Here is a 71,445-nt window from a genome sequence, read left to right as displayed (position 1 = left end):
AGCCAGGCCACATGTTCAACCTCCTAAATTTCAAGCCCATTACCTTAAGTTCGAGCCTGTTAGTGACACGGGTGGTGTTAGCAAGGTGCTAGGCATGCCCCATACCTGCAGCCTATCTGGGGAGAAGGGACATGGAAATCAGGGGAGAAGGGACATGGAAATCCCGCTCTTCCCGTTGCTGTTTCTGTTCCTCCTCTTCCTCATGTTCCTTATTTTCCTGTTTCTGTTCCTGTTCCCCTTCCCTCTTCTTCTCCAGCCCGGTTTCCCAAACACCTCCTCTCCCACTGCAACCTTTTATACACAGACCTTCAGAAACATTTTATATAAAATTAATGTGTTGGGCAAGTATAGCTCTATATTTTCCCCATCTATACAGCTCTCATGAACACCAAATGTCGGCACCGTCTGAGGCAGGGTACAGAGCTTGATGTTTTGTGTTGACCCCCTACAGCTGGTTGTTCTTGTGTTTCATGGAGGAGCACCCGGAGGCCAAATTTCCTCAGTCCGCTCCTTCCCTGCCTCTACACAACCCCTCCGTCAACCATACCAATATAGGAGGTGGGCATCTGGAGGTTTGTGGGTATAGAGCTCAGCGCACTTTTTCAACCCCAGGGTTGCTTCAACAGAAAGCCAAACCAGTTTAAGAACTTTGGTCCAAATTGATAGCATTAAAAAGCTGGGGAAACTATCTCAGAAAGCCTGTGCCTTTCTTTATGGTGGGGATCCTAGAGCTCTGCCTTGCCACAGTCACGAAAAGTTCGTTTCCCAGACAGCCCTTGTTCTAATTATAGTACAGATAGCTTTCGGCTGGGATCTTTTAGCTGTTTCCGTGCCAGGTCCCAAGTGAGAGTGTGTCTGCATCTACATTTGTGCCTCTTCTCCACCAGTGAGGCATATGTATTGTGATAGGGGATAGGAAACTGGACTCCTGTCGACCTATATTCATTCTGACTATAGGCAGGCCAGTTCCCCTCCACTGCCTCCATCCCGAGTACTGAGGGTAGGATCTGTTCCCTCTGTATCTGTAGTGCTCCTTGCACCAAGAAGCCTTCATCTCATTTGGGGACTGAATGATTAGTGGCTGCCTACAGAGTAGCAAAACCTGGACCCGGTAATGAAATGAAAATGAAAATGTTAATTAGGATTTCCTAACAAGGAAAAAGACAGACTCAAAGGAACTGAACATAAAAAGAAAATAACAAAAGCTCTGTCAAAATGTACTACACTATTTTTAGCCTTTCTTTATTTTCCAGGGATGATAACATTGCATTAATATAGTGTCTTCCATATATTAATCAATTAAGCCTTCCACTGCCAGCCAGGAGTATTATCGCCATTCTACAGATGTGAAAAGCGGCGTCTTGGCTGGAGAATACCTCCCCAACCAGGGACAGAGCCCAGGTTTTGGCAACTCCACATCCTAAGGTTTCTCACCCTGGTGTCCTTCCCTTTCTTCCACACCTGGTCAAAGAAATATTACAATGCAAGACAACAAACCCAAACAGCATTACTGCAGTAACCTCCCAGAAGAGTTACCAGGGGGCAGAACAGGCTGGGGACCTTCCTAACTGTCCACTGTCATAGAATCATAGAATTATTTAGGTTGGAAAAGACCCTTAAGATCATCGAGCCCAACTGTAAACCTAACACTGCCAAGCCCACCACTAAACCATGTCCCTAAGCACCACATCTACATGTCTTTTAAATACTTCCAGGGATGGTGACTCAACCGCTTCCCTGAGCACCCTGTTCCAGTGCTTGACAACGCTTTTGGTCAGGAAATTTTTCCAAATATCCAATCTAAACTCACCAGTCTCACAAGCATGCCTTGTTGTGTGCTACCCATACAGCTCTCCAGCCCTCCTGTTAGGATGGGATGGTGTCCTGCTTCCCTCCCGGGCTGTTTGTAGCTCAGTGCCTTTTCTCCTCCTGCTCCTACAATGTAAAAGACTTTCTTGGCCTGATCCCTAGGTGGGTGATGCGTTGCAGAGGGAGGATGAGGCCAGGATGTGGGGAGGTATGAAGGTACCAAAATCTCGCTGACAGAAGGACCAGGAGATGCTGGTCCAGTGGCCCATCCGTGCTTCTATAGGATGGCTCAATATAGACAACCTCCCAAATGAATTAAGCAGAAAGAAAACAGTGTAATCAATCAGTATTAATGAGCACAGCCCGACTGTTTACAAGCTGTTTCTATGTTTCAGCCACTGCCTTTGATCTCTTATGCAGAGGAGCGCTGGCGCTATGTCAAAATGCAAACTGTACCCTGCTCACTGGGGCTCAGTGCTATGTCCCTCCGCTGACAGTAGATCGAGCAAAAAAACAAGTGCATGGCTTCGACTTGCTGATTTATCGCGCAGCACCGGGAGTAAACACATTTCCAAGGTGAAGATCTGATCTCGAGACCAAAATGTTGATAAAACAAATGCCAATCCAGCAGGGCTATTTTTTTACGAAGGGGGTGGACAAGGGAGACAGATGACTGTACAACTATGAAATGAAGGCTGGGTTTCTCAAAAAGCTGGGAACCCATATGTTGTTGTTGCAGTACTTAATACATGGCTGGATTCCCCAAAGCACATAGGAAACCTCTGGCAAGTGAAGTCTTGCGGGGAATCACCTGCTGTGGTGCCATGTGGTCACTAAAACTAGCTGGAAAGTGAGGTGGTGAGGAAGAGCTAGTGCAAAATAGTCAACTCGGTCAAAAAACTAGAGGGCTGAACACATCGCATCTGGTGGTAGCTTTCAGATGGGTAAAAATGAAGATTTTAAAGGGAGAGTAGGATACTCACAGGAATGATTTCAGAATTATTTTGAACAACGCTAGAGCCTTTTCTTTGTGTTGGGAATTGTCTGTGTTTGTACAATGCCTAAAGCTGCTTCTCTCTTCTGGCCCCAGCCATTATGATAATAATAATGAGAATAACAACAGCAGCAGCCGTGCTGTGTATGCTAATGACCACGTGCTCAAGCGAGAACAGGTTACATGTTGCTGGGAAAGATGAAGAGAAAAAACAGCAAGGTTAAGATATGACAGGAACACTTAATGATAACTATATAAACAGTAGAGAACTGACAGGCCAAAACTTTGGTGAAGAAGCATAATGCTGCTGGAGGGATATATTAGAAAGACAACAAATGAGGTAGGTAGTGAAGAACTGTTGGAAAACGAGCATGTCACAAGGAGAATTTGTATTTCTTTTTTCTTTTCTTTTTTCTTTAATTCTTAAGAAGAAGGTGGAAAACCATGAATAACTTCTCAAAGGAAGGATGGAGAGGTTTTTTTATTGGTACCACAAGAAACAGGCTGTGAACATGAGATTCTTTAGGGCAAAGATGATTGGCAGAGTGTGAGATATGTGAGCGGGCCATACCAACAAAACTGATGTACTTGGGATGCTCTGCAAAAAATAAGGATCAGAAATAAAAGTGAAGCTGTAGGATCACATGTAAATTAAACAAAAACAAAAGCCAAACTGGAAGATGGGATGTTTCATCTGTCACTGTTCATGAGGTCTATACGAGGCCCCCACATAAAAGAATGGTTTTGATAAAAGGCAGGATGCTGCCTGACCCTGGGCTTTTCTTTGCCTTTTGAAGAACCTGTTCCACGGAGCACAAGGGATTGTAAGAAATGATAGGCAAATCTGAACAATTTTAGCAGGTGCCAAGATGTCCATAAAGGCAAGACTGCAGTGTCCTGAGATTTTGTGCCGGGGAGTCAAAATATTGCGTAAATTGGAATTTAGCTTTATTGTAAGACCACAGGTCTTTCAAAATACAAGACTGATGGACAGGGAGGACATCTGATGTTGAGGAAGGTAGTAGTACTTTCAGGTCATTGTTGTCTTGGTGTAAGTTAGCTGTGTCTTCGCCATTGTGTTTCCTCTGAGGGTCTGGGGGCTGAAAAGAAGGGAGTTAGAAGTCAGCAGAAGATATCAGAGCAGCAGGAGGAAGCAAAGAAATTTCTTAATTAATTTTTAGTCCTTCTTTCTTATGCTCAAACTTTGTCTCTTCTTGGCTCAACTTCTTGAAACCACATGTCATTCAGTGTGCAGCGTTACAGACAAAACATGCTTCTCGTGCTGGATACCTCCCTGTTTTGGAAGGCTTCTTCCTTCATAACATATCAAAGATCAAGCCAAGGACTTATAGAACGAAAACATATGGGGTGACAGCTCAGACTGAAGAGGTCAAGTCTCAGCATTGGAAGGATGAGATAGCTTATATTCTCTGCAGATTGATGCAGAAGAGGGGTGTAGTGGGCCCCCACCAGTGAATAGCACAGGAGCAGGACAGCTGATAAAATCCTTAGGGAAAGTGGAGAGGCAGAGAGAAGAAATGGAGCAAAGCAGAGATGTGCAGTCTGATCTGCTATTCTCAATATCTTCTCCCACAATAGACTGAGTTGCTTCATCATCTTGGGTGGCAAAAAAGGAGCCAAACACCTGAGCAATAACTTGTACACCACTCTCCCCAGCTAGAGCAGAGTGTGAAAATTTGAGCTCACCACCCTGCTCCCAGACCCTGTTACAGAGCCCACCACCCATACTTGAGGCTGAAGCAGACTGAAGTACACTAATCCAGGTCATGGAGAAAGCAATGCAGATGTATCCATGTACCTCTCCTGTATTTTCAGATAACCATAGTATTCAGAGTAACTCCAAATCTGCACTGTGAGTGTTAATAGCTAGTGCACCATTAGTGCCCGTAAGCATATATTGTAAGGATTACTTTCCCATGTTATCATTTCTTTCCAGTTGACATCGAATTTCCTTTGCCATTTTGCAAATCACTTAAGAGACCCTTCTGCCGCTCTTCACTTAATCACAATCACCATCCTAGGTAATTCTGCATCATCTGCAGTCTTGGCAATTCCCCTACTCATGTTCTTCCTCGTGTCCCTTATGAATATGATGAGCAGCACAGGTCAATGAGAAGAAGGGGAGACATTTTCAGTAATCTCCTTGCACTGTGAAAGCAGACCCTTACTTCCTATCTTGAGCTGGTTGTGAATCTTTAACAAGCTTGACCCAGTTTTTCCTTGACGGGTTTTATGAGGGATCTTTGTAGAGGGATCTTGAGTGCTACATTTTTTAAGAAACATAGACCGGGTAAGACTCCCTGTTACCCAGAGTCCTCCCAAGAACATTAATAGATTTGACAACATGATGTTTTGTCAACTTTTCTCTGACATATCCCACTTGGTCTTGTTTTAACTACTTCCACTCTGCACTATAGCAAACACATTTTGCCCCTTCCATTCCTCTGGGATGAGGCTGGTTCATGCAGTCAGAGTACACCAGACTGAATAGTTCAGCACTTTCAGTACTTTTAGAACTTTTGGGTGGATTCTAGGTGGTTCTGGTGATATCACAAATAAATAATAAAAATAGAGTAATAAAATTATGTTTTCATTGTATTCAGAAATATCCCATACTGGCCATTGAATTTGGCCTGGTCCTTTTTTTGGATATAAAAAATGGTTCTGGGTTTTCTTATTGTCTCAGATGATGTCAGTGACCAACTCAGCAGGGCTGATAGGGTCAGTTTATTCATGCAAGCAACCTCTCAGCTAGGTCACCTCAGTCGCATCCCTCCAGAGTGGGTCACGTCACTCAGCCGAGATCACCCTTGGCTGTCTCCCCGTGACTCAGGTCGGGCAGGGCAATCAATCAGATGCCAAAGCCACTGCGTGAGCAAGTTGCTTCCATCAGGGACCTCAGGGTTTTGTTCCAGTTGGGCACATCTCTTTTCTCTTTTCATTAGTCATGTCGAACACTCACCCCACTCGTGTGCGCCCGTGGCCTGCTGATGCACAGGGTGGACTCCGCACATAGCAGGAGTGTTGCACACAGGCTACTTTTCCTTGCAGAGCTTTTGTCCAAAATATGAAAAAAAAAAAAAAAAAAAAGTAAATGACCTCTTCATACTCAGTGAAAATAGTTAATCTATAAAAATGTGCAGGGACTATTTCAGAGGACACCGCTTACCCCAGGGCACTGGCTTGCTTCAGTCATCACCGTTGTTCTCGTGGGCTCCCTGCTCGGCCGAAGCCTTCGGTGGGCGGCTGCCACTCGGGTTGGACACTCGGTCACTCACGCCAACCTCACCTGCCAGCCGTGCCGGTGGCTCGGCTCAGCCCGGCGTGCCGGGTGGGTGCCACAGCCAGCCAGCGCCAGCGGTCACAGCACCCTCTCCAATTCTCCCAGTCACTCCTGTCAGTCAGGTAGCTCTTGCTCCAGGCATCTACCCGGCGTGGTCGGTGCTGGAGGCGATGCCAGCCAGGTCCTGCGGCTAACTATGAACTCCGCTGTCTTTGTGGAAAGCATGCAAAAGGCATCCTTTGCAGACGTTTTTATTCCAGACGCTTTCTTTTGTCTGAATAGCTTTCCAAAGTACTGTTAATCCTTAATACTAAAATAACCGATAATGTCTGTGTAAAAAAACTGAATGTGAAGGGAACAGTTCATAAGTATAAGCTAATAGTTTTCCTTCCTCCTCCTCCGAGTCTCTCCAGGGGTTGGGAGGACCAGGAGTCAGAGCACAGCTGGAAAAGCCTTCCTAGGCTGGTACTGAGGGAGCCACACCAAACCCACTTTGGTGCCTGGAGGATAATTCACAGAAGGTTTGGGGCTGCACAGAAATTGCTGTCCCCGTGCCGAAGAGACACTGCGGAGTTTTCTCCTCAGCGGACTGCTACACAGAGACGGACGTGGCTCAGCCAGAACTCTAACATGGTCCCTGGGGAGCAGAAGGTATCACCAGATCTTCCTGTCAGTACAACCCAGTTGTTTTAAATATTAAGTCTTTTTATGCTGGGATCCCTGTCGATTCTAAGCAATGCTTTTTTGCACGGGGGTAAACACCTCCCAAAGAAGTGCTGAAGACTCCGCTGTCCCTTGACCCTCAGCCACGAGCTGGAGACCAAGAGAGCTGAAAGAATGAGCCCCACAAAGAGCAAAAGTTACAAGGAACTGATTTGAAAATAACTTCGCTGAAAATACTGATTGCAGAATACAGCATATGTTGTAAAAAAAAAAAAAGTAACACAAATATGGGGGGGGGGGGGCAAGTTTTCATCTTGTCAAAAAATGACTTTTTTGCCTAGTAAAAAGTTTCAACGGAAATGTTTTGCCCAACCCTGCTTCCCATACTGAGACAACTCAGAAAGTACTGCCTGACATGGGTAAGACTCCCTCCCACTGCTCCTTATTTAGAGTGTTGCTTCTTAACCAGATTTATAACTGCAGTCCCATGAAGCTAACCCTTAATCTAATGATGTGCTGGAGAAAGAAACTCTTCAGTGCTTAAAGAGCACAGAGTGGGGATGAAAGAAAGAAGAAATAACCGTTCCAACCTTGATCTTGCTCCTTTTTAGACCCTGATGGGACCCACGTGGGTAAGGTATGATTTTTAAACAATTGTCTTTTCTGCTCTTGTGACTGCTTCCACTGCTCCGTCAGGCTTCCTGATAACAACCCAAGTGGTAATGGGATCATGCAGAGGGGAGTTTCTCTTGCTCTCCTGGAGACAGTAAGGCAGAACGGACACATCATCTGCCTCAAATCTTAATAGAGCAAGGCTGAAAAGGGGCCCAGAAGCACCCTTTGGCTAGCTGAGCTATTCATGAGAGGGTTGGAGAGTTCACAGCAACATACCTAGATCATATCCAGTCATCAAGTCTTCCTATTGCACTCGCAAGCCATGTCTCAGTATATGCAAGAAGCAGAAACCCCCATTTTTTCTTTCTAGGCAGATTTGCTTTTCCAGCCTAGCCCATCTTCTCCCCTTTTTTATGAGATTTGGTGGCATACAGAGCTGAGATTGATGGTCTGCTTAAGCGTGCAGCCAGCACCAGTCTCAATTACTGAAATGAGCTCGTGAGAAAAGTTTAAGAAGCCTCCTTATGTTCCACAGCATCTCCCAAACAGCCAAACCTCTCTCACCAAGAGAAAATGATTTGGCCCTTCCTCTTCTTCCTGTAGATAGTGTCATCAGATTGCGACTTCCCAGTTAGGCTCCCCTTAGAGATAACAGCCAATTACAAATGGAAAGTGTGCCAGGGAACTTCAAACTCCAGCCCTGACACATGGCACAAATTAAAAGCAATCTCACATCACCAGCAGGAAACATTTGTTCTTCGAAGCGACCCTCAATGTACGCGCAGACTAATAATAATGGCAAAAGGTAGACGGGCAGGTCAGCAGCAAAACTCCCTCTGCCTTCAGTAGCTCCAAGTTTCTACCCACCACAAACGTGATTTCCCAGAGACAGAAACCTGAAAGAATTGCACAGGCAGTGCTGTAGGGGCTGGGGGAGCTGAAGTTGTTTCTTCCTTGCAGTTGTGCAAAGGGCTGAAGTCTGCCAACCCCTCTGTCTGGCCAGGGCGCTTCTCCTGGCAGGGTGCTGGGAAGAGCAAACCTCTGCTCCTCGAGGCCTGACTGACGGACTCTGCCATCCGTCACGGCTGAGATGCTGGCACACGTTATTGTGTGTAATGGTTGGTCCTTCATATTTTGAATGGACTGTGAAGAAGTACAATAAAAAGCACATTATTTTCCGGAAGAAATGAGGTCTTCCCTTCTCACACAACAAAGCTGCTGTTCACAACTCAGTCATGTTTGCTATGCCATCCTTTTCTCCTTTCTGAGCCTCCTCAGAGGTTACTTCCGAAAATCTGGCAAGACAACAACCAATCTTATCATGGTTACATAGTTTTATTCCTCTCCTTCCCCTTTTAATTAAAAAAAGTATGTATAACCGTTGTAGATACCTAAGCAAAATTTACTACCAGTTGTGTGGTACTGACAAGGGATGTTTGTTCTTTCTTCTCCACCTGGACTTTTTTCCCAGCTGAACATCATTTTGAGTACACACAGGTTTGAAACACTCCTCAGCACGTGTGAAGGTGATTTTGAAGACTCCTGCAACAGCGGGTCTCTTCCTTCCCAAGAGGAGTCCTGCAATGCTTTTTCCCACCCAGTAATGGTCCTAGTGCACCAGAGCACCCGCCACTTGAAAAGCAAGTGAGCACCAGCTCCCCGAAGCGGGGAAATCCCGGAGAAGACATTAAGAGGCCACTAACGTACACAGACGTAACACAGACGTCCCTTCACCGTACTTGCTCAAGCCAGTCTCGGAGGGGAAGGATGGCAGCTGAATAGCTGAGACTTGGCCACTGCACACCGCAGTGATTTACTGCTGCGGGCAGTATGTGCCACATCATGGGCCGTGGGGATGGAGAGGCAGAGCTGGCGGAGTGTGGGGCAAACCCTGCTGCAGCTCCAGTTTTAAATACAGGCTTTTAAGCTGTTACCAGCGCGCAGCGGCTTTACAAGCCACGGTGCCGCATTAGGAAAAAAACATCTTTAATCTTACGTAACAAGTCCTGAGAGGCGTGTTGCCAAGTAAGCACAGTTTAAAATCAATCAGGCAATAGCATAAAACATTTAGCACTTGGCTGCGTGTTTCTGCTTGCCCCTGCTCGGCAGCCATCCCGGGACAGACGTGGGACCTGTGGGAAGGGCGAGGAAGAGCAAGCCACCGCTTTGACGCAGCCTCCCATCCTCAGCCAGGACTGTTCCGACTCAAGGGACCAACTGGAGTCTCAACCTCAGCATTCAGCTTGACTTTGTCCAGCAGTGAGGACAAGTCCATACCCCTGCCGAAATGCTGTGAGTGCAGTCACAATGCTGTAACCGCTGCTTCTCTGTGTCCCTGCACGCTTGCTGGGCCCCAGTATAGGGTTCCCTGGGAGCTAAAGCTCCCAGTGTCCCAGTGGAAGCCTGGAGCAGACTGGTGCCAGCATCCTACAGTCTGCTCAAGGGCCAAATTAATTCCTGGAGTAATACCTTCCCTCCTGCTGTGTTTTGGCAGGATGCAGCATCATCTCAGCCGGACCTGCGGCTCCTGCAAATCCCACCTGCGCACATCAGGTCCGTGTTAGCAATGAGGTGATTTTTACACTTCCTTCCTGAGGAAATATAAAGCTCTGAAGAAATCTACCCTAAAAGAGGGTAGATTCGGACTAGGTACAAGGAAGAAATTTTTTACGGTAAGGGTGGTGAAACACTGGCACAGGTTGCCCAGAGAGGTGGTAGATGGCCCATCCCTGGAAACATTCATGGTCAGGTTGGACGGGGCTCTGAGCAACCTGATCTAGTTGAAGATGTCCCTGCTCATTGCAGGGGGGTTGGACTAGATGACCTTTAAAGGTCCCTTCCAACCCAAACCATTCTATGATTCTATGATCCTTTGAAATTCTGACTTCAGCCAAGGGCTGGAAAGATTGAAATACAGAGTTGTAAATTATCTTACCTCTCTTGGTGAAGTCTGCATTAACTTCTGCCCTTTAACCAGTGTGATACACATTTACCTCCCATGCAGAGATCTCCATTATTGCAAATTCCAGTAACACCAGTGGCAAGCTGCAGGCCAAGGAGGAATCTCACATTTGCCATTGCTTCCTTTTGGCTCCACGGCTGAGGTCTGAGGGGGGAAACACAGAGGGGTCATGGAAAAGGCAAAGCACCTGGCAAACAGGCAGGGTCGGTGGGATTGGATATTGCCTCTTACACACTTATTCGCTGTTGCAGTCAGTGCCTAATGCACATTTTCCTCACAGAGCTGGTGGAAGCAAGTACAGCTTTTATAACCTAACTGAGGCCATGGCTCATCCCGGACATCCCTGCTCTGAGCTGCTACCCAGGAGGTAGAATTTCTGGTCCATGTTTGCCCGGCTGTAAAAGCATTGGGCAACAGCTTGAAGAAGGAGCATCAACTGCCCAGAGCAGCTGCTCTTCTTCTGCAATTCCTGCACAGGTTTCCTACCCCATGTTCCTGGCTCAGAAAGGTAGACTTGTCCTGGTGGAGAGAGCTGCTGAATTACAGCCTGATGGAGAATGGGCAGGGGAATCACCAGCGGGACATCAACAAAACTTGTCTCTTTCAAAGCCCTGGCATTTGAAATTGATCTTCTTGAAGCAAACATTGATATAAATTCTTGCTCACCTTGGGGGCTCAGAAGACAGAAGAGCTATCCCATTCAGGGAGCGTGTACCGGCCCTTGTACTTCATGCTGTGACGTTCAAGAACACAATGCTGTATCCCAACGTTAACTTCTGCAGATGAGCTCACAAGGCTCCAAAAGCCGATGAAATAGCTATGGTTGACCAACGCATTAGAACAAAAACCCACAATGACAAAGATAGGGCTGAAATCAAGTTTCTACAAAGACTGTAAAGCAAAAGCTAAGTGAAGAACAGAGGTTTTCTACAGAAGGCTGCTTCATAGCACTGATGTTCTTCATGTCTTTCAGCGGATGGTAGACAACAGCTACCTCTGTCATTTGTTGGCAGTGACTCCATATCACTCCACGGGCCAGACGGTTATCTCCGCTCTCGTGTTGAAGAAGATGGACTGAGTACATCTTGCACATAACAAATCTCCTTCACGGCAGAAGCGAGAGAGACGTATCCACCGGTGGGAAAGGTTATTGTTACAGAAGCTTCAGTTTTGTTGAACAACGGGAGCGTGACTCTGTTTCGGCAGAGCTACAAGCCTACGCTGTTGAATCAGCCACAGTCACACTTTGTGAGCTGCTTCGGAGAGGCAAGGGATCTGGCAAGACCCCAGCGGCGCGGAAGGGGGGTGCTGTGAGATGGCTGCCAAAGGCAAAGGTCTGCTCTCAGACTGCAGCAGCTGTCCTCCAATCGCAGCCGTGTCTGCTCCCGGGAAAGCAATGCCCAGTTTCTCCTAGCCAAAATTCAGCTGCTGCTGACTCGTAAACACCACCCAGAACAATCCGGTTTCACTGCTGGTTGATCAGCCATGCGTGCTGTATGTCCTACAGCTATTGGCAGAGAGACACCAGCGACTCGGCTGCCCTTTACGTGCTGCTTTCACTGGGAGGAAACTTGCTTTTGATTCCACAGGCACAGAGGCAACAGCATCTTAAATAACCTGCTGCATGTGATGCGTGACCTTCACGTGGATACAACAACAAGACGGGAAGATTTCCCTTTGGGTTCATCATCACAACAGGAACATAAGCAGGGCGCATCTTTGACTTGGGCATACTCTTTATGGCCATGGCCTGGGTTTTAGAAGAGGTATCAAGTAGCCCAAGAATCGTCAGTGTCAGTATAATCTCGTGAAAGATGGGAATGATGTAGACTTCTCTGGCAAGTTGGCACAGCATCTGAAATCCACGCAGAAATGCTTTGTGACCGCAGCTGTGTCTCACTTGGTTTCTTTCTTGAACTCAGACGAAGGTTCAAAGGTTGGTGTACAAGAAAAAATCGTGCAGAACTTGCTGAGGTTCCATCTGGGAAAATACTTATATTAGCCTCAAGCAATTTTTCCTAGGCAAATGTCTGCCAGACAGGCTCTGAATGATTGCTATGGCCAGATTCCCAGTGAAGGGTATATAGAGCATACATTGCAGCTGGGCGTCACACGTGAAGATCTATCAGGTGTTATCCTCCCAGCCTGATTATGTGGATCCAAGACACTGAAATGCCAGAGGAGCAACTGGATTAGGCTGGAGACGCACCACAGGCATTACTAATAGTATTTGCCAGTTATAAAGGAGCACGACCGTACTTAACCCAGATCGCAAACCAGGCAGCAAGACTTGAGGATTTTGAAGTGTTGATCAGAGAGCAGCTCGCGTTTTTGGATGATGCACACTTATGTGCAGCCAGCCCTGCTTTCAAATCTCTGAAGCTCACCAGCAGCACCAGCCCAAACAGATGTTCTAACCAGTGGCAGAGGCCTTGTGGTTACCTCCCTCTATCTTGGTTATATCAAACAGCCAAAAATTTGTCTTCCCTGATGATTACATTTGGAACACAACTAGACTCAAGGGTCATCGTGGAGCAAACTGCAGACCCCCAGGTCCAAGGGAATTAAAGAAATTCATGATCCTGCTCTACCACTGCCCACGATGTGGGAAGGATTGTGTCATCACCAGCAAGGAGTGCTAGCGAGTGGCTTTTGGAGAATACTCCAGCTGGTCCTTGAGACACTTGGAAAATCAGTGTTTGAAGAAGCCAAGGCATGACATTCTCTAGCAGCAAAGCAGTAGTGGGAGGAGAAAGGCTTTCTCACACACACCAAAGGCACACACTCCATCAAAGTGTGAACGCCTCAGTTTTTTTTTAAATTTGCCTTTTCAGTGAACATTTTCCTTGAAGCTTCAGATGTTCACAGGGATGAAAGAGAAGGATTTCCTTGGGATTTTTGCAAGATTTTTGACTACCTTCTCATCCCACCTTTTTAACTGGGCCTAAAACCGAGCCAGTCTGGTTTTCAGTGCATCTCAGAGAATTATCCCATGGAAATTCCTCAGGTGCCTCCAGAAAGACATGAAGTCATGATAATGATGGGAGAGGAGGTGTTCAGACACAGAAGAAAGATGGACAAAACATCAGCCCTTACTAAACCACTTGAAATCACAGTCTCTGCAGTCTGCATCCAAGTCTTCTGGCATATGGAACAATGAGACTATAGACATACATCTGTTTTCTATGTGAACGTAAAGCCAATTGTTCCTATGTTTTATGCTTTTCAAAAAGTAGTGTTAGGATAGGGTCATGAACCATAGGATCCTTAGGATATTGCCTGATGAAAATCAGTCTAATCTCATCAGCTATGCCAGTTCATCCCAGCTGAAGCTGTTTTGCATGAAGAGTAAATGCCTTCTTCCTTGACTTACCTGTAGGTGTGTTGTAGTTGGAAATTACAATAGCTTGAAGTGATAGCACTAGCACGCCCCAGGAAGCTTCGACTGACCAGCTCTGAGGTTAGAGTTGCAGATGTACCTACCAATTTGGATTCAGTAACTCTGCTTCGTCAACTGTCTTGAGCAGGCTGTGCCGATTTCTGCATTTTTTATGCTCAGCATAGTCCGCTCTAAGTTTTCCTCTTGCTGATCAGTAGAAAATTTCCCTATGGGACCCTGCTCTGCATTTCCCTGGAGTTAAGGAGATTTTTGGACTAAAAGAAGAAAAAAAGTCATTGTTTGTATATTATTATGATTCATTATTTATGTAGCAATGACTGCTATAAATCCCAAAGCTTAAACTCTCTCCCCCTCCCTTCTGCTAAGTGTTACACAGAAATGTAAGAAAGAGGAGTGTTACTGTCCTAGTGATTCCAGTAATTTGTAGAACAGGTAGATTACAAGAGGTGGATAAAGCTGGCAGACTAACTGCTTGCAGGCAAGAGGCATTTAATGGAGACAAGTTATTCTGTAAGAAAGAATCGGCACTAATCAAGTGAAGAAAAATTCACAAGACACCCATAAAAACTGGTGTAACATATTGGTATTTTGTCAGTAGAAGAAGAAAGAAAAAGATTGTCAGTGATTTAGCACCAAAAAGCCAGACATTTGGGGTTCAAAAGTATTGGGTTATCCATCCAAAGTATCTTTAATTGGATAGTCCCATGAATGTGGGAAGAAGCTGCTATTTTGAAGTGGATGCATGTAAGGCAAATCCAGGGCAAATTTTTCCTAGTACTTTAAGGACCAATAAGATTAAGAAACTTGTGTTGTTTTATTTAGACCAAAATGCCTGGGAATGAATTTCAAAGCTGTCTAAGAGATTTGGGCACCAGTGCCACTCAGGTCAATGGGAAACATTGTACAAACATCCAAGGCAGCTTCCTTTTTTTTTTTTTTTAATAAGAAAAAAACCTACCTACCTGGAACACATCTTCAAATCAAATAAAGATTTTTTCATTTGCATCAGTATCTCATTGTACACAATGTTCAGAACAGAAAAGCCCTGAAATATGGAAGAGTTCTTAATCAGAAGTTGTGATATTTCTTCCAAAAATACACCCCAAACCTTGAACGCTGCAGTTTTCCATTAATGCAGATGTGAAAATTTGGAACACCTAAACATTGTGGAGAGAGGTTCAGTTTTCGAAACAAAAGTTCTCAAGGAAAACAAACACCTGCTGAAAAGAAAAAAAACCAAAACCACAAAACCCCCCAACTTTGCAGTTCCAGGCTTTTCCAAACCAGACATAATCTTTATCTGTTCGATATCCTTCACTGAACTTCTGCCATAAACCTATCCCATCTCCTCCTGCACCCGTATAAGCTGTCTCATCCGCAGTGTCTTTCAGCAAGATGTTCCACAGATCTGCAACCTGTTGTACAGAGAACGCCTCCCCTCTGTTTGTTTGGAAACTTGGCACTTCTTATCTCCATTTGATGTCAGCTATGGTAGTTAGAAATCAGCGTAATTATATGCCCAAACCCACCTTCTTCTGCTCCCCTCTTGCCTGGGGGGCTTAATCAGCGTACCTCCCCTTTTCTTTCATGTGCCAACATAAAGGCATATTTTATTCCTTCCATATAAAAGGAGGGCAGGCACAGCCTACGGACTAGAAATGTGGTCCTTTTCCCAGTAAGCTCCTTCCTTCAGCTTCAGTGGATTTTTCAAACAGGCCTTAGATTGCCCAGGTGAGATTCTGCCTTTCCCCAAATCTCTTGTGCTCTGCAAGGTGCCACCCACTGAATAATGACGTGTCTGGCATCAGGACCCCCACAATTTGCAAGGGCCGTGCTATCACCGCAGTCACCCGCTTGACCGCTTCTCCTGGCCGTGGGCCAGCCCTGCCATTTGGGGGTCATGATGTGAAAGGGGCTGTGGGTGCAGGTGGATTCATCCTGCCGTCGTGGAGGTACGAGCACGTTGGGAGCCAGGCTGGAAGGTGGGCAAAAGGCAGCTGTGGTTAGAGGGCTTGAAAAGGGAGGACAGGGTGAGGAACTCTATATCAGCTCTTTTCCTGCACACATAATACAGCATTTCCATCAAAACAGATCTGTGAGTATTTCTGATGAGTCTGGTTATAAAAGGAATGGGACATAGTAGCGACTAAGCGTGCCGATTTGGAAGAAATCACTAGCATGTTATTAAATATTTAACCTTCCAAATTTAATTTGTTAAATCTGCTGGGAGGAGTTTCCAGATTGCTTGCAGTGTGCTTTCGGAGTGGTTCCAGGTCAGCGGGGACTTTAGCCTCGCTTACCCTTACTCTGGGGCAGAAGGAACAACATACTGTTGATGATGGTTTTGACTTCATTTTCAGCTCTCCCTTTTTAGAAACAATGGCTCAGCTCCCCAGCCGGTTGTAAATCCGAGTCTCTGCAGTGGAGCTATTCTGATTTACGCCAGCTGAAGGCCTGGCCTCTAGTTCAGAAGAAATGGGCTGCCAGTTTAATTACTTCATCCCAGGTATGGCATTAATAATATGGGAATAAATTTAATGCTGCGAAGTAACAGCAATACAGAGGATTTTGTCATATGCGTGACAATTAATGTGTGGTGCATGGTATTTCTGCTTCTCCTGAGTTCCCTTTTAAATGATGCTCCTTGTGATTTGAATTTCAAAGAGAACTTCTCCTAGTATTTCTCATTATTGATGGTGACTGTTCACAGGAGCAGCTCAGTGCTGCTTTGTTGGCTCATCACTTTTGATTCCATGCCCAGATGCTAAGGACAGAAGCATGCAATTAATTTGGAAGCACAACCCTTCATTGATTTCAGCTGGGAGATTTTACTTGAACACCAAAGACATGATCTGTCCCTGACTACCTTTAATATTGTCTTTACATGGAAAATGTCTTCTTTTTCCACTACAGATCTCTCCTGTGAAAAGAGATCTCAAAACTCTGCTTGCCTATAAGAACATACAAAGAGACCAGCAGAGAACCATAAGCTATAGGTGATACCCTCACTGTCATGGGGAAAAAGAGATCTGATTTGGGAGACACTGATGAGCGAGGTGAAAAGGACAAGCAGTTTGGGATCCAGACCTCTTCCCATGGACAGGAAGGACAACAGACAAAACGTTGCCTTTTTTTTCAAGATCATGCCTTTATTTCCCTGGAATGCTAAGGGTCTTAGAGGGTCCAGAAGAGTTTCCCTGTACAAATCCCTACCCACCTGCAAGTGCCTTGAGCCTGAAAGCTCTGGCTAGGTTAGGACGAGCAGAGTATGCCCATCTCAAAAGCATCTCCACAGTCAGAGCAGGGTGCCACACGAGCCATGCTGTGGGCTACGGCACTCTGAACACAGCATGCGGATGAGTCCCTCCTAGGTTTCCTGCATCTCACAGGGCAATCAGGGATCACCAGAGCACCTCTAAGGTATTTGTTAGGACACTTGCTTTGTGAAAAACCTGTCCTCTCTCTTTAACAGCTGCTCCAGGGGAAACAAACCCCTCATCACATAAAAAAGGGAGGTAAGCACATGGAGAGTAAGAAAGATAAATTTATGTTCCCCTCTGCATTTTAAGGTGGCATCAGTTAATTCAATGAGCGTTCCTGGCAACTAGGTGTTTATCAGCCAGACGGATTAATTCCTTTAGTGAATATAGTGAAATGTTTGTGGGACCATTCATTAAGGAGTATTCAAGCCATCTGTCCTCAACCACACTACTTACTAACCATAATGTCCTATCCTTTTGGCCCGTCTCCTCAAGTTTGCCCTTCCACAAGTTTTCGTATCAGCGTCATTCTCCTCCCCACCTGTGAAACCTGAGTGTTTCTCATGGAGCTAACCATACTTTCATCGGCTTCTCACTCCATTATTTCTCATGTTCAGCATCTTCTCTGGTCATGCCCAGCCGTTTCCCGTGGGCTGTTCAGGTAGCCAAACCTGAGGTCAAGTCTCTCGTCCTCTGCAAGCTCTTGGCAAACATTCTGAGAAGCAACGGGACTGTGTTCCTGCCATGGGAGCTACAGCAGGAGGAAGGAATCTGAACTTCTCTTTATTTTCATGGCCTGCTAGCGCAGAAAGGAAAAGGCTTTTTCATTTGTTTCTTGCCAACCCCAAAGCACTTTCCTAATGTTACTGCCTAGTTTAAATCTGCAGGATGATGGAGAATTTTGAAACCATCATGTCCTTCATGCACAGCTGCCGTTGAGGCTTCTAAGCTATGAAGTTCCAGCCACACTATGTAGGCTGCAGGCAGCAAGGAAAAGGCCTGGCACTCTCCTTGAATCACAATTGCCAAAGTGGAAATCAGACCCAGAGGGCTCAGCCCAGCTCCCTAATTACTGGGGCATCCTCCTGCCTCCAGACACTGCTCCAGAGGGGTACAGCTCCCCCAGATGTCTTGTGCCGAGTCCATTGACGCTGCCTGGATGACACAGGACTTCTCCAGGGCGTCTCTCTTTCAGGGGCTGAACCAACCCGATGTGACAATCTGCAATTCATTTAAATTTAACTTAATGTCTGCCCAGTTAGGCATCAACATGCCCAGCTAAACCTGGGTCCGAGACCTCCAGTGGGACTAGCTGCCTCCCTCCACCCCCGGCTTTTACTGTCCTGGCTACTTAACGTATCAGATCTTTGGGGAAAGGACTGTCTCTTACCCCGTTTATATACATGTCCCTACATGCTGAGAGCCTGAGCAATACCGTAAGACAAATAATAGGTCAATTTTCATGGCACTAGGCTCCAAAGAAGTGTCTGACTTAAACAAAGCAGTTATGCTGCAGTTTCACAGTGGATGAAAAGGCATTTAATGTGAGATGCTGAACAACTCAGGAGATCCCTAATCATATCCAAGGGGAACCTTTATCATCTCAGGTATCTGTCTGACTCTGTTCAAGGTCTGTAGCACCTAAATATCGCCACCAGTGACTGGTTCCTTCCCTTATAAAAAATCATGAGGTGGCCTTGGCATGTTTCCTCTCTGACAGATGGCCACATCTCAATTAGCCCTAACCTATGCCTTTCCTGGCTACCTCGGAAGGCCAGCAATGCAAAGCAGCACAGAAACGATACAGTTCCCTCTCCCTTGGAGCCATCCGTACTGGTCAAGGAGCTGCCTTATGAATAGGGAAGCATTGGTGCCAGCGCTTGCTGTAAGGCTTCCTGGAAGAATCCCAAAAAGTTCAAACATGAGAACTGCATGCAGTGAGACGAGGCACAGATGGCAAAATAAAAGCAATGCGATTTTTTTCCGAGCTTCTGAGTCTCTCAACTCCTGGACATATGAGAAACTGGGCCACTTTAACTGAATTAAAGTAACTCATCTAGAGCAAAGGAGATACAGACAACCCCTTCCAGAGACTGGGCTGAGGACTTGTATATGTAAAAAGATGGTCCTGTCTCACTTTTGCTAACAGGTCCTTCCAAATTAATTTAGTACCAGATGTAAAGTCCCACACCCTGTTTACTTCATCCTCATAGTAGGTGATACTTAGCAGCCACACTTTCTTGGTGCAGGTTAGGCAAAGAGTGGCAGTGATTGCGTTCAGATTCTTCCTCTGTTGCAAGTAAGCATGCATATCCAGTTTATAAGAGTTCAGAGCAATGAAACATTTGATTTTGAGCTAAGCTACGTGGTTCACTCAGCCAAAAAATTATATATTTTACTTTTCCATTTGCCATAAATACAGAATAACTAAAAAAAATGCTCGGCTTGGGTTAACCCAAGCTTTCATTTTTATTCTGGTTTCAGAACTACCGGCAAACAAATCAACACAAACTTCAGCACCCACACAGCTCAGCCATCTCAGCTAACCCTTTTTTCTTTCTCAGAAAGTTAAAAGCACTCCTGGCTACGCCTTTGGGGTCTGATCCAATTCAATGGAAAGATTCTTCTTGCCTTTGGCAGGAAGAGATTACAGATTTTGGGCTACTTCCCGATTGCTCTGTACCATCACTCTGAATTATAATCAAGCGAAATGTGGTTCAGACCATACCAGTACCTATGGTGCCAGCATTTTCGACAGACAGAACCCTTCCGTGCCAATCTGCAAGCCAAAAGCCCTGCACGCTTTGGAGCACAGGGTCCTAGAGCCCAGTTGTGTCCTCTAAACGATGAACAATTCTTGCAGTCTTGTAGACTTGTTTGGTTTTGGGGTTTTTTTTTCTGGCTCTTTATCACTGTAAATACCAGCTCACAGCCCTTCTCTCCCAAAACCTTCTCCTTTCCATCCCCTCCATCTCCCTCTGCTAGCTCTGCACCGCAGCAAGATCCCTCCACAGCCACACCGCCAAGTTGTTAAGGCTGAGCACATTGACTGGGCTACCTCACTTAAACCGACAAGCATTGCCACGTTAACTGCGGTCTGTTCCCGTTGAGCTTGAGACGACCTCGGGACCAGTCTACTACCCAGCTGTTGCTTTTGAGGCATTAAGCGACATTTTGTTTCCTCTGCAGCGAAGGATGCTAGACCATGGACAAATAAGGAGCCGTGTACAGAGCCAGCAGGAGCCATGAGCAAAAAGCTTGCAGGGAAAGATTTAAGCCAGGTTCTTCTGCTGGAAGAAGGAAGTTTCTCTTTGGTCATCTAGAAGGTCTGGGCTCCAATCTTGTACTGGGAACAGTGAGAGGGAGCAGCACTTTGTCTGTCCTCTCTCCTTCTTCCTTCTCTGGTGATAGGTGGTGCTGCTGCTCTTCCTAGAGCCCAGAGATGCACTTGCAGGTCACCAGTCTTTCCACTTTCCTACTCGGGGTGTCCTGGGCCTGCGAGAGCATACACCACACCAGAGACTGTCAGACTTTGCTTGGACAGCTGAGGACCACAGCCTAACATTTTTCCCACCAGCTCCCATCAGTGTTTTAGCACATCAACAGATGTACCAGCTAATGATGCTCCCCAAATCCTCGTGGCTACCAACAAAGCTCGCCCTTACTTCTTGCAGCGTTTGACGTGTAGTTTCCAGATGGGAACTCTCTCCTGCTCCCACGCTGTGATGTCTCCAAGGTGGTTTTGGCCAGGAGGTTTTCAGAGCAGCTCTGTCTCCAAGGGCTCTGGCAGAATGACTGCTAACGGTGCCAGAGGACCGAAGAGGAGGCAGTTGATCCGGACTGGGTGACTCTCCAACCAGGTGCTGTTACTTAGGGTGCTTCCACTGAAGCCAGTGGTCAAATGCTTGGTCAGTGTAAGTCCTTGTGACAGCCCTGATCAGAGCAACCAGAGGTGAAATGATGTCCCTGGAGCTAAAATGATACATGCCTGCAAAGTCTCATCCCTTCCTTAACTTCTGTAAAATTCCATTTTAGCTGTTTGTACGTCTCTGGTAATTTCTGCTTCCAGGTGGCATTTCCTTTTTACATCCTGCCTTGATGGCTCCCAAATCCCTAGCTCCTCACAGGCAGGAGACCACAGGACCCATGGAGGCTCCCAGGCCAACGTGGGCTGCCCTGCATCCCTCCCATCTCTCCCTCTGCTCTAGGTGGCCTTGCCTTCCACTCTTGCTCTTTGCAAGCGTTATTCTTGTTCTTATTATTCATCAGGTCTTTTCACGGTAGCTTCTCAGGAGTTCAAGCCACAGCTGAGCCCTGCTCAGAGGCCCTAGGGAGCAATTACTCAGATCCCTGTTCTGAAAGCAAGAAGGGGCCCCTGGCTGCTATGTAGTTTGTCCTAACAGGTTGCTGGCATAAACTTAGAATAGCAAGCAGCTGCAGTGAGCCTCCAACAGTCATCAGACCCAAGGGAGGTTGACTTTTCTTCCTCCCCTGCCTTGCTCCTTTCAAACATCTCTTCACGCTGCTCTCCGGCACTGCAGTGCTTTGAGCTTCTGTCTACACAGAAGTCTTCCTACTGAGGTTGCATCTGCATCAGCCCTGGAAGGATGAAAAGTCCCTTTAGAAACAGAAAGAAAGGGTTAGTTACCATTGCTAGACACATAGCAGGAATCTCACCGATTTCTTCCCACCCACAGCTCTTACCAAGCAGCTGTGAAACGCGCTGGCGCGATGCATTAAGGACGCATTGTGCATGTTTACCTGGTGTTGAAGAGCACTCTCAGTGACGCTGCTAGACCTGAAGGGAAACCCCCAAATCACAAACTAGTCGGCTGCAATTCACCTCACCACAAGCCCCTTTCTATCGGCCTTTGAAAACCTTTCTCCAAAAATCAGCAGGGTGCCAAGGTGGACAATGAGAGCTGCAAATATCAAAATGAAATCAGGCATAGCCATTAGCTTCCCAGCGTCAGGAATAGGCCAATTTATGGCAAGCTTAGTGCAAATAGGGAAGTGGCATGATTAACACTAGTTAGAGCACTGGTAAGCTCCTTCTTGGGTGGTTCTTGGCAAGAGAAGAGGTTGCCAAGAAAAAAAGGTGAATTCTGTCCTGGTCTATGGCAACAGTTACAACCACTGTGGTTGTTGGATTGTGATTGCTCCACGACTTAGATTTTCTCGGTTCTGCTGCAAAACTAAACAAATGAGGCCTGATTTCCTCATGGACGCGAAGGCCCGTGGTCTTCCCGGACTGAATGAAGAATGTGCTTAGTTTGGTGCAGGGAGAATGGGAAAAGTGGAGGAACAGTGTTAGAGAAAATTATTACTTGCCTGATGTCACTGAATCTCACCGTGATAACAGCACGGAAAACACTTCATTTTGGAAGTGTCAGAAGGAAACAAACAGGCCTACAGGATGTGGCTGCCTGGAAGCCAGAAAATTTGACTTGATGACCCAAAAATCCCTTCCCCACTCCATTCTGTATAAGTTCCTTTTTTTTTCCCAAGGAAAAATCTAACAAATCCTTTTGGAAATCTTGCCACATTTCCTCCTGTTTCACAAATACTTGCGGTCACTTAGAAACTATTTTGCCAGGAATTCACCATCCATCCAAGCCAGCTGAAATCTCCAATCAATAGCAGTAACGCCTGATGATAAGAATTTGCACTGTAGCAGCTAGAAGTCATTTGGCTGCAAGCCAGCCCCCCTACAGTTTTGTTCCTGTACGAGCAGAACAGAAAGACAGTCTTTTTCCTAAAAGTCCTACTCGGTAAAGGCATAACGAATGTGGTTTACAGGCTTCTATTCCCAAGAAATGAAAGGTGAAAAGCACTTTGGAGAATCAGGGTAATCATAATTTGGGGCTATTTTTTCTGCTGATTACATGTTTATTCTCTCCCAGTGCCTCTTACGTTAAGGAAGAAACTGTTTTCTGTAAGACACAAAACCTCCCTGAAGTCTGAAGCAAGTCAGGAATGAACAAGGGACTAGATATTTAGATGGAGAGAAAAATCTTTTGCAAGTACTGATGGGATATACTGAAAACAAAGCTAGAGTCTGGAAAAGAACTAAAATGTTGTGAAAGAGGGGAAAACAGGGCTGGAGGGATTTTCTGCCGAAAATCCCCAAGACAGGCTCAAGTTAGTTAATGTGTGTTTTTTATCTTGAACATTCTCCTTCAGTAAAGACTTGGCATGGGCTATTTTGGGAGTATGAATAACAGCAAGCAGTAAGCAAGCAGGGAGAGGAAACAGCCTTAACCCAGGGAGAGAGGTGGAGGCAACAAAAATAATGCACCGGAGCTATAAGGCCTCGTGCCTCTCTCCCTGCAGCGGCAAAGCAAAGCTGTGATCTAAACCGGGCGTGTGATGTCCCAGCAGCATTTTGAGCCATGGATGTTGAAGCATCTAGAAAGAAGTGGCGACAGAGAAGCTTTTAGGCAAATGACTCGGCTGGCAGGCTTGCTGGGTTTGGGAAGAGGAATGAATGAACCCTACTTATCTGTATTATGTACAGTTATTAGGAAAGCAGGGAACACCCCCTCAATGCTGCAGCATGCAGCCCAGCGTGCTTGCCACTACGCTAAAAAAATAAAACCACGCAAATAAAATAAAGTTCTGCAGACCTGCTGGGGCTTCCCCATGGCCTTGGGGAGTTGGTGTGTCAAGCTCCGTGTTCGCAGGTGCCTTTGTGGCTGGGGGAGAGGTACTGGGGTGCCTGGGCGCAGGGCAGGGTTTGGGGGGGCTGCCTGGTACCCGGGAGGGGGTGATGAGAGGAGCCGGTGCCCTCTGGAAGGGGTGCTGAGCTCCGATGGGTGGCGAGCAGCAGAGCCCCCCTGGCTGGGAGGAAGGCCCAGGGAGGAGGAGGAGGAGGAGGAGATGGGGGGGGGGGGCAAAGAGGGGAGAATTTCGCCATACCCCCCCTTCCCCGGGGGGGGGGGGTGTTTTAAACAGCAGGGGATGCAAGGCTGCTCCTGCTGCAGGAGGAAAGTTGGCCGCGCTGCCACGCAGGGCTGGTTCTCCAGCCTCTCTCCCTCCCTCTCTCCCTTCTCCTCCTCCTCCTCCTCCTCCTCCTCCTCCTCCTCCTCCTCCCCGGGAGTTGAGCGCACAGTGCAGCCCGGCGGTGCAGGAGGCGCAGCCCCACCGGTCTCTCGCCCTTGCCCGGCCCCCCCCCCCCCCCCCGGTCCCGGTCCCCCTCCTTCCCTCCCCACCACCACCACCATCCCTTCCCCGCCTTCCTCCCTTCCCAGCCGCCGCCGGGATGCTGCCGGGCTCCGTGCCCGGGAGCTGAAACCGCCGCCGGCCCGGGAGCCCCACCGGCAGCCCCCGGTGGGAGCATCGCGCTGCGGGTCACCTTGCAGGGAGGTGAGTGACCCCCCCCACCCCCAACCCCCGCCCCCCCTCCATCCCATCCCATCCCATCCCATCCCATCCCATCCCATCTCCTCCGGGGAGCCATGCACCAAATTCCACCCCCCCCCCCCCCATACCTCCATCCTCCGGGCACGGAGCGGGGGCGGCGGGGGACACACACACACACACACACACGGTGGCTCCCCCAGCCGCTTCGTGGAAGGGATCCCCCCCCCCCCGCCGTGGGAGGCTGAGCCCTGGGGAGTGCAGGGACTTGGGGCCGCCCCCGGGATCCAGCCCCCGGCGGGCAGCGGAGTGGGGGGGGGACACCCGCAACGGTGTTTCCCCGATGCCTTGCTGAGAGCCGAAATTAGCATTGCACGAAGCTATGGGGGGGGGGGGATGTCAGGAGAAAGGGATCAGGGTTTTCCAGTGCCTTGGCCAAGGTTTGGATTGGGAGTACTGGAAAGGAAACTGTGCGTGGGGTCTTCCTTTTCCCTTCCTTTTCCCCAGGAGGAATCCCCTCCAGCTGAACATCTTTTTCTCCAGCCCCCGGCCAACCCCGCCGGTCCCGGGCAGTCTCTGCCCCGGGAAGGGGGAGACAGACTGGTACGGGGGTGCAGAGCCTGAACTGGGGGGGGGTGTCCGGGAGAATGGGCTCCTTGCATCCACAGCTGCCCTCTCCCCTCACCACCCTGCTCAAGAGGGGCCAGACTGAATTTCTTTTCCTTCCCAGCCTTTAGTTTGCGGGCAGGGACAGCTAAGTTGGAGAGAGGGATGGTTAAGGCGAAGAGACAGAAGTGGTCCTTGCTGTTCAGTGGCAGAGAGGGGTGACCTTGGGTAAGCCCCCCGATGCCTGCCCCATCCTTCTGGGTCGGGTATCACTAAAGCATCCCGCAAGGGATGAAGGAAGAACCCTTCGGTAGGAAGAGGCTGGCAAATGCATTGAGACTTTTCTGGAATTGGCACTGCAGGAGTGCAAGCCTTCCTGGAACAGGACTGGTCGTGCTCGCCGGTCCAGAGTGCGCTGCCGGAGGAGAAGTGCAAGGGTCTCTGCGGGACTGGCGGTGGGTTTTGTCCCCCCCATAAGAACATGGAGCTACCTAGTGGCAGGAGTTGCTCTGGAAAGCAATCTGTTGAGCTGTGTCTGCAAAATAACTGGAGGGGAGGCTTCAGCCTCAGCCTGTAATGAGAGAGAAAGAAGCCAAAAAAAGCTCTAAACTTTCCAAGGAGATTAAATATTCAAATCACAAATAATTAGACATTAATCCCTCGTAAACAGGGCATTAACAGCAATTAAAAGATGCTTTGATATTCTTAAACCCGAGAAGATGAGTTAACTGGTACTTTCAGGGGGATTATTGTGTATTATAAAATGCAGTCAGAGCAGAGAATGCACTTTTCTACATTCATGTATTTGAATGACTTGCTCTTAATTATAGTTAATGAGCTATCATCTTCAAAGTAGCTGCATTTAGATGCTCTCCGTATTAGTTTCAAATTACCTCGCTCCAAAGAATAAGCCACTTCTGATTTTACTGGCCAAGGTGACATTTTATTGGCAGTTTGGTAACTACAGGTCATGCCAGGGTGTACGGAGGATAAATGCATTTGTAGGAATTAAATGAAGTTTCCTTTTATTAAGTGGGCAAGCAGACATCTCACACCACTGGTGCCATAAGCTCTGGAATAAATCTCACACGCACTGGAAGGCTCTTCCTTATACAAATGCAGATGTAATGCAGTACTAGTGTATATAGGCACCACCACAACACATTTAACTTGATGAAGGCTGCTTTCTGGATTTAAAATGCTTTCGCTTCTGAGGGTAGTATCAGAGAAAAGATGCAACATAGTGGGATAAGGTTTTTTGTCCTCCTCTCTACTGTAAATTCATATCTGCAGATGCTATAAATGCTTTTGTCCAGGTGAGTTTTTAATACTCCCTATGTGGTTATTAAGATTGCAGATTACATATTGGGACTTCCAAATTTTGTTTCCTTCACTTTGAAGACTGGACTTTTTACAGGTTATTGTTTGTACAGTGCCATTGGGAAAAAAATCGAAAAGAATTGCAGAGGTTTAAAGAGGAGGAGAATACTCTGCGTGTTCAGTGACTTTGCTTTGACAAATGTGAATAGTGTCTGTGTGTGTGTGAGTGTGTATCTGCTCATGGCTGAATACACATCCTCTGGCTATCAAATCATATGTTTCTGAATACTCTTTCTCTAGTAAAAGTTGGAAACTACTTTAAGCAATGAGATCACAGCAAAATGCTCCTCTTCAGATGTAAATGTCTGTGACCCTGAGGATTCAGGTGGAGCTGGTCCAACTTGTAGCACCTAGGAATCGGAAGATTTTGTGCTTTGAATTTGGTGTCATAATATCGGAAGAGTGACAAACTCTGGTTATTTTCATTGCACCAGCAAAGACTGCATTTTAAAACAGTGGTGCAGTACATGAGAGGTATGAGTCCATGCGTGCCTTTAGCACTCCCAGTTTTATACGTGGCATCCCTGTAGATGTCTATCTGTGTACATGTATCTATACAAAACCTGAATGTGTAAAGTTCCCTCATTAGCCATTCATCCAAATCCGTGCTGTAAAGTATTTCTGTGCTTAAGCTCTGAGACTTCAGTTCACTGAGGCATGAGAAGAATGAACTGACTGTTCACGTCAAGTTGGCATAATTCAAGCAGAGGTTTAATGGGGTTTATGTGCTTTGATTGGGTGCTCAGACCCCTTAAAAATCCCCAGGGAGACCAAAGATCTCTGAAATGCTGCTTGCAAATGGATTATTTGCTCAGAAGACAATCACGGCATAATCAAAGTGTTCAGCTCCTTGACGGGGGACCTGCCCATCCTAGGTCCCACAAGACACCCAGCCTGCTGGCAGGTCCTGCAGGACAGCTGTGCTTCATGCAATCCTGTCCTCTCCCGGTGCGTGGTGTCCCCACGCCACCCAACCCACCTTCCAGCTCCTATTCTTGTGCTCTCTGCAACAAAACGATCTCCCTTCTCCCCACTGCACGTGGCTTGCAAGATCACGGAGGCAATGTTGAGTTGATACACTGCCAGCCAAATGCCTGTGCCTCCCATATAGAAATCTAGGTCCTATGTTCCTTCTCCTCCCAGACGGAAGAGGTTATAGGATTTTTCTTCAGGCTCTGGCGAGGGGCAATGCCGAGTCTAATGGGCCCCATTATTCATTTCAACTCTGGTTTCTGCAGGGAGGGATGAGTATGGGGTTAAGAAAGGTCTGTAAAGGTCAATCTGCGCCCAGTGATGCTACTTTTCGGTGTTTCCCCGCCTGCCCTATCTGCCTCCAGCTACCAGCCTCACTATCTCTAAATCACTTATTCTGTAAAGCTTTTGTCCCACAGCATATTCCTGGCCCTGCAATTCTTCTAGAGCCTGATGAAGCAAGGCTGATTTTATTGCCCCAGCAGTGGCTGCTTAATCTAATCATCCTCACCCTGATGAACTGGCACTAGCAATTTTGCAGTATCACAGAAGCGTTTTTCTGGCACAGTGACTTACAACCCTCGGGTGCTTTGCTTGGGGCAGGAGATATGGACACCTTCATCTTGCACCAAGTCTGTGCCACCAGGCTGTCTTCCTGTTCTGTCCTCTTTTTATTTATCATTCCTGGCTCAGGAATATCTCAGATCCCAGCCTAGAGCTTAGGGTTGGTGTGTTACATGCAGAGCAAGTGTGAGGCAGGTGACTTGTCCTGCTTTGCTTCCTGCATGGAATGTGGAAAGGCGAGTAGAGCCAGATGAGCAGGGTCTATGGGAGAACTGGGCTCTATGGGGGCTTGGCTGACCATCAGGAGTGAGACTGGAGTTATAGCAGGGCCAGTCCTGGAGCCACATCTGGGTGTTTCTGTGGGCCAGCCTGGTTACAAACACAAGTTAAACAGGGATTTTAGATCCAAGGGAGGCACTGGAGCCAGGCTGGAGGCAGACCAAGAGGGCCAGGTGATGCTGTGGTGTTGATATTCCTGGGCGAGCCTCTCAGGGTTCGTTTAGATGCTCTGTTGTGTGCAGCAGGGGCTTTGCAGGTTTCTACAAGGCAGAGCTTCAGGTAGCTGCTTCGAAGCTGGAGAATTTTAATTCTCTTGCAACACAAGGCATCACTAAAATTAGGCAGAGGGTTTTGGTGGTAACTTAGTCCTTCCCAGACTTTTAAATCTAGATTGGCTCTCAGAAACTATCCAGACTCTGTGGCACAGGAACCAAGAAAACTGAGGCATTGCATCTTTTCACCTGCGAACGCGGCTTGTCTGTCAAGTAAACACAGAGCGAAACAAGCAGTTCAGCTGTGCGCCGGTTTTCACTCGGCAAAACACAGGTCATGGTTAAATCCACAAAAGCAATAGTTCTGGCCCCAAACTTGGCACGATAAGTGCGGGTCTGGGTCAAGTTTTCCCCAGAAGCTGGAGCAGCTCTTGGGCAGAGGCTGGGAGTGCCCTCCGCTCCATGCAGGAGAGTCACGGGACTCACTTTGGAAGAAGTTTTTCTCAGTGAGGGCAATCTGAACAATTAAGGATGCAATTATACACCCCAGAGAACAGCTGTATTCACTTGCTTCGAAAGTGAAAGGCAGAACAATTTTCTGCTCTTCGAGTTGGCAAACAGATCCTTCAGCCTGACCACGCTGCTGAAGGTGGTGACCTGAGCTATTTCATTATGTGTCCCTCTATTTATTATGTCAGGAAGGTTAGTTTTATTGCGCTGGACATAATTAGAGAGTTTTACAGAAAAGCTTTTTGGGACGGATGGAGGGAGAAGAAATGCCAGCTTAGCCTTCTGTTGGGAGAGGTATGTCTTTTAAAGCAAGGATCACTCCTGATGACTCAACCTCCCCAGTTTGAAATGCGGGTGGGGAGCTCAGTGGGGTATGAGGAGGCTGGATACCTCTGGGGTTGTCAAATGCTCTCGTTCTGCAGTATTGGGGACCCTTTGATCAGCAGCGCTGCAAAGGACCCGGTGACACAAGCTGGTGCGAAGGCATCCTTTGCTGTGCGTGCTACTGCATAGCCATGCTCAGTGGAGGGTACGTATTTGCAGCCAGGAGAGAAGACAACATGAGAGAAGGATGTGTCAGGAATGTGCACAAAAGGCTTTGCTGATGTGGAGATGCAGAATTAGGACAGGATCCAGGTGTCTTATAGGTTTGCACTGAGCTCACCAGCCGAGGCTGATTCATAGCATTCATGTGTCCATATGCAGTTAGGTAGCTGGTAATAGCTTTCTGACACCGAGCTTTCCCCGATTGCGTTGGTGAAATGAATTTCTCGCTTAAAAAGGCACGGAGCCTGATTTTTGACTGCTTTCACTTTTGCACAGTAATTGCCGTAAGTTGTGCAGCTGGCAAAGTGTTTTTATACTGGAGCCTTCCACAACAGGCAGTGTTATTTACATTGCAGCCAGGTGCTGTTATTCAGGTCGGTTATTTATTAGCTGGAAAGTGCAGTTTTGTAGTCAAATGAAAAAAGTTGTGAATTTGGACTGAAGTCAACGAAGAGTGGAGGCTGTCAAAATTAGTTGGGAAGGAAGATTGCTAGAAAAGCCTGAATGTGTAATTTTTTTATTGGAGGCAACTTGAGGCAAATCGAACTAAAAGCCAGTTTGTTCAATTAATAATAAATAAATGAAACATTACATTTCATTTTGGCTCAGGCAAGATGCTTCCATCTGCTCAAAAGGAAATATTTTGTTGCAGGGATAACATTCTATGTTTTAGGTCAACACAAGGTAATTCCTCCTTTCTCCCTCCCGTTCTTTGGTTCAGCTAATGAATCGAGCAATCAATTATTCAGGCAGATCTAATATGCATATGGTAATTGTTTCCACATTTAAATATACCTCTGGACAGGCAATCAAGAGACCTGGATTTTATTTCCAGCTCTGCTACTGTGTCTGACGTGACCTTGGGCATTTCACTGTACTCTGAGTCCCTCCTTTTCAGGGCAGGACAGGCCCATGTCTCACAGTGGATTTGCTGCATACTGGTAATACTAAAATAGCATGGAGGTCTTTTTACTTCCACTGTTAGCAATTAAACATTTAGCTATCACTAATGCATGCATTCCTAATTCTCCCAGTGTGAGTTAGTTGCATTGCCTTGTGAAACTCCCTGTAGTTTACTTAATAGGTCAAAAGGAATTTCAGCTGCTGAAATAGCTGTGTTCCCTTAAAACAAAACCCATTTTAATGAGCCCAGCTAAATCAAAGAAGAAAAATACAAGTGGGAAAGGTTTTTTTCTTCTTTTCCTTAAATATTTCACTTTGTAATCAGCTCTCCAGATCCATACACTGCCTGCGATTTCTCTCAAGCAAAGGGTCCATATGTGTTGCAATTTCTAGATGTTTGAAATACCTTAAACCACGTTGAAGCCTGTTACATTATGCATTAAAAACTCCCTCATACCTGAAAGAAAGCTCGCACCAGGAAACCCGCAGCCTCCAAACCCCTCACAATGTGGTTTTTATCAGGCTGCAGCTCTCACCATTTGGCTTGCCTGCTCTTCAAGAAAGCTTTCTCCCCTCTACCTTCTGTGTGCTGGCAGTAGGGGAACTAGCATCAAACCCAGCGGCACTTTGTTGATTCTGGTAGTCGTGAGACTGCATCAGTTTCTGCTGGTGGCACAGCCCTGCGAAGGGTGGGTAGTGTCCCTTCTTGCCACGCTGGCATTAGGTTTAGAGTCACTGAGGGGTTGGCAGAAGGTTGTGGGAGCAGTGAACGTCTTGTTGGGAGCATGGGAGACGGGTGGGAATCTGTTAGGAGCAGAGAGATTTGGATCACAGGGTAACTCAAACTGAAGGAACCTCAGGAGGTCTCTGGTCCAATCTCATGCTCAAAGCAGGGTCAGCTATGGGGTCACACCAGGCTGCTCAGAGCTTCATCCAGTTGGGTCTTAAAAACCTCCAAGGATGGAGACTGCACAACCTCCTTGGGCAACCTTTTCCAATGCTTGACACTTTTCATGGGGAAAAGACTTCCCCTTATATCCAAGACCCCCATGCAGAGGCAGGTGAGCTCTTTGAGCCCTTTCTCCTGGCTGATACTTTGCAAGATCTGCAGGGAATGGCAGCGGGTGCGGCCATAAGCCTTGATACTGCCTTCAGCCTCACCGTGGCTCGCCTTCACCTCCAAGTTTTCCTGCTGATAAACCAGACCTTTGGGCTGGTGATGTCTGGTCTGCCCGGATGAATGTCCTTCTGATCCGTTGTGAGGAAAGGGCTGGGGCTTTCCAATTGTAGCCTGGTTTTTCAGAGGTAACTGAATTGCTCGTTCGCACAGGACTTTTGGTACCCGGCAGGGCTCTCCAGAAGGCTGAAACACCCTGAGATGGTGCTAGAACTGTGCAAAGGGGAGAGCCCCTCGGAGGCAGGAGGACAACAGCATCCCACCGGGTCACAGAAGAGCAAAGGAGTTTCGGGACGGTGGGCAGCAGCAAAGCTGGCTTCTGGTCCTTGCCTGCCAGAGCCCCGGGCAGAGCGTTTAGCTGTTCTCTCCTTGCCCTCTCTCCATTTTGCCTTTCTCTGTCTCACACTCTTTGCTTAATTAGTTTGTCAGCCACTGTCATCATAGCAGGAGTCTGCAGAACACCCAGCAGAGCGTAGCTCTCATTGCAGCTACCGTAGCTGGGCTCTGCTGTAACACAAGTGATAGCTTAATAAGCCACAGCATTGCAGACTAAATATCTTGGCACTGGTTGCAGCTTCTTATTAAAATAAGAAAGAGAGAGGAAAAAAAGAAATGCAAGGAATTGGAAAGAATGAAGGTTATAATAATGAATGGCTTCACTTTTAGTACCAGACACCTGGGTAAAAATGTCTAATCCTCAAGGGAAAAATTAGACTGAAGTTTGATCTACTATTTATCAATAGCTTGAACTTGGTTTTCCCTTCTGGTTCTAGCCTCAAGTCTCAAAATGCAGAATTATTTCTGGTCAGCCTGAGTACCAGTGAGAGATCTGTGGGGAGAAATTCAAACTGTGTGAAGACAAATGAAACCTGAATCAAACCAGCTAAATTAACTCTGCATCTTGGAGCAGACTGAACAGCTCTCTTATTTAAAGGGCTCTGATGAGTTTCATTTTCCTGTCAGCATCATTCTGAAACCTCACTGCGATCCTAGGTAATGAGAGTGGCTCTTTTTCACTTCGAGTGTTGGCTCCCTGCAGGGAAGACATCCTCCAGTTGCCTCAGGTGGTCTATCAGAGGTTGTCTGCTCAGTCGCGCTGCCATCCGCGATCCTCTGGGCTGCAGTTTGACCTGGAAACTGGGGCAATCTTAATTTTTGGGCCTGCCTGTGAGTCGCAGACATGTGAGCCTGGCACGGATCGGGTCAGTGAAAGCCCTTAAGGAAAGGATGGTGACTGAATCCACCTCCAAGAAGTCCCTGCAGGCAGGATACAGGCTCTGAGCCATTGCATAAACACTTGCTGCCTTTTGCCCCTAAGCATCGCTCACGGCCACGTGCCACTGTCCGTTCCTCCTCCACCTGAACCTGGGGGACTCATTTCACCAGCTTCGCTCATCTGAAGGTTAGTATTCAGCTGAGAGGGTCTCCCCTGTATTTTACAGGGGTATTGTTACTCCAAAGGGAGACTGAGCCCACCGGTCCTGTGCACCTTGCATAACTGCAATTAATTTCTCCCAAGAAACATCCTCGGGTGTCTGCAGTAGGTGAAATGAAGTCCAGCCTTTGAGTCTAACTCTCCTACCAACACCGAGGTAGCAGCAGGTTACAAAGGCCTTGGAAATCTGATTTAACTCCCTTCAGCCAGTGGCTGAGAGGAGAAAAGCCCAGGGGAGGTTCTCTTTTATCCATGAGGATGTGAAATTTCATTTGTGGCTGACAATGCTCTTAATCCTGCCTTTTTATTGATGAAGAACCTCTGGGTACCTCAACTGTTTCTCAGTTTCCCTAGACAGCAATTGACCTTGTTTCAGCTATGCATCAAAATGCACTGGCAATCAAGGTGCTATTGATTTAAACCTAATGGCCAGCCACTCAGGAATTTCACCCGGAAAAGAAAAATCAATGCCACCTTATTATTATTATTTTTTTTTTTCCCTGTTAAGATATTATAATGAAAAGGCATAAGAGTCTTGCCAGTTCCTTACCATTAAGCAATACACTTGCAAGGCTGAGAACGTCGGGTCAGGCTCTGGTAAGGTAGCTAGGCAGCTACAGATTGAAATGACTCTAGGGTTAAACAATTTTCCTTGATTGCATGCTGCCATCCGCGTCTCTCTCTGCTGACCTTCCCGGAGGCATGCGAGCTGCACTGGTGTGTGGGACTCCGGAGAGAATGTCTTGAGCAATGCATTAGCCCTATTAGTGGAAGAGCTCTGTGTGGGAAGGATGCTCCCTGTCTTGTCCTTGTCTCATTTTGGATGTTTTCTTCCTCCCCTCCCCCATCCCAAGGGGAAAGTGTCATTCAGAATCTGCAAGATTGGTTTACAAGACTGGTTTAAATGCACAGCAGGTAAGCACTGGCTTAGATCCATGGTAGGACCGAGCAACACCACAGGCTCCCTCCTTTCTAGTCAGTGAGGCATGCCAGGATCCATATTGTCACCCATAGGCTGAATAGTCCAACATTGACTGTATCCATGCTGCTAAACTCTCTTACCTGCCAAAACAAGGTGGTTTTCCCCTCTTGGCTTCTCAGGAGCATGCATGGCACTTATTTACTGCAGTGTAGGTATTGTCTGGGAGAGGGCACAGGCTGAAGCCAGGCGATGGGGTGTGCTAACACTTTGCTGGTGTGGGTGATTAGGGAGGATGCTTGAGCCTGTAACGTAGTTGTTCTCAGTTCCTTGGGATGGTAATGATACAAGCCATAGAGTACCAAAGCCACCATGAGCAGTCCTGGTTTAGGTCTTTTGCAGAATCTTCTCTGTCAGCACTCCAAATGCTTTGGAGCCAAATCACCTTTAGAAATTATGTTGACTCTCGGGCCTCCTTTTAATCAGCCAAAGGGAATTGGCTCCTGCATCACATAAACTGATGAACATTGAGGAGCAAGGGATGGTGTGGGGCAGTCCTGACTCCTGACGACGTCGACATCCCAGTGACGTTCTGAAGTGCTCCTGAGTTTCAGGTCACTTAGGCATACAAAAGCATTTTCCCCTGTGGCCTCTGCTTACTTTTCTCCTCTTGTTGCTGAGGTGTGTGAGAAGAACTGAAGGATGGTTTTCATCTCCCATGATTTTGGAGTATCCCCATGCAAGTCAACTTTAAAGAGGTGGGAGTGACCCTTCCTCATAATCCATCCCTTTCAAGATGAACACCTAAAACTGCATGAGGAACACGTACCGGTCTGCATACCAGCTACCTCTGGTGTCACTGTGCCTGTAGAGCCTCATTTGCACCCATTCAAAGCAAGCATTTTCCATGAAGATGGTACAGCTGTCAGAGGAACGCCTAGAGCGAGACCTGCGTTTTCAGAGCCAAGCCTTATCTGGATGATAGGCGAGTGCAGAGACAACACGAAGGGAATCTGACAGCGCAGCTCAAAGGCATGCGATAAAGCTGCCTTAAAATGGCATTTTCCCGAGTGCTGCTCAAGCCAGACAATACCCGTTTGTTGGAATGATGTGACCGCATGGAGGTGCGAGGCCTGACCCAGGCTTTGCCGCAGCCATTGGTGCAGTGACCAACTATTGACCTCTTCATCCATTTTTCTGGGAGGGGACCTGTTTGATTTGTGCATCTTCTTCCAATTTCTACTACATCTCTGGCATATTTCCGCTGACCATTTCAGTTTGCTTGGACAAAACGTCAGGGCTAAGAAGTCTTGTGAGATGCTTCACAGTTTTGGGTGAAGTCTCTCTGCCTTCAGCGGGGTTGATGGTTGGTGTCACGTGTCAGGAGCCTTGCACATTTTTCAAGCCAGCTCAGGGGGAACTGAGCAAAGTCTCCTGACAATTTCCTCTTCAATTGCTGAGTTTTTCTCAGCTTCTGCCTGTGGTGATGTACATTCATTTTGTTTCTTGGGGAGGGGTGGGATGAAGGAGGGGAAGGTTTGTAGGCAAGCTATTGGAGGCACAGCAGAATGATCTCCTAAGCAAGGGGTCCCACCCAACCTGGGTAAAGCAGCGCGTGTTCCTCAACTGAGGTTGTGACTAGGTCCCACCCAGCCTCTGAAACCTCCTAAACAGCAAAATTGGGACAGCTTAGTGGCCCACAGGAGGTCTTGCAGGCTGCCAGTGCTCACTGGGGAGCAGTGGATGGAAGATTGTTGTTCTGCAAGCACCAGTCCTAAGGCAAATGTCAACACGTTGGCCTCCCCCCCTACTCTTGCCTGCTGAATTTCGCTTGCTTCCTCCAAAAGCAGCTCCACCTCACACCAATACATCTGTGCTGACACAGGCTGATGTTACGGCACGGTCCTCTGTTTGTTTAGCACAGGCATGGCTGCATATGGAAATGAGTTTTCCTTGGAAAGGCAGGGCACCTGCTCTCAGTCTTATCTGCTGCAAAGGGATTGAGGGCTTTGGGACTAATCTTTCGGTGAAACTGAGTCCAAGCTTCCAAGCTAATCTGCAAATCGGTTTAATTTTGCCAGCAGGTTCCCCAGGTTTGGGGCTGAAAGCCATGTAGTGTAAATTCCATGGGATCCCACCATGGTGTATTTTCACTTGAGTAGCTTTCCTGCCAGTTCACTTAGGACAAGCACTGAACTATCTGCCAACACAATAAAATGGGTTTTCTATGTGTTAGACCAAGTGCTGTGAAAGCAAACATTGCAGCATACTTAGTTAAGCTCTCTTGTATGTTAAACTTCTTTTGTAGTGTAAGAACAGAAGACCAGCTCTTAGCAATGTTTTAAATATTTCTTGCAAGCCAAAAGGGAGACTGCAGATGTTTGAAGTCTGGAGTTATTTAGAGGAAATAAAATTAGGCTTTTGCTAGCCATTGCTCTGTTAGAGGATCTGTGATATAAAAGGAAAATAGAGAGAAAGCATCAAGTAAAATTAATACGTATGTATATGTGTGCTTGTATGTGTAACTCTTGTTTTCCTCCAGGCAGCACACTGGGGACAGGTAATCTTACCTTAAGAATTTGGCCTTAGGCGATCTAAAATGAAGCCCTTTGAAACCAGGAGCATTTCTGTAATTTCTATGGTCAAGCCCAGAAAAAAAACCCTGGGCTCATTGTTGCTGTGGCAGATACATCCATATTTCAAAAAGCATTTTTCCTTTGGCTGCACCTAAGCAAAACTGGTGTCCTGGTGAGAAAGTGTCTGGGCTGGCAAAAAAAGTCCTTTTTAGCCTTCTGAATTTTCCCTTTGATTTCTCATGCCTTAGTGCAACCCACACAAAACAGAGCCAGGCTGGTGGTCTGGTGAGACAGAGGATGGCTGTTGTTCTTGTGCAAAAGGAGACAACCAGCTCCTGGGGCTCAAGCGACTGTGCCTCCACGTCTTCCAGGTGAATTTGGATGGGGATGGTCACGCTGGCAAGCCCCATCATAGCCCTTCGATCTGTCGCCCCAGGGCTACCTCGGTGGCATCGGAAGAAGTAGGGCACCCAGAGCAACACAGGAGATTTGAGACCCCGTCCAAAGGAGTTTTAATTCCGCTGGGTCAGAGCTGATCTTGCCTTCAGGTGGTGGTTTTTCAGTTGATTTGAAGAATGCTGCCTGCTTCTTTTCCTTCAGCTGGGTTTGCGAAGGGTAGTAAAGCGCTTGCCAAGGGTGAAGGGTGGCTGCAGAGACTGACAGCTGAACACAGCAGCTGCCTGCCCTTCGCAATTGCAGAGTTCTGAGAACTGAAGATGATTCTTTTATCTTTGGGGTCCCCCCACCCCATCTCTCTTATCAGAATGTTCAGAGGAAAGGGACATTGTCCCCAGAATGACAGTGGCGTACCTGTGGGAGGATGGAGGAGGCATCATAGCCCTTCTCTGATGGGGCCCACCATTACCAAGACATCTCAGCAAGTCCTTTGTCACCACACATTGTCATCTGCTCCTATTCACCCCATGGATTTGAGGTGGGGGGTTTTTGCCTCTCCAAGTGGGGATATATTTGGAGAGCTAGCGCAGGGTGTGCACCTATGTGGGGCTGTGTTTTCTCATGAGGTCATACCGAAGACAAGCTGATTTGGGTGCCTTGATATGTTATTCATTGCCTTTGTCCTCACCTTGGTATCTCTTTCCTTTCTTCATCAGGAAAATGGGAGCCACTGCCCCAGTGTGACCTGTCTCTGAGGCACAACAAAATAAAGACCACCCGTCCCACTCCCTCAGACACCTCCCAGTATGGATGGCTTGGTTGAGCAGAACAGCGTGCTAATGCACAATAAGATCGCTGAAGCCGGGAAAAGGAATGGTTTAATTAATACAAGGAACTTAGTGGCAGAGAGCCGAGATGGTCTGGTCTCTGTGTACCCGACCCCCCAGTACCAGACCCACCGAGCGGGCAGCCTTTCCTCTCCGAGCTGCCTAGAGAACGGCAGGAATGACCCCGTGCAGCAGCTCCTGGACCCCAACATGCTGCAGCAGACGGTGGAGTCTCACTACCGGCCCAACATCATCCTCTACTCGGAGAACGTGCTGCGCTCGTGGGGCGAGAGCATCGGCTCGGAGTGCTGTGAAACTACCTTCATCGAGGACCGCTCTCCCACCAAAGATAGCCTGGAGTACCCGGACAGCAAGTTCATCGATCTCTCAGCGGATGACATCAAGATTCACACTCTGTCCTATGATGTGGAGGAAGAAGAGGATTTCCAGGAGCTAGAGGTGAGGTGTCGTTTGGGATATGTGGGGAAGGCTGGGGGGAGGAGGGCGTATTGGGGGTTAAGCGTAGAGCCTCCAAGATCTGGTCTGCAGGGGATCTCCTGCTTTGGAAGCTGGTCTGTATGGGATCAGCTGTATCTCTCCTCTGGCCAGGACAGTGAGGGATCGCTCGCCTTTATTTGCTGGGTAAAGTCCCAACTCTGTGGATACTAATGGCAAAATTCCCGCTGGCCCTAACGGAGATCAGCATTTCCTTCCTGCCTCTGAATGGGCTGGTCAGAAACTGAAGACGACCCATGTGCTTAAATGCTTCTATGAGCATCTGTCCACGTACATGGACCTTGTCTTACTCAGCAGGCCAACATCATCTCTTTCTTTCTCCTGACTTGAACTAGGCATAAAGCAGATTGTTTTGCATACTGGCCTAAGCATGAAACATTTCTGTCTCTGAACGAACACAAAATCAGAAGTCTTTGGGCTTCAAGCTGCACTGAATTGCATGTCTCTGAAATAAAAGATTTTTTTCTGATGGAGCGAAACACTTCATTAGATCCCAAATGCAATGTTTTCTTTTAGGTTCCTGTGCTTCATTGATTGCTCACAGTAAAGTAAGATACATTTTGTTCTCCAAATGGGGCGGACCATGGAAATCAACTTCATTCTTTCTTAAATGATGCATTTTTACTTTAGAAGATTGTTTTGGCTTTGGCTGAAACCAGCTGCCCAAGTGCGGCACAGATTTGTGTTTGCCAGTGTCTGGGGGAATGGAGGGTGTGCATAATGCTGCTAATGCTGCTGATCCCAAAACTTCCTCCAGTGTTGGTCACAGACTCCTAACCTAGCAAAGACCATTTGGCTGTCTGGAGCAAAGCCATAGCTTCAACTCGAATGTCCAAGTTGAGCTTGAGAGACTATTTGCTCGTGTTTCTCTGTTGCAGGGGTTTTCTCCACCGAGACCAAACAAGTCCTAAAACTTCTATTTTCACCTCCTGTAATACCAGTGTCTCACCCTGTGATCAGCACAGGGGCAACCCAACAAGAGCCTGACTTCTCGTTGATTCTTATTTCTCTCTGTATTGATAAGGTAGGAAGAGACAGGCATTTTTCCCAGTGTGTGCCAGAAATGCAGTATTCAATGCCTCCGCAGGGAGACAAAAAGGTTCTCTCTGAGGCATGTGAGGGTGTTACCTCAAATCACACCCTTCTACAGCATTTCAAAATTGGCTGTGGGAAGTCTCGTTTTCTTAATCAAAACAAAATCCCTAGCTGCTGCCTTTTTGCCCTACTTTCTGTCATGCAGTAGTGATACAAGTGACTGCAGCAGGCATGTAATTGCCTAATGGTGTTATTGACACATGTGGCCTGACATTTAGGCAGCAAAAAAAAAGGTCTCCCTCTTCTCAGTCCAAATCCAGCAAGACCTTCTTTAGCCAACTGTTGGAGAATAGGCTAAAAAAGGTTGGGAAAATAAGCAGGACAAAGAAAAGATGTTTTATACCAAAAATCTTTTCCCTTTTATTGGTGGGATTTTTCAGGTGCCTTTGCAATGTAGGGCCCCTGATCTGGGTGTCTCTTCAAAGAGGTACTGTAGGAGCTTGATCAGCTTTTCACAGAGAACGTTTGTTTCTAGAAAACCACCTCTAAAACAAGGTCTGAGGAAAGTGACTTCACCCTTTCTCAAGGGGAGAAAGGAAAGAGTCTTTGCAAATTTTAGTACCATGCTGTGACAGCGTGTGCATCATTTTCCCTGGCTCCTCCTTCTTGCTGACCTATTTCCCTGGACTGTAGCCTCCTGAGGTCATACGCGTCCCTTCTTAGATGGGTGTACTGCATCTGGCACCACGGATTCCCAGCCTCACTTAACCCTGTAGGATGTTACTGTGCTAATAAACAGAGAGGTGTACGGGCAGCCATCCTGACCTACACATACAAAGTGCTCAGAAGAGGACGACGTTCACAAAGTACACACCCATGCATCTTCCTCTCTTCTGTATCGGGGTTTCTCCTCCGCCAGGAGAATGGAGCAAGAGAGGGGAAAATGAGGCAAGGTCTGGGGAAGGAACTGCCTGACTGGAAACACATGCGTTGCTAGAACTGCTAGAAGCGTCTGCTTCTAGCCCAGTATCAGCCTCCATCGCTGTGCTACTTGGCCAACCCAGTGCAGCGCTGTGATTTTCACACTTCTCCATGAACCAAATGACCAATCTGCTGAGCAGCTGCACTCAGCGTGGGGAGTAACTTCCATCCCAGGAAGGTCCAAATTCTGTGGATGCAGCCGGTTGTGCAGAAAGATGGGGAGGAGAGGGATTTTCATTTGACAGCAGAAGACCAGCAAAAAAGGTGACTGCTGTGTTGTGCTCTTCTAGTTCCCATGTGGACAGATGCTGTATCTGTGTGGGCAGATGCATGAGGGCCTCCTGGGCTTGGCTAGTACAGAGGTTCATTAGAGACATTCACGTGTTGAGACTCCAGGAATGGAAGAGAAGTATTTGAGGACAGCAGTCCCTGAGTAGGGGAATGAACCATGCCAGATTGTTAACTACATAAAAATTTGCCTATCTGTCCAAATGAGAAAAACAGCACCTGAATCACACAGCACGAGTCTGGCCCACTAGAAAGCTTTTTTTTTTTTTTTTCCCACCAGTTACTGACAAGAAGCAAATGCTTTTTTTAAATTACTCATAGACCCAAAGTGGGGTGGAAAGAGTTAGTACCAGGACTGGGAGCAGAAGTTAAAAGGAGAACAATGAAAGAGAGTGATACAGCAGAGGTGCAAGTTTTTGCTTCCCCACTGTGGGGGCCTTCAAGGATTTGATTCTGCCATCGAGGATGCACAGCACGTTGCTGAGTATCTTGCCACATTGACTGTCATGCCACAGCTCGTCAAGGGATGGGAGCTGCATAGTATAAGAGCAGATCAGGGCTCAGTTCTTGTAAGGGTTTTTTGTTGTAACATATCTGCTTTGGCACTTCTGGGAGAAAACTCTAAAAATAGCCTCTTTTTGCAAACATTAGCAAAGAGGGGAGCTTTGTGCAGAAGAGCTGTTGTCTCTTGAAAACTGAGGGCTACCGCCTGTTCTCCATGTGTCAGGGCAAGGCAAATGCATTCCCAACTCGGGCATCTCAGTAAGATGCCTTCTGGGAGACAGAACAACCCTGGGGTTGCGAGTCATTTCTCTTCCCCCACGTCTCTGGCACTGCCTGTCTTATTGCAGAGGGCCTGCCTAGGGGGTTTCAGGACTGGGTATTTAGTTTCTTAGAAATGCAGAAAAATCTAACTCATCCCTTTGTAGTGATGCCCTCCATGCAATACTTGCAGGAGTCCAGGGACACATGCAGAAAATAGCATTACTGCCGGTCAGTGTGTTTCTGCCAGAGTTTTGTTTTTGAAGAGAGTTGGGCTCTTGGTAACTGGAAAGGTGGTTGTTCTCTTGCAGAAAATTTTGCCACAGAGAAAGTTTCTGAAAAAAAAGCCAGCTATTTTGACTGACAGCGATTTGGTTTTGGTTTGAAGAGCTGACCCAGCCAGACTGCAGCAGTTGCTGCTCTGTTACCTGTCATCCCCTTCAGGATGGGTCTATCCAGCCCAGCAATGTCTCTGACAAGATGCCTAGAAGGAGGCACGTTCTTCCCTCCCCAAGCCTGGGGACTCTGAAGAACCTGGGAGATGTAGCAGAGGAGCAGGAGACATCCTAAACAGGGGTCCTGCACATCACTACAACAACGTGGCCATGTTTAACTTACTTATTTTTATTTTTTTTACTAGCAACGTTTCTCAGGTCCTGGTGTAATGTTATTCAGACTGTCTGCAAAAATCATAATTGTCTGGAGGGAAAAACATTTCTAAAACAGCTTTCATTAGCATATACAGCCCTACTTTGCTCCAGCAATTACCAGGCATGAAAGCAGAAGGCTGCACATTCTGTCAAAGCTTTAAACTTCTTTCTTCAGTGCCCATCCCTGAAATCAAATGATTCCCTATTTAGGTGTCTCTGGAATGCTTATAAATATCTTATGAGTTCTTTACGCCACAACTAATGGACAGACAACTTGTCAAATGTGGCGGCAGTGAAATATTACGTGAGTTGCTAGCTGAAATACCCTCCTGTTAAGAGTTCATGTGTAAATGCAATGCCATCTTTTATCCAGAAACATCATTTGTCATATTACACTCCTGCTAGTTTTCCTCCTAACCCCTAGATAGATGGCTTATTTAGAGAAACCCAAGCTATTGATGGCAGCAAATTGAATTATTCATATGTGTCGCATAAAAGAATACATCTGAGCTCTCCCTTAAAACCCATTTTCTTTTTCCCAGCAACATCTGAAACGGTCTCTAAAAATGAAATAAATAGAGTGTTCTGGGGAGTGAAAGAAGAAAGGCAATGTAGTGCTTTCAAGCTAAACCTTCCTTCTTTTTTTCCCCTACAAATTGCTGGATGCTGCTGTGAAACTCATCCCTTGGACGTGAGCGTGAAAGTGCAGAGACGGAAGGTGGATCCTAAGCCTTGTCCTGTTCCATCTAACCCCTCTTCTCAACCTTCCCAAGCACCTCCTGGCCACGTCTCTTCTGCAACATGAAGAGAAGGCCCTGGAGGGGTTTATGCACCTCGAGCCCCACGACGTGCGTGCTTTCAGGCTTGGACGGTCCTCCGCTGAGCTGATAAGACCTGAGCTGCTGCGTCCTCAGCCTCCCCTGGGAGCAGGTATCCAGAAAGCACTTTGGACATCCCCGTGGGGAGCTGAGCATGGGGGGGTTCCCCTTCCAGAGAGCTCTGCAGCACGGGTGAAGAGGCAGACATGGGAGGCTGTAGCACCGATGACATCTGAGGCAGGTCTTGCATGCTTTAGGTACTCACTTGTATGGCCATTTCCCTTCAGGGTCTTTCACCTTGTTTTCACTAATGAATTTACTGGTCATCACAGCGCTCTTGCGAGATGGGAAAACAGTATTTTCTCCATTCTGCGCTTGGGGAACTGAAGAATATGGTGCAGTAAATGTCTTGCCCAAGCTTACCTAGGCACGTGTTGTGGATCTGGGAATGTGATTTTGGTTTCTTTTGTCCTGTGGCACATGCTCAGAAGAGCACATGGACATGGGATAAGGTCACGGGGAAATATGGGGCATTTGGGCTCTTAGACCTGTCCAAGTTTATGGATTGTGTTAGTTTCTTTTGGGTACTCAAGTGCCATGCCAGTGGAGAAGAACTCTGGCAGGACTGCACAAATCTGACTGGCAAAAGGTGGCAGATGCATTTCAATGTAAATAAATGGAAACCAGTACATTTATGGAAAAATAATCTAATTCATTTGAACTCAAGGCTGAGCTTGTAACTGCAAGCTGCAAGTCAGGAAAGAGACCGTGGAGAGATCATTGTCAGTGGTGTGAAGTCCCACAGAACAGTGTGCAGGGCAAACCAATAAGTCAACAAAATGTTGGGTATCTTAAAGAGCAGTGTTGAGAACAAGACAGAGTGCTGGCGGCATTTTGCCACTGTATTAAAGCTCGGTGCAATCCACTTTCTTAAGCGGGGTGGGTGATTGCGGTCCCCACTTCTTAAGGACATTGTGGAGATACAAAAGGGCAAAGAAAATGGTCAAGTGGAAGTAGCAGCCTCCTTACAAGGAGCGGTGGAAAAGGTTGGGACTCTCCGTTTTGTAGAGAAGGTGGGCAAGGGGTGTATGAGCTGGTTGCACAAGATCATGAAGGTGAAGGACGAGGTGAATGCAGACCCACCGTTCACCAACCTGCAATATTAGAAGCAGGGGACACTTGAGGGAGCTAGTAAGAGATTGGCTTAACACAGATAACAGAAAATCGTTGTTCACACATGGGATAGTGAACTCTTAGTGACTTGCTGCCAAAAGAGGTTATGGCAGATCAGCAAGTTCAAAAGGGATTAGACAGATTCATGGGTGAGAAATCCATAAACAGATATTAAAAGGAAACGGCAAAGCTTTTCTTTCTAATACCTCTTACACAACAGTTGTGGGTGCTGAGGGAGCACAAGGGATGAACTGCAAAGTGTCCTGGTTTATGTCATGTTCTGCTGCTGCTGTCAGAGGTTGAGCATGGGCCTCAATGGGCCATTGGTCTGACCCCATAGGACACACTTTATGTTCCTGGATTCCTTCACAGGCACATTATTAACAGGTTATAAGAGTGATTACACTTCATTTGCATTTGATTTATTTTTCTCCCTTAAAGGAGAAGCCACTGGAGTCTGGAGATACTGAGCCCTGCCAAGGGATATTAACCTTTATTAGCCAGCCCTAGGTGAAGGGAGCATAGCTGAGAAGTCACCTTCAGCAGTCTCCAAGTGCCCTCCTATGAATCTTCTTAAGAGCAGCCAGGGCCCAGAGCAGTTCTGTTTCTCATCATCACTTCCCTGAGTTTGCAGACCGACGCCGTGCAGTGATGTCCCCATGGGTCTGGATGAGCTGCACGCTGTCATTTGCAGAAGGTGGGGGTGAGGCACCCTTCTTTAAGAACTGCACCACAAAGGATGCTGCGTCAGCTCTGAAGCAAAAAGAGGGCAGTTGTGAAGGGCCGCTCCACCTGCCCCAGCTTGAGCGGTTGTCGTGGTTTAACCCCAGCCAGCAACTAAACACCACGCAGCCGCTTACTCACTCCCCCCCACCCAGTGGGATGGGGGAGAAAATCGGGAAAAGAAGCAAAACCCGTGGGTTGAGATAAGAACGGTTTAATAGAACAGAAAAGAAGAAACTAATAATGATAATGATAACACTAATAAAATGACAACAGCAATAATGAAAGGATTGGAATGTACAAATGATGCGCAGTGCAATTGCTCACCACCCGCCGACCGACACCCAGCCAGTCCCCGAGCGGCGAATCCCTGCCCCCACTTCCCCGTTCCTATACTGGATGGGACGTCACATGGTATGGAATACCCCGTTGGCCAGTTTGGGTCAGGTGCCCTGGCTGTGTCCTGTGCCAACTTCTTGTGCCCCTCCAGCTCTCTCACTGGCTGGGCATGAGAAGCTGAAAAATCCTTGACATTAGTCTAAACACTACTGAGCAACAACTGAAAACATCAGTGTTATCAACACTCTTCGCTCTGAACTCAAAACATAGCACTGTACCAGCTACTAGGAAGACAGTTAACTCTATCCCAGCTGAAACCAGGACAGCGGTGTACTGCTACTCTCCCTGCTGAAGTGGCTCAGTGAAGGGGGGGATCTCCCAATCTTCCTCGACAAGCAGCGTTGAGACCATCTGCTCTGCAGGGATGACCTGCTTTGCTCCTCCTGGCAGGAACCTCTGTGTCTGCAGACCGTGGAGGTCTTCCTCTCCCCGAGTGGGAGCCCGCAAGTGATGCCCCATGCCACGAAGAATAACGTTGACGAAGGGCATTGCATCACCCTTCTCGACAGCTGACAGCGTGAGCTGCTGAGACCCGCTTCTCTGTGGTGGCTGCTGGCCCACCTGCAAAGTCTTCAGTGTGCCGCGATGCACACGTGCCTTCCCCATGAATTCAAAGGGTTGTTGGGAGCCCCTGCCACTCACACAAAGATTAGGGATATTTGCTTTATGGCTGTGATTACTGCTGTTCCAGAGAAAGAGTGTGATTTAGGAGACTGTGGCAGCTGGATCTGTTTATTCGTGTCGGCAGTAATCGCCTTCCTGTGGCAATGTGTTGAATGCAAGTTACTGATGAGCTATAGGCAGACTGGCTGTGGGTGTCTAGAAAACATTACAAGGGAGATGATCAAAATCCAGGGGGACAGGAGGAAGAATGGGCTTGGACAGCTGCACCCAAGGTTTTTTTTCCCCTGGTATGTTTTGGTTTTGCAAGGTTATATATGAAAAGCTTTCCAAGCAAGGAGAGACCTCTGTGAGCCCATTTCTGCAAGGCTGGCTGCTCGACCGACAAAGCAATTTAGACTGGGAGTTGGGGAAACAAGAAGAGCTGGATCAGGTCAGCGTTAGTGGGTTATAGATCATTTAAATACCTTTAAAATTGAAGGGGAGCAACTGCAAAACTCAAAATGGTCAAAAGAAATAAATAAACAGGCAAAGTAAAATAAATAAATAATACATCACCAGGACAAAGAATCCATGATGGCAACAGGTTTTAGAGACATCACCTCTTAAGTAAGCATCAGCCAGCTGCTGCTCAGTGACAAGTTAAGTGTGTTGAGGCAGAGCAGTGATAAACTACAGCCCTTGATGGGAGAGCTACCATCCAGCATGCTGCCTTCAACATCTGGTGCATTTAGGCGAACTCAGACTACTTGCAGAAGAGCAAAGGGATGCAGAGTGCTGCTCAGAATCGGGCATCATGTTTAACTGCATTACTGAAACAGGCATATTGTGGAGGGAAACAGAGCACATATTATCTTATAGTTGCATCATGTGTTGGTCTTTGTCAAAACCAGACCACTGGACCATCTGGGTTTGAAGCAGATCCCACAGGGCCATACCAGAAATTAGTTTTGCATGCAGTGTGTGCGTGTTGCGGAACAGGTTGCTTTGAAGGAAAAGAGGAGTAGTACCAAAAGGGCTGTTTCCTGAGTATCCATCAAAAGTTGCTGGCAGCTGTGGTTCACAGCAGACCTCGTTGTCTGACTTCTACCCTCGCGTTTTAATACTGGAAGGGACTATGTGACCATCAAGTCCAGCCTCTGGTATGTCGCAGGCAGCCCACAGCAGGCTGTCTGCAGAGCCTCTGTTCACTCATAATGTCTCGGCTGAGGTAAAGCACATAGCTTTTAGAGATAGCTAGCCGCGATTTAAGAAAGGGCTTTGTGTAATAGAAAATCCATTACAACTGCAGAAAAGTGTTCATCACCACCTCTGTTAAAAATCTACACCTTGTGTCTGCTCTTCATCTGTTCTGGTTTCAGTCGCTGGGCTTTATTCTGCTTTTCTGCCAAATGAAAGAGCTGTCTGATCAGAAATTATCTACTCATGCAGGCACTTACAGACTGTGATGAAAATGCATCTTAAATTTATCTTACAAGTGAAGTTGGCTTCCCTACTTTCTTCATGTGTAGGTGATTTTCTGCAGCATGACGCATGCACCTGCCTTCCGATTCCTGATTTCTCCAACATACTTGGGAAATGGTGGTACCAGAACTGGACCCATTATGTATGTGTCTATAGTACCATACCTTTCCTTCCCTCTCAGTGGATCACGTTCGTTCCTCCTGTGGTGCATCACGGAGGAGGTTTATTTTCAGCTTGCTCTTGACAGAACACTCTGGTCTAGAGGTCCTTCTTGGGGCCGCTGCCTCGTGAAACAGTCGCGTTCAGCTCTGTGTACAGCCAGCCTTCCTCTGTGCCCGGTGATTCCTGCTCCCAAGTCATGCTCCTTTCAGGAATGGGGTGTCTACGTGATTCAGTATCCCATCTTAAATATCCTCTTCTCTCTCCCCTCCCTTCTGCACTCATTTGCTGAGGAAGCATTACTATCAACTGAAGCAGCTAGCTGAATTCCACGGACTAAAATTCGTCGATGTTTCAGCTTCATGCTATCATTCTGCAGGGTGGCTGTGTTGTGGTTGTGTTCAAGGCTCACTTCTTGCACAGGTCATTTGGGAAGTGTCAGAAGCAGCCCACTTGAATGCAAGGGTCAAGGCTTCCCGTTGAATTGTCTAGCACCCCAAATTCCAGCTGCTGCAAAATTCCATGCCTTCTGGGGCTGGGAAGCAGACACCTCCCTTCTCCCAACAAAGTTCTTTTCTCCTCTTCATCCTTTGTCACATCCACAGTTTCTGCAGAAATCCAGTTTATGTCCTGCCCCGCATCGCCTGTGCCTAATGCATTTTAGAGCTGTGGAGATGCCCACCATTGAAAAATGGGGGTAAACAAGAACAAGACAAAGACCTTGGGGGGGGGGGTCCCAGCTGGTTCACCCAGTGAAAGCCATCCCTCTGATGGTGTCACCTAGTCCTCTGGGGAGACAGGCCATTGTCTTCAGGTCCTTTTCCCGCATTACTGGGGGAAATGGGAGGGGTGGGATGGGACCTGACAGGGAAGGGAAGGAAAAAAAGGGAAGAAGGGAAGGGAGGGAAGGGAAGGGAAGGGAAGGGAAGGGAAGGGAAGGGAAGGGAAGGGAAGGGAGAGGGAAGGGAAGGAAGGGAAGGGAAGGAAGGGAAGGGAAGGGAAGGGAAGGGAAGGGAAGGGAAGGGAAGGAAGGGAAGGGAAGGGAAGGGAAGGGAAGGGAAGGGAAGGAAAAGAAAGGAAAGAAGGAAAGGAAAGGAAAGGAAAGGAAAGGAAAGGAAAGGAAAGGAAAGGAAAGGAAAGGAAAGGAAAGGAAAGGAAAGGAAAGGAAGGAAAGGAAAAGGAAAGGAAATGGAAAGGAAAGGAAAGGAAAGGAAAGGAAAAGGAAAGGAAAGGAAAGGAAAAGGAAGAAGGAGAAGGGGGAAAAGGAAAGGAAGAGGAAAGGAAGGACAAGGAAAAAAACTGCTGCATTCTTTCTTTTGTCATTATTCACTGTAATCAACATTCATCTGGGCAGGGTGGCTGTGCTTTCTGCAGGAATTCATGCTTTGGGGAGATGTCCTCTGAGGCCATCATCTCCTGGGTTGACTCCAGTCTTGCCTGCACTCCTGAGGTCACCTCTTCCTTATAACAGCCACAAAATGCCTGGTGGAATAAACTGAGACTGAGATTGCTTTATCCTGTGCTGTCTTCTCAGCTGAACTCTGAGAGTGTTGGCGAGGGACACACAGAGGTAGTCAGTGAGGATGAGGATGGTTTGTTGTCATTGTAATAACTGCTTTTTCTACAAAGAATCCATTGGAAGCAGGAAATCCCCACTGCGTGCTGCAGTAATTTCAGAGATGTGTCATTTCTGTTACAGGACCATTTGCACAGGTATCTCTTCTCACAGCAGCACCCTCGCATGGGCTGCAGAAAGTGCAGATTCACTTGGCAAGGGGAAGGGCTGTGGACCTTGCTGAGATTATGTTCACGTTAAAACACAAAGATGTGTCTCCAAGTCAGAGCCTGACTTGCAGCGGAAAGGCGCTGCCTTCTGTAAATATTCTCTGTGCGTTGCAGTTAGAAGTGGTTGTGCAGTTGCAGTGGAAGCTGCTGGAGCCAGATGTCACGTCTGAAAAGGGAAAGGGTGAATCCCTCCACGTCCCAAAGAGACTGTCAGCTGGCTGCTGTTCCTTGACACCCTGTGATCCTCCTGTCCTCTTGTCACTTATGTGGATTGCAGCTCTGCATCAGCATGTATTTTGCCTTGTATTCTTCCTAAGATTTTTCTAGCATCATGAAGATAGCGATATCGTCTGACTGACAGGATAGAGGAGCTCTGTTCAAAGAGGACAACTCGATTGTGTTTTCACTAGCTCAGTAAAAAGCCTGGAGTAACTGGGATTTGTTAGGAGACTAACTATGAGGGATGTTTTCTCTAGTGATGAGGCAGAATATCTCAACCAAGAAAGGGCTGCTCTTTGCCAGGTATTTTATTTAATGAGTTGCACAAGCTCTTTTTTGATTGCTTCTTGTTTGGTTGGAGGATGCACTGGTGGTATAACCCGTGGAAAGAAAAACCTGCCAGTTTGATATTTCAAATTGCTTAAACTCATCTAGCTTAACAGTAAATAAAGAAAAGTTTGTCTGTGCAGTCTTGCTCACCACCCAAACCTTGAAAATTAATTAGTTATGCTATTCCCTAACTTCTGCAAGAGTTAAAAGCTTTCAGTCAGATTAGTGAAATTATGATGTAATTCTGAAAAGTTCCATGTAAATTTATAAAGAGAATGTTAAACATGAAAGGAACAGTGCTGTGGACAAGAATATTAGTGAGTAACCAGGATTAGTTTGCTAACCCAAAGCAACTGTAATTGGTGAAAGTAATTCTGACTTCTCAGCACCCCTGATGTCCAGCTCCTCCAGTGTCAGGGTACAGCTCTTGCAGAACCAGGAAAAAGTTAAGACAGCCAGCTAGGTAACCAAATTGTCAAAAGCTTCCCAATGTCAGAAAGGTTTCTGGATAGGGAAGATCTCTCGGTAGGCCTCAGGATTGGGTATTGTGTTGTAAGAGAGAGAACATTGGGGAGGAATGTTTGCTTGGAGAAATGAGTGTTTAGCTGGCAGGGGTAAGAGGTACCTTTTGCTGTTGGATTTCTTTCTGTGATTTATGACTTTTTTTTTTCTTTTGCCCTTCTGGTTCATATCTGGACTACATGAGTTATGACAGAATTATTCTGTCACTCTTGGTGATTGAGGGTCAGGTCATCTGATCCAGTGTGTACAACAGGGACTTTGCCCATCAAAATGGCATTCACAGTGTAATTCTACTATTCAGTTAATATGAGCCTATAGTGACATAATCTTCCCCTGTAAGGTTTTTTTATAGACTTATAGAATCATTTAGGTTGGAAAAGACCTTTAAGACCAAGTCCAACCATTAACCTAACACTGCCAAGTCCACCACTAAACCATGTCCCTAAGCACCACATCTACACGTCTTTTAAATACCTCCAGGGATGGTGACTCAACCACTTTCCTGGGCAGCCTGTTCCAATGCTTGACAACCCTTTCACATTAGCATAACTAAGAAAACTTCTGCAATTATCCTCTCGCAACCTAACAGCCACCTCTCTGGTCATGGAAGCCCTCTGAGATGTCACGACACCACCACCCTGAGAATGGTTAGTCCCTTTGGAAAGCAGCGTAACGGGTGATTTTCTGGTTCAGCACTTGATCAAAGTTATCTAGAGAATCTTTGCCCCATTTTATCTTCATCTGCAAGAAAAGGCAATTTGAAGTATCAGATAGATACAATGCCTGCACACTACTAAGCTAATAACTGGGAAATCAAAAGCGTTTTTGTATCTTACCTGTCATGAAGTTCAGGAAAGGGCACTGTTTCAAGAGACAGTTTCAGCAATGTTGTGGATTTCCTCCCTCCCCCTCTCTTCTCTTACTCTTGAAATGAAAGACTATGGGTATTAAAAATTACTTACGTGGTCTTTTCTGAAAATTAAAGCAGAAAGGGAAGTCACCAAGCTCAAACACTGTACACCAGCGTCAGCAGGTGTCCCTTCAGAAGTGGGATTTTTTTGGAGTTTGTGCCAAATGGAGCTTTGTCACTTCTGCTGAGGCATCAAGACTCCTGACACAGGCTGGGGTGCTCTACGTGCCGGTGTTCACGTGCACCACCTAATCTCGGTGCATGGGACCTGTCTGGTCCCCCCCACCTATCCCTCCCAGGCCCCTCTGGTCTGTGGCAGATGCTTGGCAGCAATATCTGTCGAAGCAGACTCTCCACGTTAGCAAGCGATGGGCCATGTCATCTGGTGGGTTCCCCAAATGGGTCAGCTTGGGAGGCAATCCCTTTGCCCAGGGCCAAGTCTTTCAAATATCGTGAGGCTGCCAGCATTTCCTAGGTCCTCCTCAGTCATGGCTCACTAGTGGCATGTTTAGAAACTTACCTTCTTGCCCATGGTTTTATTTTCCTGTCTTGCACGCTTATTCAGGAGTTTCTCACTTAGACCTCACTGGTACTGAACAGGCTTCTAAATTTCTAAGAGGGACACAAAACCTGTGCCCAAAAGGGTAAATTTCTAAACGTGACACAGATGTCTGCCTTTCAGTGAGATTTTGCACAGCATTTCTCCTACAACCAGTGAAGAATACGCAACTACAAAAGGGGTTTTTTAGAAGATTTTTGGCCACTCGACTCAGGCTGGAGGTGCTCCCAGGGTAAGTTAAAAAGCTTTGCAGGACCCTCCTTGCACCAAAGCTGTAACTCCGAAGCCTGGAATAACCACAGCCTCGGTGCCTGTTGTTGCGCAGTGGACTCCCTGCAGGCGAGGAGGATGCTGTGCTGGAGAATTGTACTCACTCAGTCAGGTCCCCTGTGGACCAGTCCCAGCAATCACCATGAAAGAAAGTTTTGCTCGGTCAGGGTTGCTGCAGCTTGACCATGGGTCATCTAAGAAACATGCCTGGGCAGGTGCTTCTGCCTACACACTGTAAATCTGGCAGCATCCCATTGCTGCTGGAGCAACTCATGCTTTTTTCTCCTTCAGCTTTTGCTACCTTGGGTCCTTATTGCTTAGGTTTGCACTACCTTTGTGACCTTGTCCTCAATGGGTAATGTCTGGCTGACATTCTCCTGGCCACCTGAGCAGTGACCTTCCAGAAGACTGGCATTTGAGTTGGGTGTTACAGAGCACCCGATGGTTACAGCTCCTTCTGCATTAGATATGTGACATTATGTTTCCGAAGTGCCAACCCACCCAGGTTCACCCTGGTGCATCTGCCTAGAGAGTCACTTTCTTTCATTCGTGAAAAACAAACATGTAAAACGGGCCCTTTTCAGCTCCCTGCAGTGATTTCCAAAATCTCGTCATTTCTCATTTCTCGCTTTCAAGTTCCTGCAATGGTGTTGGAGGCCGTGACATAGTCGGTTGAATGGAGATTCCCCTCGTGTTTCGTAAGGAGGACATCTGCTAGCCAGTGCTGCAGTGCATGCAGTAGGAGAGTAAAAAGAGTGCTGACTTTGTGACGCTGGCTGGGGTGGCTTCCCCAAGCCCCAGGTGCAGTGACAGGGGAGCTGCAGCTCCCAACCTGCATGGTCTGGGTCCCTCAGCCTCCCCTCAGGGTGCTGCTAAAAGAGGGGGTTAGTGCCCTGGTGAGCTTTTCGGCAGGGCAGGGAGGGAGATGTGCCACGGCCCGCAGTCCCGATCCTGAAGTCCTTCTGAAGGATGCCACTGGCTGGTGTGGACACAGCAGGAGGCAGACTAACTCCTGTGGTCCTGTCCCTGTGGGGCCACAGCAGAGCAGAATGGGGTGCGCAAGCCCTGACAAAATGGGTACAAGTGGTCCCAGAGCTGGCCCTGTGTAGAGACCCCTGCGTGGTAGAGACCCCAGGGTGGGTCACCTTCTACCTTGAGTGCTGGAGACCTGTCCTGATGTTGAGGAATTGCCCTGGTGTGACTGGGGGAGAGTTTTATGGGCAGATGATCACAGCCTTGACCCTTGGCAGAGGAGAAATAATGATAGCATTAACCAGCACCTCTACATTTCTCTCTCCCTTGCTATTCCAGAGCGATTACTCAAGTGACACCGAAAGCGAAGACAATTTCCTGATGATGCCACCAAGAGATCATCTCGGCCTCACTGTCTTCTCCTATGCTCTGCTGCTTCTGGCCATTGGGAATTGCTGCCTTTAACCTGTCTCATGAAGGTAACGTTAAAATGTCTCCTGCTAATTCAGAATTTTGCATCCACGGATGTAGCCATCACCCCACACTAGCAAGGAAAGCTCACCAAAAACCCAAACGTGGGCAAGAATTCTTCAGGGTAGTGGGAGGTGGCTGAACAGGGTAGTGTGTTTCCCCACCTTGATATGTCTCTGTGACAGTGGTGGTTGTCTTGTGAGATACTTTGTTGAGGGGGGAGGTCTACAAAATATTTTAGGTTTTAATTGGCAATGGTCAGGTTCCATGTCAGATTATACAAAGTCCAGCTAGGGATTTTCTGCAGACGTGACTTTTGAGTGGAAAGCACCCTTGCTATCTCAAAGGCTTGGATTTCCCATTGGAAAAACTGATCTATTGGTTCCCAAGGTGATCATCTGGAAAAGCAAACCAGGTAATCCCCTTCCAGGAGCAGAAAGATAATTTCTGTCCTGCAGAAGCAAATTTGCTTTCCAGGAACCATTTCTTTCCCTCCTGAAAAATTGCTGTCTGTTCTTCTTGTCCAATTTTAAATGGAATATTTTTTACCAGAGAAGTGACAGTGTTGTGGTTTGTTTCCTTCATAAGAAGGGCTTGCTGGTTTCACAGCCTGTGCCTGACTAACAACCACCTCGGTGCCCCATCATTTGTTTCGTACAAGTATGTCTTCATAAGTGCCTGCAGAGTAATTATTGAGTTTCCCAGCATGGCAGATAATGTAACGTGACAGAAAAGGAGTCACACTGGAAGTCTCATCAGTGACTGCAAGGAAATGTTAGCTTTCATTCCCTATCTACTGGTGGTAGCAATGCCTATTGCAAACTACAGTCTGTACTCCACAGCAACCAAAATCATTCACCCTCTCACCTGTCTTTCTATTTTGTCCTGCTCTACACATCTACCGGCACTGGGTATTTGTCAAGCCAGAGCAGGCACTTCAGATCTAAAGAATCCTAGTCTTCAATATCAAAGAAATAGATACAGCACTACTATTTTTTGCTTTAAATGAAGTGTCTGTCATTGAACTTGGAAGCCTCTGAGACAATTAAAGTTTGTGTGGTGGAAAATAACAAGTTTCCTTGTTTGAGTGCTATTGATTTCTCAAGTTTGGGTCAAGGGATTTGCCTGATGATGATGACAGTAAAAAGTAAAGCATCGGGTGGGATCCACACGCGCTTTAGTATTCTGCCATTTGGTCCTTCAGGCAGAGCTATTTGCCAGCAGTTTTAATGGCCACATCTCTTCACGCACGTGGGCTAGCCAGGACTTTTCACCAATGCTGCAGCCAAGGAAAGGTTGAGAGTTCATCGCCATTAGCAGCGTGTTTGCTCTGCGCTGGGGAAAATAGTGCGTTCATTACTTTCCTGCAGTAGCATTCCTTCAGGAGGCCTGGGGATTGCTAGCTAGTTTTATCTAAGCAATGAAAGCACAGCACAGGCCAATAAATGCAAAACAAACAACATAATTAAGTACTAAAAAGCAGTATGGCTGAGAAGCTAAATGTGCTGAGAGCCAGTGTACGAAGGACAGGGCATCCACAATAACTGTGAACTGATCCCAGGGGCCAGCATGAATCCATAAGACCCTACTACCTCGACAGGAGCATAAGGAAGGTAGAAAAGGCTACACGAAGGCAGGGAAAGATGATGATATTGTGCTGAAGGATTTAGGCACTGGAAAATGGAAACCTGGGTGTTGTTTGATTTAGCATAATGATGGAGAACAGCTGAATGCGGCTGCCTAAAACTAGGCGCTGTCAGCAAGAAAGGTCAGGCAGGTGCTTTGCTTTTATTAGGTTGAGAGACAGTAAATTAATCTTTGTTAGTTGACCCCTTGGATGTACCAAGCCAAGCTGTGGCTAAATGGAGTCAGGAGGAAGGACTGTGTTTCTGAGGAGTTTTGACTTCTGCTTTTTGTTTTGGCATTGGAAGTAGAAATCTTTTCGTCTCTCCCTGCTAAAAAACGATAACAATAATACCGCCAGCCCTGCATGCTCCTTTCCTCTGGTCTCTCCTCTTAGCTCTCTGTCTGCAACAGCTGCATCAGCTGAGAACTCATTTCCCAAATCTCTTGGAGAAAGGTGGTCAAGTCCCTGCTCGTCCCGGTCCAGCACAGGCACATCAGTCTGTCCGCTCCCCGAGTTCCCAGGCAGGTACCTTCGCTGCCTGCCTTCCCCTCCAGCAGGTCCATCACAGCTCTGAGAAACCACGAGCCTTCACTGAAACTGGCTCTGCTGCCAAACCCCACATCCAACAAATTGGCATTTTCCAGGGGAAAAATGAAACTGAAATTAAGGTCAAAACCTTCTATGGCAGAGAACTGGCCAAAATAGCTGGTATAAACCACCAAAACCCTACATTTAGCTAAGCTAATAGTGACAGTGGTATCGACTTGTACTTTGGAGCATAAACCATTCAGAATGATGTTTTATATGTGAGGTAGTAAAACATTATGTCCTATTAGCATGTGATTTCTATTTATATAGGTCTTTCAACTTAAACTCCTGAATAACGTTTGAGATCTCTTGTTAATACAAAAGAGTAGTCTAACATTCCCCGTCCTTTGTCAAAAGTCAGAACTATAACTAAAGATCAACGCTTGGCACTTGCATTCAAACCTTTTTTTGCAGTTGCTTGAGCTCTTGAAAGTTTTATGTTTTCAAAAGTCTTCTGGGTAGTTCTACTAAAAGCCCAGTCTGGGAAAAGATTGTAATACATAGGAACTTCAAAGTTAGTGGATGGATTCTTTGGGCCAGAATTTAGCACTTGTGGTGAACTTTTTTTTAAAACCTGGTCTCCTTTAGGTGTGCAATGCATTTCCAGATGAAGGCCCAATTTGTAGAAGATATATTTGCAGTACAGCTCCATCCAAAGGGACAGGTGCTTTCAGTTTATTCCTGCAGCACCTGGCAGTACATTTACGCTGCATATGTCTATGTCGTGCTGCAAAAGAATTATACAAGGACGGATGCTTTAAGGTTTCAGAGGTGCTCTTTACAAACAGAATGATTTAATTTTCCCTGTGCTCTGTAAAAGCAAAATGCTTCCTGCAGGGGCTATTTCTGCTCTATGTGGGACTTAGTCTTTCCAGCAAGGCTCTTGTCGATGTGCTGCTGACTTAGGGCTTCTTGAAGGCCAGCTGTATCGAACGATGCAGCTGTGCGGGGTCTGCCTGCATGGTGGAAATGAAGATGTGCATCAGGTTTAGCTGAGCTAGCAGGGAGGAGCAGTGGATTCAGAAATGCACTCTATGAAAGCAAACCCAGTTTCTTTCCATTGGGATATCCCATTTTCACAAATAGGGCATCACCTGGTGATCTTCCTATCCCAAGCAACGCCGAAAGTCACTGCTTTTCATCTTCCCTCAGTAAAACAGAGAGCTTGAGACCATCACTGTGTTGTATACTTGCTCGTTTACTTTCTTCTGTTTTGATCAGTATTTTCCTTCCCACGAGAGACTTACACCCATTGCTTGTGGCTGCCCAATCCTGCTGTCTCTCTCAGCTACGAATAAATCGCTGTCAGGACCGGGTCATTTTCTTCCCATGTATCCTGTCTTCAGACCATGAGATCGGGATGTGACTCCCATTGCCTCACAGGCAGAAGATGTCCTCCTGGTCACGCTAAGTGGTGTCCAGGTCCCCCTCTCACCTGAGCCATCACGGCTAAAATACAGGGACTTTGCACACATCAGCCATTCAGGTGACCTGTCCAGAGGCCACCGCTTTAGGGTAGCTTCTCAGGAGGGATAACATCTCTGAGTACTCTGATTTTTAGCAGTAGACAGTGTTTATTGGCTAATTTTCCACTTTTCTACAAACGGGGCATATAACTTCTTAGGCTTGCAATTTTTTTGACTGGCTGCTTTCCTAACAGCTTATAGCTGAGTCTGAAGGGCTCGGTCAGAGGGGTTTTTGTCCAGTTTGCAGGGAAGCCTCTGCAGAGGAAAATGTAGATGTCGTAAGCCTTTCACCATAAAATTCTCCTCCACAAACAGTGTCTGATCCAAAAAACCTCATTATGTTTATTTTTTCATAAATCTCCACCCTCTGGAGTCATGCGGGTACCTCAGTTTTCATTTTTACAGAAGTTTTTAGCTTTGTAGACTGTGGGCAAGTCTGAAGCTTCATAAGTCAGAGAAAGAAGTTGAAAAAAAAAATTTTTTTTTCTTGTCAAGTTTACCATTAAACCTATCCGGTGATTTATTGGAGCCTGTCAGGATTTCTGCTTGGTGGGGGTTGATAATCCTGCAAGGTCTTTTTGTCTGACTCCTCTTTTTCTCCCTGCATTTATTTTTAGGGAAGAGAACAATACGGTGGCACACATTTCTTTGCCTCCTGTAGAAAGAAATTCATTATCAGAGACCTAAGCCTGTGCTGGTGCAAATGTGCTTCACTTTGTACCTGCTCTCTTGGGGGACGTGGGTGGTTATGTGGAGCCCTTCACCCTCGGTAAGTCCCCACCAAAGCATCCGTGAGATGCCAGCCGGGGCAGAGAGAAACAAGCAGCAGCCTGCAATCCAAGCACACGAGAGCAATTGCTTCCCGTCTGCTGCGCTTACTCTGTGCCGTAATTACCTCCCTCACACGGTGATCGAGGGATGCACGGCTCTGTAATTATTTCCCCAGCCCACGGATTGCTTGAGTGGGCACAGCTCCAAATACCATGGCTCGGATTGTCTTTAAAGACAAGTAGGGACTGCTCACACTGGGTAAAAGGATTTTCTCCAGTTTTCGTATGGACACGGGGCATACGTGATCAGGCAAAGGAGTAGCTTGTCTTTCTTCATGATAACTTCTGAACCATTTGGTTACTTTCTATCCAGTTTTTAGAAATAGAGGCTTTGAAAAATCTGTATTTTGACATGTCTCGGTGGTCACCAGGGAGAAGAAAGAAATAATGTTCATGTGGGAGGGAGAAGACAGTATGAACTTTACCTTTATCAGAGACCAGAGATGAGGTGCTTAGCACACAGGAATGTATTTCACTTTCTTTGCTTTTCTGCATCAGATTTTGACATCTAGCCACTACTGAAAAGGACAGGGAAATAACAGCCAGGTGTTATCTGTTGTTTATTCATTAGAAATGTGGCTCAGTCCCCATCTCAACGGGGAAAACCATGAGATGGAAGAGCGGTGTGACGTGCCACACCCCACCAAGCTGGCTGGTGATGCTAGTAAGATCTTTCCATGCTCTACCAGCCCACCCTGTTTTTTTTCCTCTCTGCCCCACTTTTCTCCATCGGAAAACAGGATATAATATATTATCAAGAAGTTGACAACCACAGCTATGAAAGTATGTTTGTACTGGTGATGCTCCATCCCCTTGTATCTGAAATGAAAAGGCACAAGCAAAAAAAAAAAAACAACCCTGGAATATTTTTCTTTACTTGTTACACGTGCAGTAAGAGGCCAAGCTGCATAGCTGCAGGATGTGCCGGTCAGCATTGCTGACAAAGCAGACAGTGGGCTTTTGCATTTTCAAGAGAGGTTGTTGATTTTTCAGCACTGCTTCGTTTCTTGGACTAAGTAGCGCTTGTACAAAAGAGCTGACTGTCAAAAGAAGATGAGCTTTAACCTCCTTAAATACCACATGAAAAAAGTCCTTTTTTGGGTGTCTTGGACCAGGATACCAAATCACACAATCACTGTGTTGAAGCTGGGCTGTTGCTTTGGGTCACACAGCTTGGATGTAGGATACTGGATTTGTTCTGGGGCTACCCAGCCCCGTCTCTGCTGTCCGTCACACAAAGCTTTGAGCTGTCTGTGCTGATCACTCAAAAAGCAAATCTCTGAGTTCTTTGTCTGACTCTGTGTATGCAGGCATCCTTGTGATTCAGTTTTGTAGTCTTTGAGCTGTAGAAGGTTATGAATAAAACCTATGGACAATTAAACCCTCGTGTCAGGAATGAGTCAAAATAAGTCAAAATGAGCTCCTCCTCACATGGAGCTGCTAAGGACTTTTGTGGCAGAAATCATCCCAACAGAACTCTGTGCCAGTGTCTCGCTGGGATGGCCAAGGGCCGATGGTATGGCCACTGTCCTTGCGTGAAAGCCCAGTCCACCGCTCACCAGGTTGTGTCCCAGTTGCACGGTAGACGGCAGACACCGTGACTTAAGGGTTCCACTGAGCCTGTTTCAGTCTTAATAGCTGATGAATATAGATTCTGTTTAGTTAACATTTATTATTTGTTGACACGCCAACTCTTCAGCTGGTGGGAATCGCTCGCCCTCCGCTCACTTCTGCGTGGAAGATCTGGCTTTGCCAACTCTGTCTTACCGAGGAGGGGACTAAGCCAGGGACTCACACGGAGGGTCGGGTCCCCGCACCAAGCAGTCCATGCTTACATGACTTCACCTCGAGGTGCCTGTGGCTCTCAGACCCTCATGTCACGGGGCTTAGCTTCTCGCTGGGATGAGCTGAATGCTCTGGGACTTTTCTCAGTGATCACCTTAAGAAAAAGCTGAATTCTTCCAGCCACGTTCGTAAGACAGGAATAGCTGTGGAGGACTGGCATGTTAGATTTCAGGCCTGAAGTTTGGCAGGAGATTGAAACCACTGAAACCAAGGTTTTATATGAGGAAATGTGGGGTGAACATTGCTTGCAAACTGCTCGTACAGCTCTGCTTGCAAACTGTTTCTCTGTATGAATGCAAGTGTTTGCACACTGCTGTTAAAACACAGTGCTTGCAAGGCTAAGCACTTCAAGATCATCGCATGACACTATAATTTTAGCTACCACAAGACAGCTGTCTTGTACTTGCATATGGCTTTTCAGACATACATATCCTGTGCTTTGACTTGCATCTATACTTGAGCCTCGGTCTGAGGAGCATGGCCTATGCTGATCATTTTTAGCTAATGGCTTTCACCCCTTGTCTACTCGGTGGGTTGGGGCAAGGGCTGCCTGCGGGTGACCCAGGCATCCTGCCCTTGGCAGGGCTGTAGACACAACTGCTACTAACCTGGAGGTGGGTCTGCCCCAGGAGAAAGAGCAGTGCTGTGCACACCGTTGTCCTCAGGCTGAGCAGCATGAGTTGGTCCATGAGCAGCAGACACAAGCCGGGTAAACTTCTGACCATGCATGTTCATTAGACACAGGGGCAGAGTCTGTTAGAGGAAAATATGTCATGCCAGATCCAGCCTGAGAGGGGCGAAGCTGCTGTTGCTCCATGCCTGCAGGTCCAACCAGCAGCAAGGCTGAAGATGCACTCCTGGCAGGCACGCACACACAGAACGCACGTATACACTGTGTACGCCATATATTTACATATATATGTGGCTGGCCACACAGATCACAGAAGAACACTCAGAGCACTCAACCAATGCAGACAGCACCAGCAGCCTCATCCTGCTCCTCTCTCTGTCTGAGCAGGATGGAGGTCTACTAGTGAGAATATCTATCTGTCTATCTATCTATCTATCTGTCTATTTATCTATCTATCTATACGCACACACATCTGTGCAATGTGGATCCCCCCCAGTACCTGGGGTCAGGGACCCAGTCCACCCAGTAGCAAGAATGAGGATCCCTCTCTGAGGGGGAATAAAGGGCATCAAGGAGAGGGAAATACGCTGTGTTGGATGGGCTGTGATGACCAGTGTTAATTTAGGAGCATGGCATGGGATGCGACAGCTTGGGTAGGGCCAGCTTACTCCTCTAGGTAGATGTTGCTTGAAGAAAGGTAGGCTAGAGATTTCCCCTGTTAAGGAAGATTAAATGTAAGATTGCATGAATACTGCAACGGGCTTTCCCTGCCTGTGTGGCTCACATATGGGCACGTTCATGAGGCAGGTGGTTGAAGCTACGGGCTCTAAATAAATTGGTATGATAATCTCTGTCCTAACTAGGACAGCTTTGTGCAGGGCTGGAGCTCTCCCTTGACACCAAGGGTCTCTGTGCAGGCTCCGAGTGAAAGGCAAATGCTCGGAGGATAATGTCCCAGGCCAGCAGAGCCCATGGGACATGCAGAACATGTGCATGGCCAGGGCACGGACAAGGCTGTATTCACAACGGCTGGTCTGCAGAAGGTCGCTGCTGGCTGCTTGTCCCCGCTCTTCCCCTCGCTCCCATCAAGCAGATGGCAGATTTGCCGGGCAGAGGATGATAGTGAATACTGAACAGCACAGCCTGTGCCAGCATAAAATAACATGGCTGCTGTTCTCAGCCGTGATACAGAGAGAAACTACCTGCTGAGATAGCAAGGAACATATGTCGCTGTGTGAGAGCGCTGGGTCTCTTGTTCTTGGAAGAGCGGCTCTGAAATGGATGTCCCTGGCCACTGATCAGGGACATTTGGGTGACATCCCTTGGCTTTGCAAAAAGCTCGTCGCGTGGTTCAGTACATTCAAGGTTTGCAACTTCTGCAGAAGATGTCTCGTGGCCCTTTGATTCCCCAGGGTCTGCCTCAGACTGCGATAGCCACTCCGAAGTGGGGTTTATTAACTACCAGCACCTCTAATTCTCTGCTTTCCAGGCAGGAGCTGGTTCCCAGCCAGTGGTTTGAGTGCGGGTAGACTTGCTCATGCCAACGTTTCCCTTCAGGGTAGATGTCTTCTGAGAAGAGAGATGTTTGTGCACACAAGAAAATGGCCATTTAGAGTGCGTTGTGTGTCAGCAGCTGCTGGCTTCAGTGTGCTGGGGGTGAGGTCTTGGGCTGGGGAACTTTATAAGTGTCTTGTATAATTTCCTCTTCATTCCTCTTTGTCCTTTTGATCTTGTGGTCACACTTCCAAGTCACGAACTACGGCTACAAAAAGGGATTAGATTAATGAATGGCCTGATTGCTTTAGCCCTTAAGCTAATTTTAAATAATTGGAAAGGTAGCTGCCAAATAACATTCCCTGGAGAATTTAATTCATTATGCAGGTGTTTAATTATAAGGAAGTTTTGGGACAGAAGAGAGACCAACTCAAAATGTTTGAGGAGATGAGGGGTCTCTTTTATTAGCAAGAACATCCTGCACAATGGCAAACTTTGTGTACGAATTGTTCTGTGCCAGACATTTATGCCTCGCACATTATGCTAAGCCAGCCAGAGCCCAGAGATGTACCAATGTAGTCATGCTCCAAGGGTATAAAGCATTATTCCCTCCTGGCATCCTCTTTTCATGCTGCTGTGACTTTTTGTTGCTCATCTATTGGCTCATTATTTCACAGGCTTATGAGACAGCAAGGATTGTTTCAGTGCAGAGTAACGCACCTTCAACAGGTTACTTGCACGCCTGCCCCTAAGCTTGGTGTGTCTGTAGTATTCACAAAATCATTCAGAGGCCTGTCTGGTGTAGGTATCTGAAGAGTAGGGTAATAAATCTTCGACAGCAATTGATCAGGGGGTTCAGGCCCCCTGACGTTTAGGCGATTCCCACTAAGTTTAAACAACTTTTTAGTCTTAGGCAGTGGTATTTTGGTGGTTTTTAGCTTAGTCAGGAAGGATGCATTTTGTTAGCAGGGACATGGAGGGGCTTTTGTTAGTAATCCTCACGTGTCCTAGCTAATACTTGATTTTTCACATCTGCAAAGACAGTGTCCAAGATGGATTATATTCCAGGAGAGGACACAGAAGGAGCATGCTCCCAGTCAAGGGCAAAACCAGGGCACATGATTTTGCACCTCCCTAGTAGGTCACCCTGCTGAAAGAGGCATGAGAAAAGAAGAGACCCATTGCAGATCTGGGAATGGAATGTGGTCCCCCCATTCTGGCCATCCCAATGTCTGCTTCAGTTGTCAGAAAAGCCAAAAAGCTTTGGATCCTGCTTCAGTGGCTGCTCCAGAAGTCTGGTGATGTGATGCAGCTCCTCATATCCGAGGTGGTAAATAATCTCCCTTGAATTCTCCTGTAGCAAGAAGAACAGTGTGTGTGTCTACAGGAGTTCTTTGGGTGCTGTTTATATAATAGACCTTTGCTGTGACAGCACCCTTTTCCAAAACAAAAACAAATGAAAAGATGCAAGCACATCTGAAGTTTAATGTCGGCAGCAGTAAATGAATGGGTGTTTTCGACAGCAAAGACTTAAGGTTAACCTTTTATCGGTCTGCAGAATACTCAGGTGTTTTTTTTCCTTTTCTCAGAGATCAACATCATGTGCCAGAGACCCAGGGCTATATTCTAATCTTGAATATAGAGCTTGCTATCTCTCCGCAGCTGTTCTGGTGAGGGCTACTGAATTACTACTTTGTTTGGATGCACAGCCAAGTGAATTGATCACTTCTGATTACAATCTACATACCTCTTTCAAATGGGCTGCAGAAAAACACTTTGAAGTGAAGACTTGAGTCTAGTGATCTAGGCACCCAAAGATGCCTGCCAGACAATTGTAACTCCTCGTTGAATTGACTGACTTCCCAGCAGCAGGAAAGAAATAAAGTTTCTATAAATTTATTTTGGGTTGAACTACAAGAACCAGCTGAAAAGGAAGGGACTAGGACCTACCTGCAGCTGTGTGGTTTGTATCTAAAACTGGGCACTGCATTTTCACGAGTAATGGCTATGCTCTTCAGCCTGAAATAAATACTGGATTATCCGTCATACCAAAATAGATGAGTCTTAGGACCCACTGCAAGGCAGGGCCTGGGAAAGGAACTCAGCTGTTGTATAAACTGATAAAATATCTGAGATAGGAAGGGGGAAGACTCTCCGTTTCCAGCTGTTGTGGCTGAGCAGCATGCACCTCCCCACTGGTTATGTACTGAGGTTTTCCTCCAGGGCAAATGGTTGCTATGGCTGTCCCAGCAGTGAGCCTACAGACTTTGCCACTGAGTGCAAGGGTTTCTTCAAGTGAAAACTAAAACATGTAAAGGACTCATATCGTGGCACCCTGGAAGGTAGCATAGTAAAAGACGGATTTCTGTTGCTAGTGGCAGTGTCCAGGGCGACCTGTGTAAAGTTAAGCTCTGTGCCAGCCAAAAAGCTTGAGAGCCAACAAGACCAGCAAGAAATAAACCTGTTCCATTAAAGTAGATTGGAGAGATTGCACTCTGTTCCCATGACTCTGGACAAAAGATTGAGCCCAGCAGGAACAGCTTCCCTAGGGCAGCCACTAGAAATTTGGGGTGCCAGGGGCATACAGATATACAGGTACTCTCCTCCTTCAACAACTCTGGCCTCGATCCATAACAGTCTTGACCCTAACTCTTACCAGTCTCTGTGGTACCCTGTTTCCAGTCCTTGTTTCATTTGTGCCTATAATGGTTGAAATCTTTGTCTCAAAAGTGAAAGATTAGTTAATTATCTAATATTATTCCATTGTTCCTAAACACTGTTTCTTAATCTAAACAATAGCATTTGCTGGATGCTTTGCCTCCAGCTGTATCCACAGAGGTAGGCAGGACATTAAAATGCACCTATCAAGACACATGATGTACTGTTGGTAATAAAACTAATGTAGTATTTTATGTGCTTGGGGGGAAAAAACCCCACCAACTTCTCTATATTGTGAAAAACTTTCTTCTCCCTTCCCCCGTGCCAGTTTAGTATTCAAATACACTCATTACGGGGCATAATGAGCAAGGAGTTATGAATGATGTTTTCACATCTTGGCATTTCTTGTATTATTTCCAAGAAGTGTGAGTAAGCCAGGGTTGCTTGGGTGAATGCAAGTCCACGCATGTTCACAGAGGGACTCAGCTTCACCATGAGGGGCCTCTACTTACAGCTACTGTCTCTAGCAAGAGATGTAGAAATGAGGTGGTGGGAGCAGGAAAGACCAAATCTTTTCTTCCCAGGTCTGTTCAGGGAGCCTCCTCTGGCTGGGATTTGGACTTCTTGTTGCTCAGTCATCTGATGGGGGATCTCTAGAAGGAATCGTGTCCCTTCTTCACAGTGGGGACCAGAAGTTGGTGGGGAATTCCCTGTCCACGCTTCAGAGCCCAATAGCTGCTCCCAGCACTTCCCTTCGCTGTGGCAAGGACGTGCTACAAAAGCTGAAGGTGGTCCTTGGGGTGATAATGGCAGACAGAGTAACTTCCAAATCCTCCTAGGTGTGATAACCCAGGAAATGGGATTTGGTGTCCAGAGACATGTGGGCCTTTGAACTAATTTAAATAGTAATTGTCCCAGCCTGGGATTTCTGGATTTCATTCAAGACACCACACTCAGTAATTGTGCTGAATGTGTCCTCATTCCTTGACCTTGTCGCACAGATGGCGTTGTTCTAAGCAGGTTTCTACAACTAATTAAGCAATTAATTAGGAGCTTGCACTTACACAGAAGCTATTGTAAAGCAATAACTTCGGTGACCTTATGGGACCTTGCCACAGCGTTGGTCCAAAGATCGTCCAAATTGCCTTTGCTAAAACTTCAGTGCATTCACCCAGTCTCAGTTTGAACCACAGCTGTGACAGGTTGGCTCAGCTTAAGCTGGACTCACCGTGAGCATCACCTGGGCCTTTCCTGATGTGTCTTCAGGATGTCTCACGTTTGAAAGCTTTCCTTTGTTAAACATGGTGAAGACTGCCTTGTCCTGTGACGTTCAGTGGCTACTCCTAAATAGTTGTGAACACAAACTTCTTGTTTCCCAGGACTTTCAGTATCCCCACGTTAAAATTAATATTTATATCACACGGGCATTGGCTGTTATTCTTACCATATCTCACTTTGTTCTGTCAACACCTTAGCATTTTTCCCCCCCATCAACCGTGTTTCAAGCCTTCAGATATTCTAATTGTGTCATAGAAGTGATGTCTTATGACTCCCTCCCCCATTTCTAATAACTTCTGTGTTGTATAATAACAACAAAACCATAATACACACTTTATACATCTGCTGATTGGAAAACAGATCATCATAGAGGTTTCCAGCACATATATGCACTCTGGTTGGGAGAGGAATGAGCAGCATTAGTTCCCCTTCATTTCTTTATTAACAGCAAGAAATCTCAAAGTATTTCAGGGTGTTGGCTTCAGCCTCGGGAACTGGTAACATTATTTGCCTGGTTTTTTGCTCCTGAACTGCAAGTGGAGGTTTATGTTCTTCGTACATTTCTTAAAGTTACTTAGCAGAAATATTGAAAACAGAGAAGAATGAAGTGTCATTTAAGCAAAATTCAAGGTAAGCTCAAGGAGCAGCTTTTCATTGTGGCATGGGATGAGTGTCTCAGTTCAGGGTTCCTGTATTCCTGTGTGAACGTGAGACCCAACTCAGTCATACATACTCTGTCTAAATGGGGCATAACAGTGGTTTCCCTTCATTGAGGGAACTGGGGTCTCAGGAGCAGAAAGGCCTTCGTCTTGGAAAGGTTATAAGCGCATTCCTGCATCTCCTGAGGATGCAGTTCTCTGCAGATGATGCCTTTCTCTACAATCCCTCGCATCCATAACCACCGGGCACCCAGGACACCCCATGCTTGTGCAGATGACCACTTCCAGTATTCAGGAAAGGGGAGCTGAGTAAAACTAGTGAATTTCTGCAGCGTTCCTGATTTTTGGAAGTTCCTTACCTCTTCAAGCAGTTCTGCCAATATGCTGAGAAGGGACATCGCTCCTCCTGGTAGCAGGAACAAGCTGTGGCAGGAATACTGCAATAACGGCACTCACTCGCTCTTCGAAGTACCTGTGCTCTCCTGGATTTATATGGTCATTTGACCTCTAATGCATTTAATAATGGCACAGGATTCGGTTGAGTTTCTTTTATCTGTCAGTGCATAAAGCAGCAGTAAGTACATCTGAAGGCTGCCTGTGCCTCTGCTAGATTTGGCATGGAGGTGGCTTGTGGTACAGCTTTGCCTCAAAAAGGGCTGAGCCTGAGTCTTTCTTCCTTTTCTACAGGGTGACTTTGGAAGAGGGACCATGATTAAGACACTCTGGCCATTGTACACCCTCACTTTCTCTGCTTTGCTATCTTTGCAGTCAGGCTCTGAACGCTTTGGTGTTGCGCTCTCTGCCTCTTGGGTCCAGCACTCCTTGAATTGGAAATTTCCCATTTACTGTGGCCCACGATAAATGAATGATCCAATCTTCAAAACCCATTAGGGATTAATAGCAAGCAGAAGTTATACTGTTTTAATTAAAGCAGCATACTTCAGGCAGTCCACCCCTGTAATGCGAGCTTAGTATCAATGTCCTTTATACCAGAAAAGATCTTCCCAGATATAAGAGAATGCATAGAAGGAAGTAATCTGTCCTGCAGGAAGCACAAATATACTGGCACGCTCTGCTACAATTAGCTTGAAAGAGAAAACAGTGTCCTGCTGGGTGCAGTTATACCACTGCCGATCTGTAGGTTGAACTTATTTTCCTCTTGTGCCACCCTGAATGCTGCTGGGGTGACGGGTGAGAACCATATAAATTACAGTGCTGGAAGAGCTGAAATGGGAACGGCGGAGTGTGGCTGTGTCAGAGGGGAAATAAATCTGCCTTTCAGACCAGCCCTGTGGAGCTGAGCACCATTTGATGCCAGGAACCTCTCTGCTTACCTTTAAACCCCAGAGAGGCAGAGGAACATGGATCACATTGAAAGCCAGTGGGATTCAAGCCCTTGAGTTATTCGTCAACACTGAAAAAGCAACGTTGTATTCATTAGCCACTTCATAGGCAAAAAGCATCAAAAGCAAACCCACGGAGGATGGGAGGTTTTTGTTCTCTCTGGTCACCTGGGACGTCGGAGAGGGCCGCCCCAGAAAAGAGGGAGGAAAGAGTTGGTCAATGGTGTGGTGTTTGGTAGGGATTTGGGAAGGTTTCTGCACAGCAAAGGCAATTGAGGCATTTGAACGGGTCCTTCACGGGAGTGCAACAACCAAAAGTCCAAGCTAGTTCTTCAAAAAGCCAAGGGGGTGATGAGGGGAAGAGAAACAGCCATCTCCTGCGTATGGGCCAGGCTTGCCGATGCAGGCAGGCTTCCAGGCACCCGTGGAGCGCTTGCTCTTCCCGCTGAGGGCTGTTCTTACGTTGGTCTCCCAACCATTTCTCCATGATCCCATTTATGACCTTGCTGCCTGGCTCCTTACTTCATTTCCAGGCTTAGGGAGCTGGGGGCCTGGGCTGGAGCCTCCGGTACAAGACCATTCCTCCCTCCTGGTCTGCCTCCGATCTCACGTTAGCTCTGCTCTCAACCTGCAGGACCCACGTTTCCTACCAAGCCTTAACAAAGACATAAATACACATGTAAATATATGAAGGAGCTCACACTGTTGCGTTTCTGCCTCCTAATTCGGTGGCTTTACCCCACAGCCCTCACATAGGGGTATCCATCAGGGTCATACCTGAGGTTTCTAGCTTTAGATGTAAAACATGCCACGGTTTGGCATCAAGCCTATGCATTCAAGATATCTTTAGGAGAAAAAAGGGTCAAGCCGTGGAAATCTGAACTTCTCTCGACATTGCAGATCAGACTTGCAGCTCCAGTTGGAGCTGGGGGAGCTTCTGTTTTGCTTTTGAAATAGGATATGTGTGAAGATTATGTTGACTTGCTGTTTGCCATAACGTGATTTGGGGAAAATAGCTGCTTCCGCTCATTTTGGGAAATCAGCCAGACCTGAACAATCTCACAGTGAGCAATGTCACAGTGAAACGTGGAGCAGAGATTCCTGTTTCCCCTGCATTTGCTGTTTTGTTGCAGAGCCCCGCTATTACCACAAATTTCCTGCCCCCCCCGCTCTGTAACAGCTCCCTTGCAGATTTGAGGCTGTAATGTTTTCGTGACCACAAAGGAAACAGCATGTTTGAAAATGATTTGATAAGGCCAAAATAATTTACCTCCCACCAAGTGTGACATATTTCGGCAATTGCTAATTAAGCTGAGAGATTGCTGTCATAGCTCTGTGCAAAGGAAAATCACAACCTCTGTGCAAATCTCTTTGGCAGAATGTGCATCATCTGCTATCTCTAGTACGAGCACAGGCCAGTGACAGTATTGTCGGCATTAAATCACCCTTCCAGTATGTTCAGCTTCTCTTTTAATCTACCAGCCTGTACCTCACCAACCTGGAGCCTTCACCGTATGTGCCTGCATCTGTTGGCAGAGCAAATAAATAAGATCATTCTTCCTAGCAATTGCTACATTGAGGATCAAGGGTAAAATGTAGAAATGCCACCATTTGTAAACTCTGGCAAATATGTGAGCGGCTTATCCTATTAGATGTCCAGTCTGGGGACATTTGTTGTAACAGTCTGGAGGATGCGTGGTGTCCCTGCTCCTGCAGCGATGTGGCTCTGTACCACTGCATGGGTTGCTGGGAACAACCGCTTTTGCACTGCGTGACTGCGTCATTAATAAGGAGAGAATTGGGAGATAGAAGGCAATGGTGCTAACTACAAGTGGTGAATGACTAGATACCCTGCCTGGTATTTCTTTTGCTGAACAGAGATGGAAATGTCGTCTAGTTCAGGTCCTTCTCAGGCATCCAGGTTAGGGATCCCAGAGCTTCCATTTTAGGGTGACCAGATGGAGCAGGGAATTATACTAAGGTTAATACTGAGAATAACCTTAAGTTGATGCCACCAGCATAGGTAAATCTGAGGGTAAAACTTTGGCAGGCTTTATAATACCTTTTTTCCACACAAATTTCCATTCATCCCATGAAAATAGTTTCTCGGTGATCTCCCTTGCTCAGACGCATGAGGGAGCAGCAAAATCAGGGCCACCCCACAAGGGAAGGGGACCAGGGGTGACAGTAAGGCAGGGCAGTGTCCTCATCGTCCCAGGGAGCAGTCCCACAGCACCCGACTGTAGAGCCCATTGCTGCAGTCAAAGCCCTGACAACAGGTACCTACCCTTCTACCTTTGCAGAGACTGGAGAAATGGTATTTGGAGCATGAGGTCTCCTGGAGACATGGATGACTGATTTGGGAAGGCATTCCTGTGTGTAGGGGGTACAGATAAGGTGAGTTATAATGTCTGGACTTTTACAAAGCGACACATATCATAAGACCTGAAACCTACCTGGCCATGAAGAATTCATAAGAGTTATTCAGCAGCAGGAGCAAATGGCCATCTATTCCTTCAAACAGGAGACCTGCTTGCTATATTGCCATTTTGGCATATCCTCATACTTGGTCACGGAGGAAGATTAAGATAATGTCTTGCAGAGTTTTGTGTCTAGTGTCTGCTTTTTGCCTTCAGCCTGTGCTTGTGAACACCTGAAAACAAATTGCTCTTTTAGCTTGAGTGGGAGAGTTTGTGGCAGAAAACCTGGAGGAGATGGGGTCAGGCTCTGCAACAACTAATGGACGAGGGACAGCGCTGGAAGGGTGTGAAGGGCATTGGTGTGAGTGGTCCAAAGCAGCAAGGACAAAGGGAAACTTCTTTTAGGGGAACAAGGAAAATCTGGCCACGTGCAGGGAAAAGATTTCTGTCCGTTCTGATTAGGAAGCTCTGGCAACATAGGGAAGACAAGAAGCCCGGATAAGATGTAATGTTTAGGTATGACATCTCTGGGGTTGGTTGTGCAGCCCTGCAGCTACAGAAGCAAATACCATGTTATATATAGTAACTATTTTTATTTATTCTTTGCACCACGTGCGTAGCAGAACCATGGAGTCTGTTTGGGGAGACAAGCAGAGAAGAAAAATCAAAGCAGCAACCTTGACATTTGCTGGGAAGTTCTTTCCTCATTGCCAGCGTTTTAATCACTATAAAAGGGGCAAGACAACTAACGCAACCTGTGCTTGCGTCGGGAGGCTCTATCTCCTCTCTCCTCATGTAAAGCCTCAGGGGTCACTGAGCTGTCAGAAGTGAAGGGGTAGTTTTTCAAGAGGAGGTGAATTATACTGCAATATCCCTGTACTGTCACAGCAAGCATTTACAGATGAGACTGCAGCTCATAGCTGGTTGCCATCGTCTGCTGCTGTGTCTTTGTCCCAAACCCCTTCTTGTAACCAGGCAGTGCTCCAACCAGCGTCGAAGCGTGGGCGAAGCAGAAGATGGGCAACGTTCCTCCTTCTGTCACTCTTGGCAGGTTGCGATCCTCCTTTTCTGCAGCAAAGACCTGGAGCAGGGCTGAGGTTAGGAGGTGTCAGGAGGGAGAAGGCTGTGCTGGGAGGAAGGGCACGTGCTGGGAGGGGGGGTGAGCCCCTGTCCGTGTAATGCTCGTGAAGGATACGGAGTCCTTGAACCAGCTCAGGCCCCTTTGCGGGTGAATGCCACTTCACGTGAAATGACGCGTCACCGTGAGTTTCGCTGTGCCATAAAGTCCACTGAGGAAAATCCTGACTTCTC

General features: G+C 46.9%; 1 protein-coding gene across 1 annotated transcript; it reads left to right on the top strand.

Moving 5' to 3' along the window:
- Positions 1 to 24,272: 24,272 nt before the first annotated feature.
- On the top strand, positions 24,273 to 54,368 carry SYNDIG1 (synapse differentiation inducing 1). The gene is made up of 3 exons (XM_052806727.1): positions 24,273 to 24,372; positions 37,558 to 38,127; positions 53,164 to 54,368. Exons 2-3 carry the CDS (start codon positions 37,648 to 37,650, stop codon positions 53,287 to 53,289), a joined length of 606 nt encoding a protein of 201 aa, XP_052662687.1. The 5' UTR covers positions 24,273 to 24,372; positions 37,558 to 37,647; the 3' UTR covers positions 53,290 to 54,368.
- The last annotated feature ends 17,077 nt before the right edge of the window (positions 54,369 to 71,445 follow it).

The sequence above is a fragment of the Harpia harpyja genome, chromosome 13 (genome assembly GCF_026419915.1).
Source record: "Harpia harpyja isolate bHarHar1 chromosome 13, bHarHar1 primary haplotype, whole genome shotgun sequence".
In the NCBI taxonomy this organism is placed as follows: domain Eukaryota; kingdom Metazoa; phylum Chordata; class Aves; order Accipitriformes; family Accipitridae; genus Harpia; species Harpia harpyja.
Note: the sequence above shows the minus strand (reverse complement) of the source record. Positions and strands in the feature narration are given on the sequence as shown.

What these genes read in the sequence shown, in the direction of transcription:
- SYNDIG1 (XM_052806727.1), top strand. Translation starts at nt 37,648, where the DNA reads ATGGATGGCTTGGTTGAGCAGAACAGCGTGCTAATGCACAATAAGATC. An exon ending in AGGATTTCCAGGAGCTAGAG is followed by an intron (nt 38,128 to 53,163) that starts GTGAGGTGTCGT and finishes TTGCTATTCCAG; the next exon opens with AGCGATTACTCAAGTGACAC.